This window comes from Oncorhynchus clarkii, chromosome 32 (assembly GCF_045791955.1).
Source record: "Oncorhynchus clarkii lewisi isolate Uvic-CL-2024 chromosome 32, UVic_Ocla_1.0, whole genome shotgun sequence".
NCBI lineage: Eukaryota > Metazoa > Chordata > Actinopteri > Salmoniformes > Salmonidae > Oncorhynchus > Oncorhynchus clarkii.
In genome coordinates, this window is record NC_092178.1 from 29,470,788 (window position 1) to 29,542,876 (window position 72,089).

Here is a 72,089-nt window from a genome sequence, read left to right on the forward strand (position 1 = left end):
ATAATTTGAAAATGATATTTACCATCTACTATAATTTGAAAATGATATTTACCCTCTACTATAATTTGAAAATTATATTTACCCTCTACTATAATTTGAAAATGATATTTACCCTCTACTATAATTTGAAAGTTATATTTACCATCTACTATTCTTTCTATTCACCACTTCAAAAATAAAAGCAAGTTAGATTTGATTTTGCTTGAATGACTCAACAGTGAAAGTTCTGTGAAACCCCAATGAATTCACAATCAAAAGTTCTGAACATAAGATAGAGGGCATTACATGTGGTAGGAATTTTGTACTTATAAATATACCACTTACATCTGAAAATCTGCAAGTTCCCCAGAACCGTATAAAAAGAAAGTTACACTCTATATATATATATATATATATATATATATATATATATATATATATATATATATATATATATATATACCCATTAAATTGTTGGGAGCATATGCAGGATGTGTGACGCATATCTATGTAGAGTGTTCTACTTTCTCTCTTTCTATTTATACAGTTAGTCAGCACCTCTACAATAAATGCTGGGTGTGAATCAGCTCATGATTTTTACAACCTGATCATAACCCCCCCCAAAAACTGTTTATAGTTTCATAAAATGTTTTCAACTACAGTATGTCAATCTCAAGCTTTTTTTCTAATTTTGAACCTAATGGCATGTTCCTTTGGGTGTAGATAAAGTTGTTTGTCTGTTTACCAAATGTGTTATTACATCTGACATATGGCAAGTTCTACCTTCATTTGGTTCAGAATTAATTTTGTTTGGCGGTGTTGGCAAGTAGGCTCACTTCTTGTTGCGGGTTAGACTGAAACTAAAATGGTTAAACCCATATTTAACATCAGAGTGGGATAATTGATCTATTTAGGCAGAAATGTTGTTGCATGGATCTAGTGTGTTTTTCCATTGTGCTCACTGCTCAAATACCTGATTTTGACATACAATGAGGCAACTTCACAAGTATGACGAAATATTCCAAAACACTATGGTAAGTTGAAGCTCCTCTGAACCAAAGCAGAAGTACATGTACTGTAAGAGAAACTTATTCATGGTAACCAAATATATGTATTTATTCATGGGAAAGCTGACAGAAGCAACACAATTTAGGCTTTGACCAATGGAGGTCAAGCTTGAAGGGCGTTAGATCCCCGAAATAACAAATCTAGGCTAACCTATGGATACCTAGAAAGTACAGCCTATACAGTCAGCAAACCAAAATGTAGGTTTTGTTGTGGACAAAATAGCAGGGGCAATGGGCCTCTTATTTGAATGCTCTAAAATCAAAGTCAAGAACCCCTAAAAAAAAAGCTATTTATTTTTGAGAGTACCCTGTCTTGTTAAGTTTAGGGTGAGGCGTTTGATTATGGGTAGGCTGAGGGTTAGAATTAGGGGTTGGCATTCCAGTCACATGCCTTTAGTCACACCAGCAGAGCAGAGCTTCAAAAATCAGATATTTGTGACCTGCATCCTGCTTTCGCTCCTCGACGACGACTTGGGCTGCTCACGGATCCTCCGCGAGGCGAAGGCGTACAGGAAGGGGTCCAGGCAGCTGTTAAAAAACGTAAAGCTCCGGACGACACGCGCTGCCGTGCTTCTGTGTCTCAGCAGCGCTGCCGATGCCTCTGGCCAGGAAGTCTGCAGCACAATGCCGGTGATGTCCACCACATTGACAATGTGCACAGGGATCCAGAGGATGAAGAAGGCGACCACCACACTGGTGACCAGCCGCGTCATCTTGGCACTGCTGAACAGCGCCGTCTGGTTCACCTGCCGGTGGAGGCGGCAGTAGGACGTGACCAGCACAGAGAACGGAATCACAAACCCTAAAAGGGTCTCCAAGACGAGGACAGCAACTCTTTCAGCATCGGAGCCCGTGTGTCGCTGGCACTTGAGCTCGCCATCGCGCACATCACGAGTGGCAACTGCGGGGGCAGTCAGGGCACAGGCGAGCCCCCACAGGGCCAGGAGCAGCACCGCCTCCCCCTTGCGCCCCAGCCTGTTCCACATCTGCGGGTAGAGGACCTGGAGGTAGCGCTGGACACCGAGTAGAGTAACCGTTAGCACGTTAGCATACAGGCTGAGGTAGAGCAGGAAGGTGGCTAACTTGCATGCAGCACGGCCCAGAGTCCAGCCTTGCCGGAGAGTATAGATCCACACGGGAACCGTGGCCAGGCACAGGATGTCTGAGGAAGCCAGGTTCAGCATGAGGCACAGGGTGAAGTTGGGGCGTCGGGACGTGCGGCGCAGGATGACCACCAGGACAGCTATGTTACCAGGGAGGCCCAGCGCACAGCACAGCCCCAGGACGGTGCTCGAAATCAGGCGGCCCGAATCCGGGGAGGTGGAGTCCAAGCTAGAGTTGCTGGAGGAGTCCATGTTCTTCGTGGTCCGTGAAAGAATATGAGCTATCTGGAAGACAGTAGACTTTATCTAATTCTTTAGTTTCTCGTTCTTCAAATCCTCACAAGTTTGTTATCTTCTCTTGAACTCTTGTCATAGAGTGATAATAAGGAAACTGATGTGGGTTAACTGCTTCTGGTCAGCTTCCTCCTGACAAAGCTCTGTGTGTGTGTGTGTGTGTGTGTGTGTGTGTGTGTGTGCGTGTGTGTGTCTGTGTGTCTGTGTGTGAGAGAGAGAGAGTATGATTCAGAGAGAGAGATATTTGTGTTTGAGGTTAACATTTAGAAACTTCCAATTTTGTCATTAAGGCTACACTCAACCTGATTCTCATCAATAGACACATGACGCTGAGAAGATAGTTTAAGCTTTAGTTAAAACATATAAAGTAGATTGTAGCTGTTGTCTAGGGGGAAGCCACAAAGGTTTTATATATTTTTTCCACATTTAATAATTCATATTTTTTATGTGGTTTTATCTTGTGCAAAACGTTTTAATGATTTGAACTTTTGACAGATAAATGGATGTGTAATGCATTTAATCCATCTCTGGGTTGTTGTCTCTCTTTGAATGTATGGCCTTAGTTTAATGTTTCCATTTAGTGGCAAAATAAGGCTAGAAAAACTACAATTCTTCTAAAATGGAGGAAATGGTGTTTGACCCCAAATCAGTCGGTGACCACGTGTCCATGGTTGTCCACAATGCCAACATAGCACAGGTTAGATCACCTGGGTGCTGAGCTGGTAGGTCAAAGTAAAGAGGGTCTGCTTCAGAGTCCAACAACGCCTCTATTTCCTTCGTAGACTAAGGGATTTTGGAGTTGACCAGAAAAAAATGCTCCTGTTCTTCCATGAGGTCATAGAGAGAATCCTGAGATACGGCATCACAGTCTGGTTTGCAAATGATCAAACTGCCCTGAAGGTCTTGGGTGTGAGGCAACATCACTCACTGAAGACTATTTTTGAACAGACAATTATCAGACAAGATCAGAAAATATTTTCAGATCCCTCCCATGGACATTTCTAGTGTCCCTCCTCCCCTCAGACAGCCGCTATAGGGTTCCTCCTACCCTCAGACAGACTCTAATGGATCCCTCCTCCACAGACAAAAACTATAGGGTCCCTCCTCCCCTCAGACAGACTCTATAAGGTCCCTCCTCTCCTTAGACAGTCACTATTCGGTCCCTCCTCCCCGCAAACAGACACTAAAGGGTCCCTCCTCCCCTCAGACAGACTCTATAGGGTCCCTTCTCCCCTCAGACAGACTATATAGGGTCCCTCCTCCCCTCAGACAGACTCTATAAGGTCCCTCCTCCCCTCAGACAGATAATTTAGGGTCCTTCCTCCCCTCAGACAGACGCATTAGGGTCCCTCCTCCCCTCAGAATATCGCTATAGTGTCCCTCCTCCCCTCAGACAGACACTATAGGGGCCCTCCTCCCCTCAGATAGACACTATAGGGGCCCTCCTCCCCTCAGATAGACACTATAGGGGCCCTCCTCCCCACTGGCAGGTCCCTCCTCCCCTCAGACAGACACTATTGAGTCCCTCCTCCCCACTGGCAGGTCCCTCCTCCCCTCAGACAGACTCTATAGGGTCCCTTCTCCCCTCAGACAGACACTATTGAGTCCCTCCTCCCCACTGGCAGGTCCCTCCTCCCCTCAGACAGACAATATAGGGTCCCTCCTCCCCTCAGACAGACTATATAGGGTCCCTCCTCCCCTCAGACAGATAATTTAGGGTCCTTCCTCCCCTCAGACAGACGCATTAGGGTCCCTCCTCCCCTCAGAATATCGCTATAGTGTCCCTTCTCCCCTCAGACAGACACTATAGGGGCCCTCCTCCCATCAGATAGACACTATAGGGACCCTCCTCCCCTCAGGCAGACGATATAGGGTCCCTCTTCCCCTCAGGCAGACGCTATAGGGTCCCTCCTCCCCTCAGACAGACGCTATCGGGACCCTCCTCCCCTCAGGCAGACGCTATAGGGTCCCTCCTGCCCTCAGGCAGACACTATAGGGTCCCTCCTCCCCTCAGTCAGGTCCCTCCTATAGGGTTTGTGTTTGGTATGTACCTTACTCTACCTGCTCAACACAAATCCAAAAAGGACCTTTGACACATACATGACTCTAAGTCGCTTAACATAGAAGTGTCTGCTAAATGACATATATTATTATGTATATATATAAATATATATAGGGTTGAAGTCGGAGGTTTACATACACTTAGGTTGGAGTTAAGAAACTTTACTTTTCAACCACTCTACAAATTTCTTGTTTACAAACTATAGTTGTTATAGTCAGTTAAGACATCTACTTTGTGCATGACGCAAGTATTTTTTCCAACAACTGTTCACAGACAGATTATTTCACTTTTAATTCACTGTATCACAATTCCAGTGGGTGATATGTTTTCAAACACTTCGTTGACTGTGCCTTTAAACAGCTTGGAAAATTCCAGAAAATGATGTCATGGCATTAGAAGCTTCTGAAAGGCAGTGTTGGAGGTGTACCTGTGGATGTATTTCAAGGCCTTCCTTCAAACTCAGTGCTTCTTTTCTTGACATCATGGGAAAATCAAAAGATATCAGCCAAGGCCTCAGTCAAAAAATTGTAGACCTCCACAAGTCTGGTTCATCCTTGGGAGCAATTTCCAAACCCCTGAAGGTACCACGTTCATCTGTACAAACAATAGTACGCAAGTATAAACACCCATGGGACCACGCAGACTTCATACCGCTCAGGAAGGAGATGCATTCTGTCTCCAAGAGATGAACGTACTTTGGTGCGAAAAGTGCAAATCAATCCCAGAACAACAGTCAAGGAACTTGCGAAGATGCTGGAGGAAACAGGTAAAAAAAGTATCTATATCCACAGTAAAACGAGTCCTATATCGACATAACCTGAAAGGCCGCTCAGCAAGGAAGAAGCCACTGCTCCAAAACCGCCATTAAAAAGCCAGAGTACGGTTTGCAACTACACATGGGGACAAAGATCATACTTTTTGGAGAAATGTCCAATGGTCTGATGAAACACAAACAGAATTGTTTGGCCCTAATGACCATTGTTATGTTTGGAGGAAAAAGGGTGAGAGCTTGACAGCCAAAGAACACCAACAGCAACATCCCAAGACATCAGTCAGGAAGTAAAAGCTTGGTCGCAAATGGACAATGACCCCAAGCATACTTCCAAAGTTGTGGCAAAATGGCTTAAGTACAACAAAGTCAAGGTATTGGAGTGGCCATCACAAAGCCCTGACCTCATTCCTATAGAACATTTGTGGGCAGAACTGAAAAATGTGTGTGCGAGCAAGGAGGCCTACAAACCTGACTCATTTACACCAGCTCTGTCAGGAGGAATGGGCCAAAATTCATCCAATTTATTGTGGGAAGCTTGTGGAAGGCTACCCAAAACGTTTGAACCAAGTTAAACAATTAAAAGGCAATGCTAACAAATACTAACTGAGTGTATGTAAACTTCTGACACACTGGGAATGTGATTAAACAAATTAAAGCTGAAATAAATCACTCTCTACTATTATTTTCACATTTCACATTCTTAAAATAAAGTGGTGATCCTAACTGACCTAAAACAGGGAATTTTTACTAGGATTAAATGTCAGGAATTGTGGAAACTGAGTTTAAATGTATTTGGCTAAGGTGTATGTAAACTTCCGACGTCAACTGTATGTGTCGTACTTCTTGATGTCACGTTCTGACCTTAGTTCTTTTATTATGTCTTTGGTTTAGTATGGTCAGGGCGTGAGTTGGGTGGGTTGTCTATGTTCCTTTTTCTATGTTTTGGGATTTCTGTGTTCGGCCTGGTATGGTTCTCAATCAGAGGCAGCTGTCAATCGTTGTCCATGATTGAGAATGATACTTAGGTAGCCTGGTTTAACTTTTGACTTGTGGGTGTTTATTTTCTGTTCTGTGTTTTGATGCACATTTCAGGACTGTTGCCGCGCTTCTGTGTCTCAGCAGCGCTGCCGATGCCTCTGGCCAGGAAGTCTGCAGCACAATGCCGGGGATGTCCACCACATTGACAATGTGCACAGGGATCCAGAGGATGAAGAAGGCGACCACCACACTGGTGACCAGCCACGTCATCTTGGCACTGCTGAACAGCGCCGTCTGGTTCACCCGCCGGTGGAGGCGGCAGTAGGACGTGACAAGCACAGAGAACGGAATCACAAACCCTAAAAGGGTCTGCAAGACAAGCACAGCAACTCTTTCAGCATCGGAGCCCGTGTGTCGCTGGCACTTGAGCTCGCCATCGCGAGTGGCAACTGCGGGGCCAGTAGCAGCACCGCCTCCCCCTTGCGCCCCAGCCTGTTCCACATCTGCGGGTAGAGGACCTGGAGGTAGCGCTGGACACCGAGTAGAGTAACCGTTAGCACGTTAGCATACGGGCTGAGGTAGAGCAGGAATGTGCCTAGCTTGCATGCAGCACGGCCCAGAGTCCAGCTTTGAAAGAATAAGAGATCTAAGAGCTATCTGGAAGAAGACAGACTTCAGACATCTAATTCTGTTTCTGAAAACCTCAAGTTTGTTATGTTCTTTTGACTTCTTGTCATAGAATGATAGGGGAAATTGTGGGTTAACAGCCTCTGGTCAGCTTCCGCTTAATGAGCTGTGGGTGTGTTGGCATAATTCTGTATTTGTCAAAGGCTACAGCCAACCTGATTCTCACAAATAGACACACTGAGAAGATGGATGCTTTGCCTACAGCTTGAAACTACCATATACGTGCCTAGGGGCCAGCCATGCAATTTTTGTATATTTTATCATTTTTCAGTGATTTTAACTTGTGTAAAAAGTTTAATTGATTTTAACTTTTGACAGAAATGGATGCGTAATGTAATCCATCTCCTTGTTGCAAGGGCTTGATAAAGATAACAGCTTTTCTTAGCGTTCCGCAAATTTTTGGGCCATAGCTTCAATGTTGCCATCTAGTGGCAAGGACAGAAACTATATAAAAGATTACTGCACCTTTAATTTCCTCCCTGCCACAGATTCTAGCAGAAATCTACCATGACTTATGTTATCTTCATTTGGGAAACTATTGACAGTAACTGGACAGTTGTATAAAGCACATTTATTTGCAGATACACATATATACAGTACTTGAATTCTCTCGTTTCTTTAACTCACATCGTAGTTCTTGTGTTTAAAAAAAAAAGTATTCTATATTATTATCATCACTGCATTGTTGTCAAATAGCTCGCAAGGTTAGAATTAGACAGTACTGTTTTACACCTTTTGTATCCTGTGCATGTGGCAAATTAACTTCACTAGCAGTTCCAACCTATCACCAACCAACATTCTCCCTTCATTGACCTTTCCTTCTATCCTCTTATTTTGTCTCTCCTTGATTTAATGACTGAGTTTCACAGTCCAAATATCTTTTGTCAGTTAAAACCTCAATCTTTTACCATAACCGTTCTCTGTCGCCATCTCAGTTGTAAATGAGAACTTGTTCTCAACTGGCCCACCTGGTTAAATAAAAGGCAAAAAAGAAAAATAGACAACAGCAATTCCATTCTTTCCAACCAGAATTCACAATCCTTATCAAGTCTCACTGTGTCTTTATGAATGCGATCAGATCCACAGACAAGAATATACAATGTGGATGGGTGGGTCTGTCAATACTAGTCAATGTCAATTGAGACCCATCTATTCAGATGGTATGGAGTGCGCAAAAATCATTCTGGGCTAACAATGCGGGAAACAGAAAAGAGAAAATGACTCTTGCGGTTCAGCGGTTGTCAGTCAATCAATCATCGTCGTCCTCTTCCGAGGAGGAGCACATCATGCCTCCGCTATCATTGCGGTAACAGCGGGCCAGGAGGTGGAGTTGCTCCAGGGACTCCTGGAAGTCGGTCAGCTCAGGCCCCTGGGAGAGGAAGCTGGGGGCGATGCGACGGGGGTCCAGGGTGCTGGCACCGCGGTGCAGCTCCGACAGCCACGGGCCCAGGGCCGGAGAAGACTGCAGGGAGGTGAGCACGGGGAGGGAGGAGACCGCACAGGACCGCTCTGTGGAAGAGAGGATAGGAAGAGGGAGATAAGGTGAGAGGTATAGACCTGACAATAATGAGAGAGACTGTTGGATACAAGCATAGTGAGGCATGAAAACAGAATAGACTTATTTAGGGATTGTGAGGCAGGGATCTGAAGTGAAGTGACAGGGAGTGAGCGAAGAAGGGTAGAATATGCATATACAATCACTTGTGTAGCCAGATGAAATGGCTTTTACTTGTACTATTTATTAATACTGCACAATTTAAAAACACTTGCCCCCTAATCCCCCCCTTCCCAGATACAAAAAAAAATCATGCCTTCCTATATTATACTTCTTCAAAAATGATATATTCTACTGAGCCATTTACTTTATGTTCGTATTCTTATATTTTATTATTGTTGTTGCATTGCCGAGAAGGAACCTGCAAGTAAGCATTTCATTGGATGGTGTATACCATCCTGATCATACGACTAATAAAACTTGATAACAGAAACATAGACTGAGTCAGAGAGAGACAAACAGACAAACTTTGAAAATAACTTGACAGTGAGAAAGAAAGCGCAGTTAGATAAATGGACCAGAAATGTCAGAGAAACATTAGGATTAGATTTACTCACTTTTGGGGGGAGGGGCTTGACTCTGCAGAAAGCCCTGTGGACCCAAGGATTGGCTGAATATCTGTGGGAAGGGCGGGGTCAGCTTACTGGGGCTGGATACAAGCTGGACCGAACTGCACAGGGAGAATGAGGAAATGGTCAATTGTGATTTTCATGATTTAAACAGCAGGATTGGTTTGGTGTGGTCTATCAAACTACTACAGTCGTGTGTGTGTGTGTTGAATCCGTCCATGTGTATGTGGCCATGTCTCGAAGCCTGCCTATGTGAGTGTGTGACATTGTCAGTGCAAGTGTGTGTGTGTGTGTGTGTGCGTGAGAAAACGGGTGCTATTGTGTATGCAAGAATGACACTCACAAAGGCGTAGCGGGGTAGTGAGCATTGATGTAGGAGGCTAGCACCTCTTCCCCACAGTCAAGGCTATGCAGCTGGGTGGGCGGCTGCATCCCTGGTCTCAGCTGGCTGCAGATGGTACCGCAACGTTACAGCAATGCACATTAACACCAGAGCAACGTTTAAATCGGCCAAATTGGCATCCAAAAATACAGATTTCTGATTGTTATGAAAACTTGAAATCGGCAATTCCGATTAATCGGTCGACCTCTAAACATAACAGCCATGTTTTGTCTCACCTGACCAGACTCTGCCCCTCTAAACCCTTGAGGGTCACTGATTGGCCGAAGCAGTGGCCATCGCCCAGCTCGGGGCAAGCCGATAGGGGTTTCCACGGCAACAGATCCGCGCAGTCACCTAGGGCGTCGGGGAGAGAGCACCCCTGCGTCATCGGAAAGGGGAGGGCTCCGTACGCAGCCACCACCTGAGGAAAAACACATGTTCATTAAATCAAATCAAACTTTATTTGTCACATGTGCCGAATACAGCAAGTGTAGACCTTACCGTGAAATACTTACTTACAAGCCCTTAACCAACAGTGCAGTTCAAGAAGAGTTAAGAAAATACTTACCAAATAGACTAAAGTAATAAAAAAAATTAAAAAATTGGGCGGGCCGTCATCAGGCACCAAACAGAAGAAAACAGACTGAAACAGGGAGGAACTACACAGACTTGGCCAACAAGAAATGTTTTCAAATGTTTTTTTTGTTTGTTGTGTGCCCACTAATCAATATGACCCTGGTCTCACACACTGTAAATCTGTTAAATGTATAGTAGGCTGTGGGGAAGACATAATGATTATCTTGTGCCCTGGACATTCCCTTCTAAATGTTATTTGAGGGTGATAACTGAAGCCAACCAGAGCTGCAGTCTAGCTTGAGCTGTTATTTTAGTCATACCTGTCTAAACCTTTCACAGGTTATTTATTTAACCAGGTTAGTCTCATTGGGAAAGAAAGAAAAATCGGACATAAGATATAGCAGTAGGGTTAGCAATGTAAATAGCTTGATTTTAAACTCAGCGGTAATGGATTCAAAGAAAGCACCCAGCTCTCACCTTTCTCCCGGACACTGCCAGTGCGTCTGCAAACTCCCACATGGGGGTGCTGTTGTGCCTCAGCCTGTAAGGGACAGTAAGGGAGTCCAGGGCCAGAGCCAGCACAGAGCTGGAGTGGTACCACAGTGAGGGCTGGAGGAGACCGAAAAGACAGAGTGATTGGAATAGACAGAGAAACACACACAGATTCATTTCTGGGGTTGTAGGACATCTTAGGGTTGGCTTGCTAAAAACAACTGTTTAGCATCCTCTCAAGCAACGGTGGGGGAGAGCGATTTCAATCATTTACACTACAGCTCAATCTAGTCTATATATTTTCAGCGAAAGAATGAATAAATGACTACCAAAATGTGGGAATAGACAGATGATAGATGGGAAAAGAGGGTGGCGTCTGTCTGACTCACGTCGTAGTTGAGGTGGGGGAAGGAGGGGGGTTGGGCGGGCCGTCTGCCCAGCCCACCCTTCAGGGTCAAAGGGCAGAAGAACGAGCTGTTATTGGCCATGTGGACCATGCCTAAGGAGTAGTTCAACAGGTGGTAGAGCTCCTTCATCGGGGTCTGAGGAAAGCAACAGAAGAACAATGTCATAGGACTTTATTCACAACACAATAGCTGTGCATGAAACACAATTACTATGAGATACGGATAAAACCAGATGAGTCATTAAATCAGTAGCAAATTGTGAAATAAAAACAAAAATCACAGATCTCAGCTGAACTCTATGAAATACATTTCTATCTGCAATTTTACAGCGAATAAAACCCATGGCAAAGAATTACATGGCAAGAACACCTGGGTCATGTTCATTAGGCACCAAACGGAAGAAAACTGACAAACAGGGAGGGACTATCTGGACTTGGCCAATAAGAAATGCTAATTGTCCATTGAGTGCCCTAATGAACATGACACTGTTGAATAAAACAGTGCTTACTGATGAACTGCCTGAAAACACACTGCCAAAAACCTCCCTCTTGTTACTCACTGTGTCTGGGTGACTAACAGGTGCGAGCCCCCAGGTAAGGATGCCCCGTCCCCCATAGGAGTCCTGCAGCATCTCGGTGACCTTTGAACCCAGGCCAGAGAAGCCATCAGCCAGGTCACAGAGCACCTGGAACCCCTGGGAGGGAGGGAGAGGGATGGCAGAAGGAAGAGCAGGAGAAAGAGAAAGGAGAGATGACAAACAGATTAACTCAGCCATTCGAGGAGTGATTGTACAGAATGGGGCCTTTAGAATGAACAAAGTCTGTTTGGATGGATATATGGATATTTTTGATATTCGAGACATGTAGTTTTCCAGGACCAGGGTTTGTGATAACCCCTATTGGAGAGTCATGGTAGAGGATCACCAGTCAGTTAGTTACCTGTAGGTAGTCACATTCCTCTATGAAGAAGTGTAGTCTGTCCTCCAGATCCTCCAGCACTGAGCCCTGAAGCAGAGCCTCCCCCTGGCCAAACGTTTCCAGGCGGTGGGCCTCCCTGTAGAACACAATGCCAAAACAAAGTCATTTTCCTGAGAAATCCAAGCTAGTTCTGCTGTAGCATGTGGGAAACGCACTCCGTGTGAAATAATTGGGAGTCGACCTAGCCACATAATAGGACTGTACTGTAGTGTGTGACCTTAATCCTTTTTCAGGTTCATATCTGTTCCAACAACTCATCAACCAAACTTTGGAACTGGTAGGGACAGCTCAGGGCTTCATGCCCTCTTTTATACCGCTTTTCAGTTTCCAGTTGAGGTTTTTGCTTGGGCAAGGGTCCATCATAGTTACCCTTTTCTTGTCATCTTCAACTTGACTTTTATTAAAACTAACTATTTGGTTTAAAATATGTAAAGAATAAAAAAGACAGTAAAATAAAGAGGGGGTGAGGTTGGATATAGGATACGAACCCGGGGTAAAGATTTCATTTTTTTGGGTTGGGAATGAGATACGGAGAACTGCATCTTTGGCTGTTACTATTTGACTGCATGTGCCTATGGTGATGCTCTCACCCGTCATGGTTGTACTCGTGGATGACAGAGATTGTGCGGGGGTGCAGGTGGATCCTCAAGAAGTCCGACCATACCCTCACACTGCCCTCCAGTCGATAGCCCTTCTGAGCGCGCTCCAAGCGGCTGTTCACCGTCTCCATGGCTAAAGTCCCTACTCGGGAAACACGGATCGATGAAAAGGAAGTGTGTGTGAGTGACCGAGAGCGGCTTGTTTCTCGGTCTGATCCTCTTTTAGCCCATTTCTGGTCATACAGGTTCACACACACACAATAGTTTGCTAACTTATAAATCATGTTAAATATTGATTAAATGTAATCTTGGAAAATATACTTTAAAACTTCTTATGGCTGGGGGCAGTATTGAGTAGCTTGGATGAATAAGGTGCCCAGAGTAAACTGCTTGCTCCTCAGTCCCAGTTGCTAAAATATGCATACTATTAGTAGTATTGGATAGAAAACACTCTGAAGTTTCTAAAACTGTTTGAATTATGTATGTGAGTATAACAGAACTCATATGGCAGGCAAAAACCTGAGAAAAAAATCCAACCAGGAAGTGGTAAATCTGAGGTTGGTCGATTTTCAACTCAGCACTTATCAAAGACACAGTGGGATATTGGTCATGTTGCACTTCCTAAGGCTTCCACTAGATGTCAACCGTCTTTAGAAACTTGTTTGAGGCTTCTACTGTGAAGTGGGGCCGAATGAGAGGGGAATGAATCAGATGTCTGCCAGCAGCCACGAGCTCAGTCACGCGCATTCACATGAGAGGTAGCGCCCGTTCCTTTGCTTTTCTGAAGACAAAAGAATTCTCCGGTTGGAACATTATTTAAGTTTTATGTTAAAAACATGCTAAAAATTGATTCTATACGTTGTTTGACATGTTTCTACAGACTAACGGAACTTTTTGACATTTCGTCTGCAACTAGTGAACACGCTTCGTGAATTTGGATTTGTTTACCAAACGCGCTAACAAAAGTAGCTATTTGGACATAAATGATGGACATTATCGAGCAAATCAAACATTTATTGTGGAACTGGGATTCCTGGGAGTGCATTCTGATGAAGATCATCAAAGGTAAGTGAATATTTGTAATGTTATTTCTGACTTCTGTTGACTCCAACATGGCGGATATATGCATTTGTTATCTGAGCTCCGTACTCAGATTATTGCATGGTTTGCTTTTTCCGTGAAGCTTTTTTGAAATCTGACACAGCAGTTGCATTAAGGAGAAGTATATTTTTTAATTCCATGCATAACACTTGTATTTTCATCAACATTTATAATGAGTATTTCTGTAAATTGATGTGGCTCTCTGCAAAATCACCAGATGTTTTTGGAACTACTGAACATAACATGCCAATGTATACTGAGATTTCTTTATATAAATATGAACTTTATCGAACAAAACATACATGTATTGTGTAACATGAAGTCCTATGAGTGTCATCTGACGAAGATCATCAAAAGGTTAGTGATTCATTCTCTCTCCATTTCTGATTTTTGTGACTACACTCTTTGGCTGGAAAAATGGCTGTGTGTGTTTTTGTGACTTGGCTCTGACCTAACATAATTGTTTGTGGTGCTTTCGCTGTAAAGCCTATTTGAAATTGGACACTGTGGTGGCATTAACAACAAGATTATCTTTAAAATGGTATAAGATACTTATATGTTGGAGGAATTTTAATTATGAGATTTCTGTTGATTTGAATTTGGCGCCATGCACTTTCACTGGCTGTTGTCATATCGATCCCGTTAACGGGATTTCAGCCCTAAGAAGTTAAAAAGAAGACCTTACCTGAACAGTGAGGCACTGGAGTTGGGTCAAAATCAACCTCAGCCAATATCTCCCCCTTCTGGACATAAAAACAACTGTCATAACAAGACACTTGAATGAGAGCCTTTTCAAACACGAGTTATGCCTGGTCCAAGAACAACTCCAATTTCCTTGCCCTGGGCCCAAACCCTTCGGTGAATGAATAACTGCAAGTATTGGGCAGGTGTAAGTAATATGGTGACGGCTCTACCTAGCCTTTCAACAGGCTTCAGCGAGTTTCGGCAATATTGCTTACACCTATCTGGTTCCTTCAGACATGCAATCGGGCTAATGCCGGGTGTACACTACACAACTTTCAAAATCCTAACGTCGTTGAGCCTCTCACATTAAATTACCATATTTCCTGTATGTTTTTGTCTTGCCAACGTAGTGGTGCGCACGCTCAATGATCTGGCACAGATGGGTTGTCACACACTACAAGATTCTTCACTTGGTCATGAAGATTCTCCATACCACCATACTGTCTTGCGGAAAAACAATGATATTAGATTGTGTAGCTAGAACGAGCTGTGGCTCAAAGCAGCCTCAAACGCTTTCAGTCAGATATTCACGCTTGCCATACAGAGTTGACATTTCTAGACAACATGTTGAATTGAAAAACATGGCTTGTGAACTTCAGAGCTGTAACGATTTGGCACATTTGCTTTGGTTAAAGCCAAGTACAAAGCCATACTAGTAGTACTCATTGCTCCTGCGCGAGTCTACACATTCTGGGTGATGCAAAATAACGTTGCCATCTCACTGGCGAGCTCTCATTGGCTATTGCTGCTCACCGTTCTCAAAACTTGATGTTGCACATCTTACATTACAAGAGCATTCCAGATTTTATTCTGATAAAAATCAAACTTTTGAAAATATCACGACGTCTGGGACTGCTCACAGACGGGATTGGTAGCATCTCTGACACGCTCACGTTAAATGAGCGTCGGTGATGGCCGTGCACTCCAAATAGGCAACATGGGGATTTTGTCTCCGATCTCAAAAACTTGTATGGGACAGCCAAATCGGGGCCAAAAAACGATTAGTGTACACCCGGCTTAAAGGTTTAAAGGCTAGAAGTTGTTTTTGGACTATCCTTTTTAAAAAGCCTTCATTCTTTGGGTTTAAAGGGAGAGAAGTAATATACTTGGTGTTTGTGTCATACTCACGTCTAGCTTGTCCAGGTCTAGGAGGAAGGAGTTCTTTGTTGGCAGGCTCTCTTTGTGCACCATTACATTGCCCTCCCTGCAAAGAGAAGTAATTTACGTCATACACATAAACAAGTCTTGGGTGAAACACACAGACAGAGAAATGCACCCACACACACTTACCATGTGATAGCAGTGGGATCCTTCCCAGTCTCATAGAGGCTCCCCTCCTGTCTCAGTGTCTGAAGGCTACCTATATAATGGCAATGGACACAGAGGATGGTGATTCAGTATTTAAATATAGCCAACCTGGTTGTTCAACCTATATCTACCCCTGTAGCCACAGTAGCAATCCTTACTCCAATGACATGCATTGTCCATTTGTCACCGTCAAACCTAAAGATGTACACTGTAATTGTGGCAAACTGTGTAAAACCTTCAACATGTCATGTTTACTCAATCTGTGACCTCTAAGTGACATTCAGCAAAACATCTGTGTGAAATTTCAAGGAAGCGGTTAAGTGCTTCAGAACATTTCAGCAACATGGTGCCCTTATGAATGACGCACTGCGGGTTACCATGGGTTGGTTACCTTTGAGGTCCATGGCAATCAGGCGGGGGGTGTAGGTAATATGACCCCCAAAGGTTTGCCCCTCTCTGAAGAGAACATCATTCTGAAGCTCGCCTGGGGGTGCATCTGGGTCATAGGTCAGCGAGGCATCCTGATGCAATACAAACAGAAGGGCAGGAAGGGAGAGAGAAGAAAATGTATCTTAATAGTGGCATAAGATGCAGTCAAGATTTACATACATAGCAAATATTTTAAGGCAAATCATATGTTATGTATACTGTGTCAACTCATACAAAGACAAATGGTAATTCAATGTGTCACCTTCCATGCTGCAAAGGGAGGTGCACTGAGCACCAATTGACAATGTTTATGAAGACAAACAGACCACACTAAAACAAAAGGTCCCTACACCATAAATAAACCATCTCTGCCTACACCCTCACAGCAAAGACATAGTTAGCAGGCTCGCTATCTCTAACTTCAAAACATGTTTTATAATTGACTCCTGTGTTTTTCCCTCGTTGTTACCTAGCTAGCTACAATACATGGATTATTTTATCTCGTTAATTTTGCCCTAGCAGTATAACGTTAGCTGGCTGTGCAATTTCTGTCGATGGTTGTTGCAGTAAAATGTGGGCCACACCCTAGCCTCACTCCCTTTTGCTGCACCTCTCACCCTCTGTGCACCAAAACACCACTCTTCTCCGCATTGTTAGCCTGGCTATTTCAGTTTGAATGTGCAATAACTAGGGTCATGCTAGCTAACTACAGTAACAGTAGCTAGTAATGTCAGAATAGTAGTGGCTAGCTAACCAACTAACTTAGCCACGTACTGCACCAGTTCTTAACTAAAATAGTAGCTAGATAGCTAGCTTGCCCACTACAACTTTTAGAACACATGCATATGTTATATGGAGAAACCGCTAACTTTAGCGCGTATCAACCTGTAAATTCCACCAATGTGTGCCAACGAAGTTTGAATAGTGCCCGAGTTGAAGAGTGACGATTTCTCTACACAGGCTACCCATCGTGACGTCTATAAATTAATACAAAAAATATCACAAATGCATAAATCTGTTAATTTCAGAATATTCTTTTAGAATAAGAAATATGACTCTCCATCAAGGCAGGAAAACATGACAACAGAGTTATGGATCACTCTAACCGTGTGTGCATCGTTCAGAGGGAGCCCACCCTTGATGGAGGCCTTGGCGTCTACTATTGGTTAATAAGAAGTACATGAACGAATATGATTGGCTCTTTAAAACGTTTTTCAAAAAGTGGATAGGGTTCGGTTTCACTGCGCCGAGGAGGCACACGTGCAGCGCACAGCGCTCTGATAGGAGCGCAGTGAGAAAGCAGCCTCTTTATTGGCCTGTTGATTGTAGACAAAGATCCGGTACAGTAGACTGTCTAATGTTGGCCTACCTGAGATTTATGAAAATAAAATATTATGGGTAGCCTATATTTACGACGAGAGGATGCATCTTCACCGATTAAAATGAATAAAATAATTTCTAAAGATTACCAGATGGGTTTAACATGGTATATAGACAAAAGTTTGTTTAACAAACCCTCTATATCGCAATGTTATATCTGTGGTTTTGAGCTAGCCAGATTGTAGTCCAAAAACCCGGAAATAAATTACTTATGGTTGGTTCAGCCATACATATGGTAAAACAATAGGGTTTTGGGATAAACCATGGCGGAGTTAGTGCCTACAAAAAAATACTACTTTTCTCTATGGCATTGTAGAAAACGTAATCGTGGACAGAGTTGTCACATGATACTGCCTTTGCAACTACACAAATGTTCCGCAGTGCTTTACCTTGACACACCTGTGAAACAACCCACCCCTACTTAAGTTTCACTTTACGACCGAGTTTGACAAACACTAGGACAAGTTAACTTATTTACACGATTAAAACATCATATTTGAATGTCATGGAACAGCAGGAGCCTAGACATCAGGTAAGTCAGTCTAACTACAATTAGGCTACAGGGTTCAAAGTTCCTTATGTCTTGGTGTTTTCACTATGGATTTGGTCCAGTATCGTTAGACCAGACTCGCAAAGCAAATTTTTACCACAACATTCCTTCTCTGTAAGCTCTCTGTTTCTGCAGTGTATTACAAATTGATATAAAGTAGGCTAATACTTCTTTCTTTACCTTTACCAACTGTATATAAGAATGTTGATCATTCCCACTTTCTACAGAGAATGTTGATCATTCCCACTTTCCACAGGAAAAGTTAACTTTCTCCTTCCATTTAAAAGATTAAAGTTCAATGCTCACTGACAGCTCGTTAGCTTATCAAATAGATTCATTTGTAGTCCCACGGTAATACATAGTTTTATTGTTCTTTCCTTTCAGGTGAATCAGTGGGACTTGCCCTTATGAGAATGTTTTGTACCAACTTGTTTTATGGAATATCATTTGAAATGTTGAAACACAATGGTAAATAGTCACTTTGCAGACAGACAGACGGGCCAATAATTGCACTCACAACACATAGCCCCTAGACATGAATATCATACAGACCGAGACAGGCAGAGAAACAGTGATGTCAGAGCACCTGACTTTAAACCCAGAGCCAGATGAAGACTGAGCTGGAGGGCCTTCTACAACCAGTGGGTCTACTGCTGCAGGACCTCAAACACCTGGATCGAAACAACTGGGCCTAGAGCACAGGAGGATGGAAGAAGAAAAGGTGGAGGAGGATGAGAAGAAGGAGGCAACCAGCTCAGCTGCCTTTCAGCCTAGCACTTTGCCATGGCCCGGGAGACCAAGAGATGGTGCGAGAGGGAGAGAAAGGAAGTGTACCGTCCAAGAGCGAGGGAACTGAAAGGGAGGAGAGGGAGATAGGGAGCCAATAGCTTCTGAAGGGACAGGAGAGACAGCCAGAGAGTGAGCGAAAGGCAAAATGGAGAGAAAGCATGCCGGAGGGAGAGAGATGGACAGATGAGGAGGTGGATGGAGGCCAAGATGAGGAAAGGGATGGGTCGCTTAATAAAGATGAAGAGGAAAGCCCAGTGAATTGGATGCCAGAAAAGGCTATGCAGGTCTTCACTCCGACAGTGATAGTGCGTCCATCTAGAAACTGGGAGGAGTTCCTACCCGAAAATAACTACTATGAGGAAATGGACACTGAGAAGAGTTCTTTCTTAGAGCCCCTGACACATACAGTCCCACCAGTATACTACTACCCACAATGGACAGAGGAGCGGGACAACTACACACGTATGTACCAGTGCCGGATCAAAACCATTTATGTCAATCAGTTCAGGGATTGAAGTGCATTACTATGAAACAAATATTTGTCATTATGTTGATTACATTTTTATTTTTTATTTTATCATTTATGGTACATGTATTTTTTATCTGATCCGTTCCCCCTGAAGCTAGGACAGCAGATTCCCTGTTCCCTGCCCATCTTCTGAAAACATCTGAAACCCTACCTCATCAGATTATTTAAAATAATCCCACAGCACACCCCTTTTTTTTCCTTTTAAGTCTTAATTAGTTTTTATTATAACACAACTTTTTTTTTTTTTTTTAAGCAATTTTCCCCATATTTGGCTGTAATTAATTGAACCCAGATTCCTCTGTTATTTAGATATGTGTTGCGGGGACGTTCTGAAACTTGGCCTGGGCATTGGTGCTGCAGCTGTTCTATTCCCTCTACTCGTGTGGGGTGGCTATGCCCTCTTGCCCTTTGATGCCCCGCCACTGGACAGCGCCCCTCTCAGGCTGGTGTACACACTACGCTGCTCCTTCTTTGCTGTCATACCCATCATTCTAGGTAAGACTGGACTATTAGGGTTGGGCTGCGATATGACGTTGTTGCCTATTAGCCATTTAATAGACTCATAATGTGTGTTACTTCTTGCTCTTGGCAATGCTAATGTTTTAATAAAGAAAATTGAACTCTCATGTATGCATTGCTTTGCTGTTCCTCACTTTTTTTGTCTTATTCATCCTCTGGGCGGGGAAACAATCGTCCTCTCCCCTACCTCTATCCCCATCCCTTGCACTGTCCCCCTTCCCTCCTCTCCTCTCCCAGGTGTGCTGGTGCAGGGGGTGGCGCGGCTGCACTACGGCGCCGTAACGCCCCTCTACGAGGGCAAGGTAGGGGAGGAGAGCCGGGAGATGGCGGTGCACCGGCACTATGTGGTTGACTCGCTCTCCATCTTCCTGCTCTACTTCCTGCAAATGGCCATTATGGCCACCTACATCAGCCAGGACCTGCTCAAGATTGTGCCCCTGCTCACCATCGTCTTTGCCTTCGGCAGGTGTGTGAAATGTATGTTCACTACTCTGCCTCAGTGGTGACAGTGCATTCTACACTGTATGTTTATTTGTGTGTGTGATTATGTGCATTCACTCTGCAGGTAGCAGAGATGTAGCCGACGTGGCATCACTAGATAATCAGCTGTTTTGAGATTGGGCATACGTCTGCAGTGTAGTCACCCTAAAACGTGGCCATTGTTCCCCTTTCTCAACAAGGGCCATGTATTTTGTGGAGGGATAGGTAATACTGCTTTGTGGGTGCAGAATGGGTTGTGTTGTGCAGATGGGTAGTAGCATTCCCTTATCGCTGATCCATACTTTCAGTCAACATTGTTATCCTTATATTTTCTGACCTTTTTTACATCATGTTTGTAAACACTTGATCCGTTCTCTGTATATTATCTCCATGTTCTCTGACCCATAGAGTTATCTGGTATTCGTTTATTGTTCTGCGTCGCCTTTTGGAGATTTGAATTAATCTTGGCAGACCGGAATTTTGATGTTTTCTGTTAGCAGGAAGTATCTTCAAATGACTATGTAGTCTACCTTAAGTTTAGACTGGGGCAATATGACAGCGGTTACTAATATTCACTGAATATGGGCGAGTTCGTTTAACATGGCATAGTTTTAGACCATTCCATTGGTCCTTAAGTGAAATCTCCACCCACCCGGGCCATGCAAAATGAACTTGCCCCATGTCTCTTCTTCTATAGGCTGAACTACTGGGTTCGTGTGACCCAATTGGTTGATCTTGTTGTGATCGCTCACCCTACAGGCTGATCTACTGGGTGTGTGTGTCCCTAGGCAGCAGTGTGAGGGGGTTGGGCTTCGGCCTCTCCTTCCTGCCCATACTGGTCATGCTGGGTGCCAACCTCTACTTTGTGTGCTCGTCACTCAGTGAAGGGGCTGTCTTTGATGTGGCCCCGCCCACTGCCGCCCCGGCAGAGTTGGTGGGGCTAAGGAGGAAGAGGAGTAGATATCCTGAAGCCTAGATGGACCCCCAGTCCCTAGACACTTGTGTAGATCTGAAAGATATAAGGATAAATTACATGGGAATATGTCCAATTTGCTTTCTGATAGACCAGGGCCATGCTCAGTAGGCAAACATTGTGCAACATTGCAGATAGAAATGTATTCCTTACTCTATATGTCAGAGATGCAAGTGTGTTCACAATATAACACACATTCCCCAATGTTTTGCCCTACTGAGGTTTGTTTGAAATGTTGTTGGTACCCATTCAGCTCTACACAACTGTCATGGTGTTGATTTGGAAGGAGTAAGGGGGGAAGAATCAATCAAGTTCATCAGCTTGGATTTCATCTAAAACATTGGATTGCATTTGCAGTGGTTGATGGTGAAATACAATGACTTGAGGCTAGCAACCCCATAGAAGTTGCTTGTAATTGCAGGATTGTGTGCCATACGCCCTATGGGACTCCCAATCACGGGGTCTTCAAGTTATTGACATTTATGAAGACTTGAGTGCAACTTTGCCGAAGTATCAACGTAGTGCGGAGTTGACTTTTTAAGAAATAAAAAAATGCGGTGTCAAACAGGCTGGAAGCCCGTAACAACGAGGGAGACAAGGAATAACAAAATACAATAGTGTGAGTGGTTGCATGCATAGATATGATTATGAGGGGTGTTGAATGGTGCCAAAGCAAACAAACAAAATGGCCACAAAAATGCCACAACCAAAACCAAGTGTGTCTGCATGGAGAGAGTCTCAATGAATGGGGAAGATGTGTATTTATCCTGGGCCCAGGTGTGTCCCATTTCGCTGACGACCCTCCCGGTGTCTCCCACCGACATCCTAATAAGGAAAACGAGAAAGAATACAGCAGACTGGGAGGGTTGTCACAGCGGCTATAATTGTTTCAACTGTGCAATGTTTACATTTCATTTCCAAATTTGTTACAGCATTTAATACTCCCAATGGCTGGGAATGAAGTGTAATTTAATGCCTACACGCAATGTGCCTTATGTCTGTACAGTACCATAAAAGCAATGAACAAATCAGTACATTGTTTGTAAAATGGCAGCCAGCTGATAATTGTTGTATTCCTTTTGGACATTGTCGTTCAATATGGTTGGCACTGTCTTAATGGAATGATATTTCTCATAAAGCACCTAGTATTCCCGAGTTGTGTCATGACATCATGGAGCCAAGGGATGAGATGGGGATTGACAGCCAGCTCAAAAGAAGACAAGATCACTTTTTCACTCAATTTGTCTATTTAATATATAAAATACGGTAAAACATACGCAAAAAGGATAAGGTTAAGGGACTTGGATACTTTGGTACAACAAACACTTTTGTAAAAGCGGTATAGAATTTTAATAACATCAGTGCATACATTGTATATGAAAATATACACAAAAATGTATATCGTTCTCAAAAACAAAAATAACCTTTACAACGAAAACCCAAAGCAGACTAACCGAGCACAATATATTAGCTATCATTTGTTTTTCTTATGCTACATTTTTTATGAGGTTCTCTTACTCATTTGTGATGCATTGTGATTTCTTTTTTAATGTATGTAACATATATTTGTTTTGTATAATCCCACGCATTTACATTTTCGAATTGGGTTAATTGCTCATTTCCGTTTCACCCCCTCCACATAAATAAATGTTCATATCTTAATCAATATTGCAGCATTTAACTGGTATTTTCCTTCATTGCATTTGCTATGTCACAATAACTGATCGTGCAATTCTAGCAAGTTTCAAGAAAGGAAGCCAGTTTCACATATCATGTATATAAGGTCGATTAAATAAAAGGTTGAATATCCTACACAAAATACCAGAAAAATATAAGCTCCATAATAATATAATATTAATAAAAGACAATGGAGCTGTCACCAGCACAAATAAACACTTGAAAAATAGTAAGATCTAGAAAACGTTTTACACAAGAAAAAAAAAAAAGGGTGCAGGTTTTTCATTTAACATTATAGATTGTCTTCAGACTACATTGCTAGATTGGACAGAGAACCTTTTGTACATGAGTGGCCTGCAAGTGTCAGGGTGTTAAAACCAAATCAGTGTGGTGTCAAATGTCTCAAACCAGAGGGACCGCTCCCTCAGACTGAGGTGGGCGTGACTACACAAAAGTTCAGATAGAAATGTAGAGTGTAGAGAGAAAAAAAAAAAAAAAAACTTTGAATTGGGCATGGATGTCCGTTCTAGACATTACATTTCTATCTGCAACGTTGCTCCCCACAAGAAAGGTCACTGGTGCCAGCCATACGCACTGAACCCTGGGATACCCTGAGCAGGCAATGAAACTAAATCTGTGTTGCATAATGTACAGTAGATACATTTATAGAAATCAACACCACCTTCTTACATTGTGTCAAATAGGACAACTCCATTAGGACGTAGCTCACGGCGGAGGATGAAGCATATGAAAACATGATTTCATATGAATGATTAAAATGTGATTTAAAATAAAGTAGCATTCGTTTTCACTCAGCCTGACAGTGTATACTGTAGTTTACAAAGTCTGATCCTTTTAAGACAAAATACCATGATTCAATGCAATTGTACTAGTTTAATAGTACAATCCATTTTATTTCTATAATTTGTTATAGTGGTCTATCGCTTGACTTTGATTATTGGGGATTGGGTTCAGAGCGTGAGGCCAAAGGGCATGTTGACGCCGCAGCCAAGCAGGCCTCAAGAGTGAGACAGAAAGTGCACACCATCAACACGAGCATTATATAAGTATCTGAAACAAACTTCTCGGCTACTGCGGCAGGACTCCTGCATCGTAGCTCAAAACATATCACAATCACACTCATATGCAAACAGATCCACTGAGAATGAACACATTGCTTGTTTTAGGGATACCTAGCGAAGTCTATGCAAATATATTCATATGAACACACATCTGTATTGAAAAGCCTACTGCTTTGCTGCCAACTGAAGCTATAGAAATATAGAATATGTATTTTTCCATTCTGCTGAAACAGCTCTTTTGAAACATTGCAAAGAGCTGCAGAAAGCTAAGGGAACATCAAAACGCTTTTGTATAATAATTGTATACAAAGTCTTACTCTTAATTCCCCAAAACTACAGTTCAACAGTTCTAACCTTTATGAATGTGTCCAAAATGCCAAGACCAAATACTTCCTTAAAAGAGAGCAACCAGAAGTTCAAAACAAACTTTAAATATGCATTGCATCGGGGTCTTCTACTAGTAGAACGAGCCTTTAGAAGTCCTGTGACACGTATCTCAGCATCTAGCCTAAATTCTGGTGCAACAAAGATCGCAACAATTCCTTCAAAATCAGAAAGGAAACACAGGTGACGACACAAAGTACATCTGAGCATAGAGATATTGAGAGCAGAATCAAAGTCTGAGTGTTTTTTTTACTGTTTCGTGGAGGTGGTCAGTCATAATAACTGAACAATATTCTTCAGTGTCCCTGTACTGCGTCCGAGGCATTTGGCATTTAGGAAAAGAGGTTGATATCGGCACTCTGGCAAGATGCTCGATTTGGCCTTGGCTGACAGTGCCAGTTGACCACAGAGTGCCACCTGAGGCTTTGGCTGGGGTGTTGGAAATTGGTGGCAGCGGTGGGATCCATTCCTGTGTATCCCGGAACGACCAGACATTCTGTTTGTCCGTCTGGGGTCTCTTCGCTCAGTGCCACTGATGAAGCTGAGCCAGCAATCTTTGCAAGCAGCGCTCGTCAAAACAGTCATTCCCAAAGTGCATTTTGAAGGGGTGCTTTCTGAAGCAGACAGTGCTAATTATATCGAACAACAGAACTGAAGAGTCAACGGGGCAGAAAGCCCCACGGTGAAAACTAGCACTTGTGTCAAGCAAACACAGCAAAAGCCTTCCGTCGTACTGTTAACGATACAGTCGTGCTCAAATTAAAATACGTGACGTTTCGACTAACATCTCTAGATTCACTTTTACGCCTGGTATAAACAGCAATGAGCAGTCAAAACATTTAGGAGAATATGTTCTATTTTAAATCCATCCATTATCTTCTTATCATCCTGATAGCGCAAGTGTCAATTCCCACAAAACACACAAACTCAATTTGAGCGGGACAGCATCGAGATTCTTTGAGCCCGTATATTCAATGCGCTGCCCAATACAAAATCCAACAGCACACTATACCATCCTCCCCTCAGGTGGAGCACAAGCCCATACATTTCTGTCTCTGCTTTGAGTCCTGGGGAGCTGGGTAGGTGGAGGCAAATTCTTTGGATGGAGGCAGCGAAGTGGGGGTGGAAAATGGCGGGAGGTGGGGGTGGGGGGGGGGGGGTGTTCTGTGTTTGTGGTGCTTCAGGGGTCGATGATGTTGGCGTCATGGCCTCTATGTGACCCACGCATCGAGTCTCATGCGTTTTATGTTGGCTCCCTCCTGCTCCGCCTCATTCTGGGCCCGCAGGAGCTCCACCGAGGGGCTGAATTCGGGGGGCAGGGAGCGGCCAGGGTTGCCCATGTTGCCCGCTGCACTTCCGCCGATGCCTCCTCCTCCGCCACCTGCCGCAGGGTCGTCGTGGTCATTGCCCTCGTAGGAGCTGCCGTTGCTGCTGAGGCTGTCGGCGGGGGAACGGCCGGTTGGGGGCTCCAGGCACAGCAGGGAACCAGGGTATTGTGGCGGGGGCGCGGCCGTCTGGACGCCCCCCCCAGATGAGGACGGCGGGGGGCACGGGGAGCGGCGGTCTCGGCCAGGCGAGATGGGCTCAGACTTGATGCTCATGTTGGAGTTTGTGTTGACAGTCAGCATGGTGCCCTGAGGTATGTGCCCCACCGGCCTGAGCGTCAGAGAGAGGGAGAGAAGTGCAGGAGAGGGGAGGGGAAAGATGGACAAAGATTAAGCACAGAGATGGAAATTAAGAGAAAGAAAACAGGATGGGTGAGTTTCACTTGACAATTACAATATATTGCAATACAAACAGTGACAGGTTTCTCATGTGACGTTTCGGAGGGAACCCCTAATCACAAGACAGAGCACCAACAAGGCATAGTAGTAGCAGCAACACCATTTGAATTGATGATCAAATCCATTCCAAGCAATTGACAAGTAAAAGTAACCCTCAAGCTCCCAAAATCCATACAAAAACAGGCCAACAGCATTAGAAAAGCATGAAATTGTCTGTGTATGAAGGGGTGATTTGACAAGAGATCATGGCGGCTCAGGAAAAACAATCCAGAAACGGTATTTTTCAAAAATCCCAGTTGGAGGATTCCCGGTTCCGGAATTTTCTGAAAAACCTGGGAACTTTGGTCAAGTGTAAATCACCACCACAGAATTGACATGCCGGGGCAGCCAAAAGCGCACAGACATGACATAGTACGGAGAAATACAGTACCGGCCCAACCACTCATCTCTACCCAAGAGGAGGTTGGACTGCGAGGCGCTGTGGGGAGAAAGAAACATTGGAGACACTTGCAAAAGAAAATGACAGAGTATGTAGCTATGCATGTGAAAGGTGTACATGAAGGGGGTATATTAGTATTCATCAATCTACCGATCCATCGATACAGCAATGCAAACAAAAAATAGATGGACATAATAATACATGAATGGAAATATGTATATGTTAGGGATAGATAGATCATGTGTGCCCAATCCCATTTCGTCCAATATAGAAGAAGCATTAAAAAAATAAGAGCTGTGACCACATTTTCAGGAGTGGTAAATAATATTGAATGGTTTTCATAAGTGCTCTCTGGACAGACCGTTGCCTGATTCAATGTTAGTGCAAGCCTTTGTGCCCCCCCTGTGGTTAATGCTAATATATGTCACCATCTGGAAAAGACAACTCTCCCTTTATAATAAAATACTTTGCTAGTGTTTGTAAATGTATTTGGCATTGTCCAAAATAAAATTGTTCTGAAAAAGGGGTCTGTTCTTAAGGAAGGAAAACATGGAATAGAGAACAGTCCCCATCCACCCGAAGGGACACCTCGGCAAAGACATTCACCTCAGATTGGCCGCCAGACTGGAGATCTGGCTAGACAGGTCCCCGCTCTGTTTGTCCATGCCCCACATGCTGTGGACAAAAGGAGAGAACACACTCACTCAGTCACACAGGCTACTGAGGCTGAGTGTGTGTGCATGGTGGCCATTTTGACCTCTATTATGTGGGTCAATTGACCACTGGAGGATTTGTCTGGGCTGGGGGGAGGTATTGGTGCCAGCAGTGGGATCCATTTTGACCATTGACCTTTGCTGTTTGGGACAAAACGGTGACTTTTCTCTTGCAGCTTTGGAGGTTATAAGCAACTATCCTGTGTGCTGCCATCGTAAAGCTGAGTGTGGCGCCACAACGCAGCATAATACGACCGTCCTTATTTGTGCCCTGTGTGAGGAAAATACCTGGCATCTGACCTAAGATAATTAGGTATTTTACCAGTATATAAACTTTAAAACAAATCCTGTATTAAGTCACATCCCTAACAAAAACGATGGTGCTTCAAGAAGAAAAGGATCTGGGGTGGCATATGTCGGTGACACCAATTCACAGACCCCATCTAAAGGATGTGAATTGCTTGCAGCTACAAATGACATGGGGACACTATGCTACATGACAGGAATGGCCAGTCGCATAGTGTTTTGATGGACAGCTCGACAGTCATCAATTGGTTTGTAGAGAATGGACGAGGGCTTCATGGTTGCTTTGTGACGTGGCAATGCAAGGATGGACTTACACCAAGTTGCTAAGCGACGCCAGACTAAGTTGTTGCTGTTGCTGCTGTTGCTGCTGCTGGGACAAAGACGGTTGCTGTTGCCACGACACGTTGCCTTGCAGCAGGCCGCCTGGTGACGCCAGGGCGTGGAGAGCGGTGATGTCAGCGCTCGTCAGCTGGTATTCTGAGGGAGGCGAAAGACAGAGGGAAAATGGTTCAGCCACGTTCACTTCCTTTCATGTGTAATGTTGAAATGAATCAATCTATATAGGAACTCTGTACACACTAGTGCAGCTATGGTGCTTTTTGCAGTGGTTTGTTACTCCGCCACTCTGAAACGACTGATTTTGGTGTCGGGGAGAAATGAAAACCAGAAGGACTGCAGAACTCAGAGGCCAGAGTTGTGCAATCCTGAACTAGTGTCTGTGCAATATATACACAATGAAAGCATGTCTATTGGACAAGAATATGAAACGCAACATACAACCATTTCAGAGGATCAGTCAATATAAATAAATTATTAGGCCCTACTATATGGATTTTACATGACTGGGAATACAGATATGCATCACTTGGTCACAGATACCTTTTTAAAAAAAGTAGGGGCGTGGATCAGAAAACCAGTCAGTATTTGCCTCATGCAGCGTGACACATCTCCTTTGCATAAAGGTGATCAGGCTATAGATTGTGGCCTGTGGAATGTTGTCCCACTCTTTAATAATGGCTGTGCGAAGTTGCTGGACATTAGCGGAAACTGGAACACACTGTCATACACTTTGATCCAGAGCATCCCAAACATGCTAAATGGGTGGCATGTCTGGTATGTATGCAGGCCATGGAAGTACTGGGACATTTTCAGCTTCCAGGAATTGTGTATAGATCCTTCCGACATGGGCCTCAGGTTCTCGTCATGGTATCTCTGTACATTCAAATCGCCATCGATAAAATGCTATTGTGTTCGTTGTCCAGATGCCTGCCCGTACCATAACCCCACCATGAGGCACTCTGTTCACAACGATGACATCAGCAAACTGCTCACCCATATGGCGTCGTATGCCGGTTGAACATTCTGCCAAATTCTCTAAAACAACTTGAGGTGGCTTATGGTAGAGAAATGAACATTGAATTATCTGGCAACAGCTCTGGTGAACATTCCTGCAGTCAGCATGCCAAATGCACACTCCCTCAAAACTTCAGATATCTGTGGCATTGTGCTGTGTGACAAAACTGCACATTTTAGAGTGGTCTTTTATTATCTCCAGCACAAGGTGCACCTGTGTAATGATCATGTTTAATCAGCTTCTTGATATGCCACACCTGTCAGGTGGATGGATTACCTTGGCAAAGGAGAAATGCTCACTAACAGAGATGTAAAAAACATTTTAGAGAAATAAGCTTTTTGTGCGTTTGAAACATTTCTGGGATCTTTTATTTCAGCTCATGAAACATGGGACTAACACTTTACATGTTGCGTTTATATTTTTGTTCAGTGTATAAGCATTTGTAGCAATCTGCTCATGCTTCAGGTAACCTGTGTTGTAAGCTGTCGGCATGGCGGAGAAGGGCAACCCCTGTGCCAGGAGGCTGGGCGTTGTCACGGAGACCACTGGCGTGGTGAGCGCCTGGGCCACTTGTGCGCCGGCCAAACGCTGGGCATTCTGGGAAGAAAGGAAATGAGGGAAAATGTTAGACCAAATAAACAAAGAATTTAAACTTTGGTGTTTGACAGAAATGAGCGACATGTTTAAAACCTGTGTATTCAATGAATGGAACTTCTGACATGATCGAATGTCAAATGTTGATATGGTTGGACTCATGACAAGCTTTTCAAAATGTATCTCGTATTAGGTGGAGGTGTTGTCGGGAGACTTGACGTCATGCATCACACACACAATAGTGGTGGTGGCATTGCCAGGCTGAACGTGAGCGAGCCTTAAAGGAATAGTTCACATTTTAAAATGAATAAGCTTACTTCAAAAAGTGAATTATACCTTTAAAAATGCATGCCATTCATTGTTTGGGTAACCCCATGCAGTTTCCAGATGGACAGGGAACGTGCTGCAAGTTGGTGGTGGCAACAAACTGCCAAGTGAAATGACACCCATCATGCCGGCCAACAGTGTCAGCGTTGATGGAAGAAAATGGGCCGACAAAAACGATGAAGATGATCCAAGCGAAGTGTGTGGCAACCGTCGCCCAAAGTTGCTAACATTCCCACTGATAGATGCTAGCGTAGCTTGAAGGAATCTTTATTTTTCACCTTAAATTACAGCAACTGATCATAGTTGTAGGACTATATGCAGTCATGCTTGGAGTCACACAAGTACGACCCCTAAAACCACATGCAGTCCGGTGGCGACTATAAACTCATGACCATACCACCCACCACATGCCATTGGACCATAGCCAAAGAGACTATACTTTGGCCTTTAAAATGACACACTCATGAGCGTTGCATTGCACACTTGTGACCATGTGAATGTAGGGGGAAGGTCAACAGTCAGAGACACATGCGAGTGACAGGAGAAAAAAACAAAACAAATTCACCTCGCTCACCATCTCCAGCTCATCATCTGTCTGCAAAGGGGCGGGAGCGGACATAATTACGCCACTGACCTTTCTCTGAACCCAAACACATGAATCCCTAGTCTCGGCCGACCGTTGACTAAAGGTCATGCTGGACAGAAGACCGTGAACAGAGAGGCGAAGGTCCTGTTTGTCAACGATACTACACTGAGTGCACTACAGTGAGATGACCATGTGCATAATAAGTGTCAAAAGAGTTTGTGGAAGGGGAATAGTCACAACCCGCATCAATTACTATTTTGATGCAATTAAAGTCAACAAAACACAGACATGTCCCATTTAGTCTGGTAAAGCCTGGTTGACCCCAGTTAGACCTGGTATGGCCTGGTTCTGATTGAACTTGGTTAGTGGTTCAGCTTGGTTGAGCTCACCATCTGCATCAGGCTCTTCCCACCCTGAGAGGTGATTACCCGGAGGTCTGGCTTGCGGCTGTTGACCATCTGTGGGCTCTGAGGCGGGGGCGGGGACTTGGCCGGAACTACTTTCCCCAGGCTGTTGCCATTGGAGACAGAGAGGAGGCCCGGGGAGGCCCTGGCACTGATGTATCCGTTAGCTGGAAGGGGAAAAGGAAGGAAGCGAGATAAATGACAAAACCCATGCAGGTAAATCAACACCTACCTAGGCACAGCAGGAATTGCTTAGTGTATTTAGAAGATGAAACCTCAGAGGCTAAAAGTTCTTTATTTCATCATCACTGATCTGAAAGGAGCTTATATGACATACAGCACAGAGCCATGTTTTAATCTATCCGTCAACTATCCATGGTCACAGAGGAAATTATATGAGGGAGGGAGGCTGCCTTCTTGGGACAGGTCTTTTTTTTGTGCAATGCGATAATCGGAACGATGCAGGATTTTGTGTTGGAATACACCAAGAAAACGCCGGGGGGGGGGGCTTTACTTGGCACATCGCGCATTACTTGGCTCATGCGGCTGGGTGTTAAGAAGAGTGGTTTGGCGGGTCATGTTTCAGAGTACCCATGACTCAACCTTCGCCTCCCGAGTCTGTTGGGAGTTGCAGCGATTAGACAAGATCGAAATTGGGGAGAGAAAAATGGGGTAAAACACAACAAACAAATCTTCAGACAATAGGCATAGGCAGACATTGCAATTGGAGGATGCATGTTCTGCATATTCTATAACGATAGAATGTTCTATAATGATATTCAATAGGCTACATCGGTCAGTACAAACTTTGAGAAATTATGCCATCATACTTTTCGCTCCCACACCTAAAAAATAAAAATAACACTACACCACTGGCTGGGGGACAACAGACACCCCTGATGTGCTCCCAACTCGTAACTCAATGACAAACAATGTTTTGAATTTAAAAAAGTGCCCATAGTCAGCTTGCATTGCTCATGAGCTGTGAGAAAATGTGTACATTCCGCGCAGAAAGTACACAGAAAAACATGTCGTCGTGCCACACAATGACACATGACAAGTTGTCTTTACACCATAATCTCAGCTATCCCTGGATTGCGTGCTTCAAGCCTTCTGAACACCAGGCCTCCCCTCTTGCCAAAAGCCTGGGGCTAGATTTGATTTCTCCCCAAGGGAGGGTTGACACCTGAACCTTCTGGGTCTCCCTCTCCGCCTGGCTCCCACATTGCTCTGGTGTCTATCCAGGCAAGTGCTAGGGACACCAGCTGACGTCAATGGAGACATTCCAAGATGATCCGGGGCAGTCTCAGTAATACTGAGACAGTAATGGCAGAGAAGATAGAAGAGATGGAGAGGAACTACTAAGGACTGGACCCTGGATGGAGTATATGATTGCTCTTGGCAATGTGACAAGCATAAAATATGTTTTTCACTTTCCCTTACTTTTTCCACATTCTTTTAGCAGGCCCTTTTCTTGAAAAAAAAGCAACATCCACATCTCTAATATGCTGATATTTATTGAGACATTTGGAAAAGTTCTGTCGTTTGAGCGTCTCCAGAAACCTCTGTGGGAGCAAATCATACTGCAGACATTTTTCTGTCTAGCACCTAAGATATTGGATTAAATTAGCCCTTTTTCAATGAGTACATCCATTTCTTAACAAATTGACTGTCAATGAGCGTAGTACTGTCAGTAGAAGTGGTATTGTAGAGTAGTCTGTCATAAGGTTACTCACGGACTGGACTTGGGCATCCTCCATTTGAATTGTTCAGGTCGCCCCCGAGCATAGCACCTGTTGAAATGATAAACACTGGCTTAGCAAGAACAATATGAACACTCCTAGCGGAAACTGAATTTAAAAAAAATTCTATTACTTTCACACACATTATAAGTATTCAGATAGGCATGTACTTGAAAATACTCAAATACAAATAAATATTCCCATGCATTTGAACCCAGGTCCTAGGAGTGTTTGAAATAATATATTTGGAAAAAAGTATTTGAAAATATTTTCAAATACTAGGCTATTTATAAAATTGCAAAATACTTTCAAATGATTCCAATAGAAATAGATGATTTTGGCCACATTATTAGAAAATACTCAAATACATAGAAAGTAAATATTTAAATAATCAAATACACGCGTGTTTGATCCCAGGTCGTCTGGATTCATTGCTTCAGAACAACATGGATTTGAAAAAGGTTTCCAATTCATTGAATTGTAACAACTCATTGATTGGAACCAGGGTCTTGTTCATTTGGCAGCAAATGGACTGAAACAGGGAGGGACTTCCTGGACTTAAGAAACGCTCATTCATTTTCTGTTGCAAAACATTTTTTTTACGTTTTCCGTTGCATGTCCTAATGAACAGGACACTGGCTATGGCAGAGCACAGAGTTTGTGTGGAGAGGAAAGATGACCTCATTTCCCACAGATGCCACAGTAGAAGGCCATCCCGCTCTTTCGCTCACCTGCACTGGCCGGTCGCTGTGGCAACCCAGGAGACACTGTGTTTCTCTGGAGCGCCGGTTGCTGGGGCGACAGGTGGTGGTTGTCAGACGGCGACGTCACGTAGGAGGTGGTCACCATGGCGTTGCCAGGGTTACTGAATTGCAATGTGTTCTGATTAGAAGCCTGGACGGTGACGGGCATGGAAAATGTGGGGGGCGGGACCGCAGACTGAAAGAAATTTGATAGTTAGCACTTTTCAACATTGGCTCAGTGGAAGACAATGGAAGAATAGCAGCATCAAACTGCTGTAGGTAAAGTGGAGCTTCCACCATATAGTTCAGTGTTTCGCAAACCTTTGAGTACCACCATTCATTGCACTTATTTTACCTATCCCAGTGCTATCACCCATACTAAGGGATAGTGGCTAGCTAAGGGCAAGGTGTTTTAGATTGGGGGAGATGGTGAGGAAAAGGGGAGATGCTTACACTGACACCGTAGCGCTTGAAGAGGATGTCTAGGTCTTCGGTGGTCTTGCGGTATTTGTCGTCGTTCAGGGGGCTCTGGTCTATGGAGTCCTCTCCGTCCGGCTCGGGACTTTCGCAACCGTTGAAGCCTTTCTTTCGCAACGTCTGTGAAGACAGGATGGAAAAAAAGAGTGGTGGGAGATGAGAACTAAGGATGGGAGCTGAAGGTCCATCTGGCTGAATTGGAACAAGTACAGTCGAGCTGTATTGTTGAATTATGCGTCTGAGGGAGGACAATTTCAAGGTACATTTGTGCGATAGCCTGGTTCCAGATCGGTTGTGCTGTATAGCCAACTTTATATGATCAAATTCATTGCTAAATGACAACAGGAGTTGGGAATACAGTACAAAACGATCTGTGACAATGCTAAGCATCCGGTGCACTTCCTCAAAAATGGTGAGAGTTTCAGACCTCCGGACTTGGCAAGAAGACACACAGATCAGATCAGTTCTGAGACAACATTCCCATTCCCTATCTACAAAGAAGCCACGACACTTTGGTTGCAATAAGGTTCATTGTTCTGTGCAGATTGAGCTTGGCTGGCGCAGTGGAACCAATCGAAGTGTCACAAAAAGTGCAAACCCTGCCCACTTGGCATTCCAGGCAGTCTCAAGCTAAAGTGGTACGGTCAGAGGCTGATAGCCCTTTCTGTTTGCTTTACCTCAATGATGTCGGCGTTGGTCCGGCTCTCGTGGGGTTCGTTGTACTCGGTGTACTTGAGCAGCACCTTGTCCATGTCGGTGCTGGCGTACTGGAACAGCTTGTTGGAGTGGTTGAAGATGATGAGGGCAATCTCACAGTCACACAGCACACTCAGCTCGTACGCCTTCTTCATCAGGCCAAACTTTCTCTTGGTGAACGTCACCTGCATTGGGAGGGGATAAAGAATGCATTGTCACAAAGGGATTTACATAACATAATGGAGGGAGGTGGGAAGAGATCGCAGAGGTTGAGGAAAGTGAAAATGAGTTTGAGTTGTGGTGTCTGTAGAAAGTGTCAATTTAAGTCATTAACAAGTGCCGACACAGTGTTAAAAATCTGAGTGGGCTTCCTTTATCTGCAATGGAGTGAATTAGTGCCACTCTGGTTCTTCAGTGACATTTTCATTAGGGCACACTGTAGCAAAATGCTTCAAAACACGAAAAACGTCTCCTTCCATTTCAGTGTTTTCTTCAGTTTTGTGCCTAATGAACATGACCCACATGCGACTAACCCCATTCTCTTCAGCTTCCATCTCTTTACCCTTCTCTCTTTCCCAACTCTCCTTCCCCATGTTGCTCAGAGCCCTGAACATGCAAATGAGATGCTTTGATGAGAAAACTGATAAGGGACTTCAATATCCTTCTTTCAGAATACCCCCCCCTCCCCCTAGATATAGAGAATCTTCCCACTTTTACGTCAAAAACACACATGCAAGTGCGCACACGGAAGAGCGATAGAGGACAAGGAAGGGTGTAACATCTACTGGGGTTATGGTTTTGTAATATGCTATTACGAAATGCTACTGTAGTGATACGTAACCTTTGGTCAGCAATTATGGATTTGATTTCAATGTATCCTGTATGTTGTGTGTACATTTCTGAATGACCTGAGGCAATCACAGTTGTTATTGTAGTAGGAATAGTGAATGAGGTACATTGTCACCGAATAGTCAACATCGTAAACCGACCATAGCATTGTACCTTAAGTGCAATGCTAATATGTTTTGTATGTACCCTCTGTGTATTGTGGGTATTTTCTGCGTTTTGCAATGTACAACCAGGAAGATTATTTTAATATTTAACCATTCATGACTAATAAATTAATCTAATCAAAAATCGCAACATCAGACAAATAGGAGGGTGGTGAGTGAACAAGAAGCAGGCAGAAACAGATTTCCCAAGACCGTAGCACAGACACACCCAGTCACAATCCCACTCCCACACTTTTACCCTTTCAAACATACACGTATGCAAACACTCACATTTCTCAACACACACCTACCCCCACACACATTCACCCTTTGAAAACACACACACGCGCACAGATCAGTAACTTCTGTCCCTGACAGGACTGTGTCCACTGGTCTGCAGCTGCTGTGGACATTCTGATTTATCTGGAGCAGCTGTCCGCGGGGCTGTGTGTGATCTGATTGACTCCATGTCGGTTTGAACTCTGTGCCTGCTCGGCCTGAAACACTATGCACTCTCAGAAAGGGCCACGGGTGCGTGAGAGCTCCATTCAAGTCAAACGCACACCCTCAAAACAAACTAAAAGATACATTCTGCACACACTATACTATACAAACCCAGAAAACAGTAACATTACACTACAACACTGATACAATGTTCATTAATGGGCAGTGACACTAACACTAGTACATTAATACAGGGAAAGATATACATTTGCACCTGTTATTTTTAGGAGGATAAAAAGCTCAAACTGTAAACCATTAGCTGAAGAGAAGGAAGAAAAGCTTACAGTTATGTTTGACCTTTTTTTGGTACATTTATTTCAACAGGTGTATAGTTTGCACCAGTACAAACATTCAGTGAATCTGGCCCATGGTGTCAAATGGGCCTTGGAGGTCTAACACATACAGTTGAAGTCAGAAGTTTACATATACCTTAGCCAAATACATTTAAACTCAGTTTCACAATTCCTGACAGTTATTCCTAGTAAAGATTCCCTGTATTAGGTCATTTAGGATCACCCCTTTATTTTAATAATGTGAAATGTCAGAATAATAGGATAATTATTTATTTCAGCTTTTATTTCTTTTATCACATTCCCAGTGGATCAGAAGATTACATACTCCTAATTAGTATTTGGTAGCATTGCCTTTAAATTGTTTAACTTGGGTCAAACGCTTTGGGTAGCCTTCCACAAGCCTCCCACAATAAGAATGTTGGCCCATTCCTCCTGACAGACCTGGTGTAACTGAGTCAGGTTTGTAGGCCTCCTTGGTCGCACACGCTTTTTCCAGTTCTGCCCACAAATTTTCTATAGGAATAAGGTCAGGGCTTTGTGATGGCCACGCCAATACCTTGACTTTGTGGTCCTTAAGCCATTTTGCCACAACTTTGGAAGTATGCTTGGGGTCATTGTTCATTTGGAAGACCAATTTGCAACCAAGCTTGAACTGCCTGACTGATATCTTGATGTTGCTTCAATATATCCACAAATTCCCCCCCTCATGATGCTATCCATTTTGTGAAGTGCACCAGTCCCTCTTGCAGCAAAGCATCCCCACAACATGATCCTGCCACCCCAGTGCTTCACAGTTGGGATAGTGTTCTTCGACTTGCAAGCCTCCCCCTTTTTCCTCCAAACATAATGAAGGTCATTATGGCCAAACAGTTCCATTTTTGTTTCATCAGACCAGAGGACATTTCTCCAAAAAGTATGATCTTTGTCCCCATGTGCAGTTGCAAACCGTAGTCTGGCTTTTCTATGGCGGTTTTGGAGCAGTGGCTTCTTCCTTGATGAGCGGCCTTTCAGGTTATGTCGATATAGGACTCGTTTCACTGTGGATATAGATATTTTTGTACCGGTTTCCTCCAGCATCTTCACAAGGTCCTTTGATGGTGTTCTGGGATTGAGTTGCACTTCTCGCACCAAAGTACGTTAATCTCTAGGAGACAGAACGCGTCTCCTTCCTGAGCTGTGTGACAGCTGCATGGTCCCATGGTGTTTGTGTACTATTGTTTGTACAGATGAACGTGGTACCTTCAGGCGTTTGGAAATTGCTCCCAAGGATGAACCAGACTTGTGGAGGTCTACATTTTTTTCTGAGGTCTGATTTCTTTTGATTTTCCCATGATGTCACGCAAACAGGCACTGAATTTGAAGGTAGGCCTTGAAATACATCCAGAGGTACACCTCCAATTGACTCAAATGATGTCAATTAGCCTATCAGAAGCTTCTAAAGCCATGAAATCATTTTCTGGAATTTTCCAAGCTGTTTAAAAAGGCACAGTGAACTTAGTGTATGTAAACTTCTGACCCACTGGAATTGTGATACAGTGAATTATAAGTGAAATAATCTGTCTAAACAATTGTTGGAAAAATTACTTGTGTCATGCACAAAGTAGTTGTCCTAACCGACTTGCCAAAACTCTAGTTTGTTAACAAGACATTTGTGGAGTGGTTGAAGTGACTAAGTGTACGTAAGTGACTAAGTGTACGTAAACTTCCGACTTCAACTGTACATCGGCCCGCCTGGATATGACTGGATTGGGAGGAAGGATGTCTCTTTCAATACTGAAAAAAGGCAAGGCCACACATCTTTCTCGCCCATCTTATAAGGAGTCGACTATATTCAAGGCCCTTGAATAACACCCTGGTCCAGACTATGAAGACACGGCCACTCATCTCTGTCTCACCTGTCTGTTCCTCTCGTCGGTGATCCGTTGGATCTGAATCTTTTTCCTCCCCATGCTTCCTGGTGGTTGGTTAGGGTCAGTCAATCAGGGTCAAGGGTCAGAGGTGCCTCCTCTCAGACGAGGAGAGAGGGAGTGTAGCCTATTAGCTCTTTCTAGAGTACGGGCAGACTCATAAACACCACGTGCAGTCGCGCACACACACACACACTCCTCTGCCCAAGTCTAGGGTGACAGGGCAGAGGGTCTGCCGTTGGTAGAGCTGGTTGAGAGTTGCCCTCAGTTCATTGTTCGCTCAGGTCAAAGGTCACCAGTTTCTCAACCGTTGCTGTGGTGAGGACGATGTCACTCCTTGAAGGGAGAGAGAGAGAGAGAGTTACGTCTACATTCCTCATGTACACACAGCCATTATAATGTGTTTTCATAGAAGAGACTGTTGTTGACTATGTGACCAGAATGCAGCAGAATCTGTCGTCTACGCTACACTGTGAGGGGAAAAAAGCTAACCAAGCTATTAATGTATTAATTGGATTTATTCAGCAAAGAAGATTTGCTCTGAATACTGCAACTTTACTGTGAACATATCCGTAAGTACTGTGGACAGAGTTATGCGAGGGAAAAACATGTTTTTGTTCAAAACGTGTGGCTCAAGGACAATAGCCCAGGTAACACTGTCTGACCTGTCTGAGTACACACACCCCTTCACACCGAGCCAACAGCTATTATGCTTCTCCATCAGACAGTGTAAACACACACACACACACACACACACACCCCGCAGCTCAACGACAGAAAGGTTCCGACGTCACCCTGCAATTGTCATTCCTCCCTGGTCAGATGTGATCCCACAACCCCACACTGAGGAAAGGCATGCCAACCGCCGCTGGCGCTTCCAACCGATTAGCGAAAGCCCTCACCTATTCATAGAGGCTAGTCTATGACAACAACAGGGTGTCGTGCTAAGCGCTAGCTGCCCAGGAGGGGGAATTCCCATGCACAAGGATATCAGAGGGAGAGACGGAAGGATTACGACAGGCATCTAAAAATACCGGTGTTCACACAAGACACATTTCTCCCCTGGGGGGGAGGGTTGTTTGTACTTCAAGGTGAGCGTGTTAGAGGAGAAGTATGTGGCTAGGGCTAGCATGTAGCATATTAGCGTGTAGCATGATGTTTCATAGGCTGAAGTTAGATGACAAGATAAGAAGCAACATGGGCAATTTCGTTCTTTGGAGTCAAGTCAAACCTTGTTCCTTGGGGCGTTAAGCAATATCACAGCGGTAGTGGACACATTCACAGTTCTAGAACATTCTGAAGTGATTTCAGAGTTGGATACTGTACATGGGACTGAATGACTAATAGATATCAGAAGCGCCTTTATTCGCCTAGTGAATTTACACGTGCCCGGAATTAGCCATACCCTCGAACATCAGCCACTTCCTGACAAAACCATTGGTCCTATTTTTTAACCATAGTCCACACAATATGCTGTATAACTCAGCAGGGTTTCACTTCTGTTCAGCATAAATTTTCATGAAGAGGCCACAAAAATTAATTATATCCTCATATTCCTCTCATAGGACTCTCCTGGAAATGAGACAATGGTGTAAGTAGTCCCACATTTCAAGAGGGCCTTATAAGCGCTTTGTAAAACTGTGTTCAATTAACAAGAACCTCTTGTTATTTAGCACTTGTGTGTACCAACCACACATTTTTAGAGTTTTGGCTTCTATGAATTCATGAGTGGTTTTGAAACAAACCCAGGCTATAGCCTACTGCCCTCCCTACGTTGGGATCAGAAGCATAAGGGAAAGCATCTCTATTCCAATCTCATTCTATGTATTGTACAGTATTGCAGCTTCACTAGATGCTAAGTGCATTGATTACAATTAATACTCAGCTGGAGGGAAATCCTGCATACACAAGGGGTCACCAGGATCAATGTGGAGGTAAATTGCACTATAACAAAATGACAAAAAGGAAACCAGGTAAATTTGTGCAGACCATAGTAACCCCTGCCTCAGTCAGAACCCACCTGTGTCCTTTAGTACATATGTGTCTGTGCCACCCACCTTCATATTCACAAGTTCACATGCTGGAGCAGCTGTTAGCACACTTTCTGTTCAGACTGAACCAGGTTTTCGTCTAGGATTTTGCCTGTCCTGTTTTATCCTAAAAAAAAAAAACTAACTCAGTAGTCCTTGACGATGACAAGCATGCCCATAGCATGATGCAGCCACCACCATGCTTGAATATATGAAGAGTGGTACTCAGACGTGTTTGCCCTAAACATAACGCTTTCTATTCAGGACATCAAGTTAATTTCGTTGTAGTTTTACTTTTGTGCCTTGTTGCAAACAGGATGCATGTTTTTGGAATATTTTTCAAGGTAATTTAGGTTAGTATTGTGGAGTAACTTCAATGTTGAAGCATCCTCAGTTTTTTTCCTATCACTGATTTAATGTCACCACTGGCCTCATGGTGAAATCCCTGTATTGATACACCATCCAAAGAGTAATTCAATAACTTCACCATGCTCAAAAAAGGTTATTCAATGTCTGCTTTTTAAATGTTTTACCCATCTACCAATAGGTGCCCTTCTTTGCAAGGCATTGGAAAACCTCTCTGGCTTTGTGGTTGAATCGGTGTTTGCCATCTTCCTTTTAAATTAGGGAGCTAATTTGTTTTCAGCACTTTTATTTCCAAAACTTGGTTTCTCATTGCTCGCTCTTGTCCCTCTGTAGCAGACATACGGTAAGCAAAATATGTTTGGAAGATCAAATCGCATTTCGGCACCAAATGATCGTGATAATATCGTATTGTGAGATGCCTGGCAATTCCCAGCCCTACATTAGCAGAGAACCCACTCTGGAAATGTATTTGTTCCAAACGTCGTCTTAAAAATTAACTAAATCAAAAATGGTAGTTTTGAGTTATGAATATTTATGTTGAATAAATGAATGTGAACATGTTTATTTCAGAATCAAGACATACTCCATATGTCAGAGCACACTAAAGGAGTATAATGACACCAAGATGTTGTCTGGATCTTAGATCAGGGTCTTACAGGAACAATGTATAGGTCTAAAAAGGGCCTAAAATGGCCACTTTCATCATGATAAATAAAAATGTGTGATACAAATGTAAAAAGCATGTCAAACATTCTTCCTCCTAATGAAGTTTCCATGTTAGAATTGCCAGAACAATCTTGAGATACCTAAAAAGATTTGAGCTTGGAATCGCACAATCCGGCTCGCAAACGATTGCCATTTCAAGAGTTCATGCAAAAGTTCCATGAGTAAGCGATACAGGCACATAGCCTTAAGTTGTAAATGCAGGGCAAAATACATTCATGTAAACACAACAAATGAACGGTGAATTAAACATGACCTAATTCGCCCAAACCGCATATCAGAAATGACAAAGCCACCAAAGCTCTCCATTCCAATAGCACGACTGAAAACAAACGTAAATCGTATGTTTATATGATGGCAAGTACCATTTAAGGCCGTGTTAGAGCAGGGCTTTGCCTATGTTGACTGACGTCACTGGCCATGACAGGAACATGAACTCCAAGACCACCCAAGGGTTCATTCCCTGTGATCATTTCCATTATCAAACATTATATATGCGTCAAGAGTGTTTAATCTGGATAGAACCCTATGGCACAATGAAACTGCATGCAAGTGACTGTCTATATTTGGCAAGAAAATAGTACATAAAAAGCTAATCACCATATTCATGGTAATCCAGGACATTACGACTTGCTTTTACCCCCTCCTGAAAATGAGATCAGTCCTTGATTCCAATGTCTTTTCACTCACTATTCCAGATTTGTAATATTTTCTTCCAGGAAAGAAATGAATGAATTTAGCCTCTTTGAACTTGCCCCTTTCTCTACAGAACAATTGTAAACAGCAGCTGGAGAGATTACATTGTGGAAGTGCCAAACCACAACAGTCTACCATAGGAGAAAATCCAAATAACCCTTTTAAAATAAAAAAAAATATTATCTACAAAAGTTTGGAACCCAAATTCCCCCACATGGAAAAATTCTCTATCCAATTGTCCAAAATCAAGACCGTGCCAAATTGTAGCTGGTTGAGAGAAAATAAATGATATGCCTGCGCTATAGGTAGGGTTGCACATTTTGGGGACTATTCAGAGGGGGAAACTTTCCATGGGAATTAGGGAATAATGCAAATTAATACCATTTAAAATATAGATGTTTTTTTGCATTTGATATATTTACCATATCAAATGGAGACAGAACTATAAACCTTTTACCTTATAAGTAGACATAATTGCAAATTATTCAAATCTTCCAATATATATATATATTTTTTTAAATGTAGTTACAAATTTAACATTAAATGAGTTCACTCTTCACATGGGATGATTTCACTGACCAACAAAAGGAAATATTGAATTATCCATCGCATCTCCCCAAAACTTTATCAACATACATCTGTAAAATGATAGTCTAGAAACTAAAGCTTTAGTTGTCTTCTCTCAGGCTTCCATGTCTTCTCCCTGGACCTCCTCAATGTCCACCTCTTGAACATCAGACTCTGAAGCATCATCTTTACTGTCACTTTCCAACCTTGAGGATGGCTCATTGTCAGATTCAAAAAGTCTCAAATTTGCCCGGATGGCCATCAATTTTTCAACCCTTGTATTGGTCAGCCTGTTGCGAACTTTGGTGTGTGTGTTCCAAAACAAGGACCAGTTGCGCTCTGAGGCGGCTGATGTTGGTGGGATTTGGAGGATGATGGAGGCAACAGGGGAAATAGACTCTGATCCACAAAGTCCCTTCCACCAGGTGGCTGATGAGATATGTTGGCAAGACTGCCATATTGCATCTCCATCCCAAAGCCCTTGCTTGGAAGTGTACTTCGCCAGACTGCCAAGAACCTTGCCCTCATCCAAGCCAAGGTGGCGAGACACGGTAGTGATGACACCATAGGCCTTGTTGATCTCTGCACCAGACAGGATGCGCTTGCAAGCATACCAGGGTACAACATGTACTCTGACGCGTGTATGGGCTTTAGGCAGCCGCCTTCAAGTTTTGTATGTATTTCAGAACTGCAGTTTCCTCTGCTTGGAGCAACAGTGAAGTGGGCAGGGCAGTATAGATTTCTTCTCTTACATCTGCAAGCATAGTGAACATCAGACACAATGGCAGTCTCCCTCAATCCGTGCAATGGCTATTGCTATAGGTTTCAGGAGTTTCAGGCTGCTTACCACTCTCTCCCAAAATACATCATCCAGGAGGATCCTCTTGATGGGGCTGTCCATATCGGCAGACTGATATGGCCATTTCTTGGAAAGACTCCTTCCCTTCCAGGAGACTGTCATACATGATGACAACACTACCCCAACGGGTGTTGCTGGACAGCTTCAATGTGGTGCTCTATTTCTTCTCACTTTGCTTGGTGAGGTAGATTGCAGCTATAACTTGATGACCCTTCACATACCTAAACATTTCCTTGGCTCTCTTGTAGAGTGTATCCATTGTTTTCAGTGCCACGACGTCCTTCAGGAGCAGATTCAATGCATGAGCAGCACAGCCAGTGGGTGTGATGTGAGGGTAGGACTCCTCCACTTTAGACAAAGCAGCCTTCATGTTCACAGCATTGTCTGTCACCAGTGCAAATACAGTCTGTGGTCCAAGGTCATTGATGACTGCCTTCAGCTCATCTGCAATGTAGAGACCGGTGTCTGTGCTCTTGTAGAATACTGGTTGAGGGGTGGAGATGATGTAGTTAATTATTCCTTGCCCACGAACATTCGACCACCCATCAGAGATGATTGCAATACAGTCTGCTTTCTCTATAATTTGCTTGACCTTCACTTGAACTCTAGCAAATTAGTAGATAAAGCATATCTGGATGGTGGGGTGTATGCTGGGCGAAGAACATTCAGAAATCTCTTCCAATACACATTGCATGTGAGCGTCAGAGGTGAACCAGTTGCATACACAGCTCGTGCAAGACATTAATCAGCATTTCTTTGACTACCTTCCTCCATTGAGTCAAAAAACATCTGACCTCAAATAGAAGTTGAGGGACTTTTGTCAGGGGTTGTTTGTTGTGAGCGCTGAGGGAACTTTATGCACTTGGCCAGATTATTCTGCATCTTTGTTGCATTCTTCACATATGATTTGACACAGTATTTCCAAAAGTACACAGCTTTTCCATCTACATTAGCTGCAGTGAAAAGTCTCCGCACATAAGATTTTGCCCATGGCATTTTCCTGTAAAGATTAGGGGGACAAAATGGTTAAATAAAAACCGAATACAATTCCATGCACAGATAAATAGTTAAGCAGTTAGATTAAACAACTCCTAAGTAAGATACATGTTTTAAAATGAAACATGTATGCAGACAGGTGAATTAACACTCCTCACTTAGGATCAAGCAAGCTAAAAACCCACATGGTAGCAAAAACTAACTAGCAGAAATATTTCCAAGTTAGAAATGATTTTAGCACACTTTGCTGTAGGCTACTATTTAACTAGTTAACTAACAGTAGTTAACAAAAAAATGGTGTCGTATGAAATATATTCACCCACCCAGTATTGTAATCTAAACTTACCAGAAAGTATGTAGTCCTTGGCTCAGACAGTGTAGTAGTGTGGGCTCAATAGGATCTCATTACTGTGCAAGATCTTGAGAATCAGCAGTATGATGGAAGAATGCACTGTGCATGCAGAGGGTTGGGGATAAAAAAAAAAGTTAACCAACCATATTAACCAAAATATGCCACAAGACCTAGAATTGCCTTGTGTATTCCACCAAAAAGCTAACTTTTTTGATGTAAGCTTATAGAGCTTATCATTTCCCAAAATTCCCAGGCTTAACTTCCCATGGAAAATTCCCAGAATTTTTTCAACCCTAGCTATAGGACTGCTTTAAAAAAATATATATATATATATATATATATATATATATAATTTTTTAAAAATTGGTCCACTAATGCAGAACTAGTTAGTTCCAGTGTAAATTGTGAAAAAAATAAATAAATAAATAAATAAATAATTCTCCCCCCAACCACTTTTTGCAGCACCGTCAGCACCCAGACTCTCCCGCAGTGAACGGCAACCTAACAATTTCTTGACATTGCTGACACATTTGATTAGCCATAGAATGAACTACAATAAGGATTGTGGCCAGCCCTGTTCTCCCCGTGCGGCACTCGGCATGGCTACCCCCTCTCATTACTGTAATTGACATGTCCATCCTCCCTCTTCCTCCCCCCGAAGGCGCTGATGGCTCAATTAGGAGCTGGCTGGAGGACTGATTAGATGCCAAGATAATGAGGCTGTCGCTCGACTCACACCGAGCCAGAGCAGAACCAGCTCACTCTGTCAGTGACATTATAGGAACCCCAAAGAGCTAAAGGAGAGACGTAGCTTTCAACTAAAGCCCAGACTCAGACACTTTGGACAGGCTCAGGCAGGCTGGTCTGAAATAGACTGGCCGAGTTGCTGAGACCTTACAGAGACCGCCTCATTATCTGTCGAGGGCAGACCTTCCGTCACCTTGGTTCAATCGACCTGCCTGGATGTCTCCTTGAAACGTCAACTGGGTGCTTTCGCACCCTGTGAAAATGTCCTCTGATTAAGAGAGAGTGCGCAATCAAGCCAGGCTAGGCATCTGTCGGTTTTGGAGTGGTGTACAGTAATTAGTGGCAGTGACCTTTTAGCAGATTACACATTGGTCAATGAAATGTGGGCAAAGTCCTAGACTGAAGGCCAGGGCCATCATGCCTTGAAAAGGAGGAAGGGAGGGGGGTTACTCATCGGTTATCTTACTCCAGCTAATGGAGGAGGGATTCCTCAATGTTTCACAACGGAGGATAGGTTGAGTAAATCTCAGTTCTGTCATTTTTTCTTGAGTCTCGGTTCAGTGGTTTGCAAAGAATTTGCTGGGTTCCATGCAGAGAGCTGCACAGAGGTAGAGGCCTGATGGTTACTATTCTTAGATACAGTTAACCCCTTCTTGATCACTCAGACTTATCCCACCTAGGCCTGTTGGTTTTTCCTCTGTAACCTCTCCTCATATTCATTTCATTATGGCCCTCTTGAAATCTCTGAATTTTCCTTGTCACCTCCCTCTCCTTTGACCTTTTCTATTGATGGAGATGATCTCCTCATGCGGCTGAAATCCCACTCCAGGGCTACATGGAGTCTCTTTACAATGAATCACCATTTGAGTCCGGTCACATTGGCTTTACATTGCAAAATCTTGCTGAGGAAAGAGCGTTCACAGGTCCTGTCAAACTGACACGTTGCAGCCAGGTTTACTGCTACTAAGAGCAGTCAGGTATAACACAAGCTGAACATGGCAAACCGTGACAGGTGTGAGTTCCTGGTGTGTCAACGAGTGACCAGAAGAGTGCATGGTGAACAGTGTTACACAGGGATTTGTCCAACATTGAAATCCATGGGCGGGTCCAAACAGTGCACATTTTATAACTTTTTCGGGATGGAAAAACCTTGAGTGTAAACGACTAAACCAGATATAAAGTAAGTAGAAAAGATAATGACCCTATATAAAAAAAATTATAACAAACTAGCAAATCACCCAAATAAAAGCTACAGTCATGGAAAATGTTTAATGTATTTAACAGTGTGTTCTGTTATGTTTGAACAAAAGAACAAATCAGCCATGGCAAAATGCATAGAAATGCAGCAAAATATTATATACTGCAAAATGTCCTCTCAGCTCCATGGTAGAATATGTAGAATGACAGGAAGTGCTTTAAAAAAAACGGCAAAATGTGTAGAATCTACCTTCTTAACGATACAAGAACTAACAAAGTTGAGAGGTGTAGCATCCGTTGTTCCCAGCAGCTTTCCCCCAAATACTCATCATCTTCCTGATGCATAAAGACAAATATCCTCAAAGCCCCTGTACCTCCAGTTCAACCAGACAAATTAAAGAAGAGGAACTGTTTTACTACTGTGGCCAACTTTAAAATGCAAACAAGCCAGGCCAGCCAGCCTTTATCTCAAATCAGTAGTGTAACTTGTGGGAGCTACTGTTCCTGCTCCTGTTGTATATGTGGTGAACAGAAATACAAATGTTTCCAGAGGAAATCAACATTTTGACCAACATGATTAAAATAAATTTGCCCAAAAAGTTCATTGATATTAGGTTGGTGGGGAGGTGTTTCACAGACGTAAAAACACAATGAACAAAAATATAAATGCAACATTTTTGAAATTGTTGCAGAGTAGTTTATATAAGGTAAATCAGGCGATTGAAATTGATTCATTCAGCTCTCATCTATGGATTTCACATGCCTGGGAATAAAGATATACATTTTTTGGTCACAGATATTATTATTATTTTTTTTTTTAAGGTAGGGGGCGTGGATCAGAAAACCTGTCAGTATCTGGTGTGACCACCATTTGCCTCATGCAGCGTGACATCTCCTTTGCATAGAGTTGATCAGGCTGTTGATTGTGGCATGTTGTCCCACTCCTCTTCAATGTCTGTGCGAAGTTGCTGGATATTAGCGGAAACTGGAACACGGCGTCATACTCGTTGATCCAGAGCATCCTAAACATGCTCAATGGGTAACATGTCTGGAGAGTATGCAGGCCATGAATGAACTGGAACATTTTCAGGAATTGTCTACAGATCCTTGCGACATCGGGCCGTGCATTATCATGCTGAAACATGCGGTGAATAAATGGCACAATAATGGGCCTCAGGATCTCGTCACGATATCTTGGTGCATTCAAATTGCCATTGATAAAATGCATGTGTGTTAGTTGTCCATAGCTTATGGTTGCCCATACCATAACCCCACCATGGGGCACTCTTCACAACTTTGACGTCAGCAAACTACTCGCCCACACAACACCATACACAACGCCTGCCATCTGCCCAGTACAGTTGAAACTGGGATTCATCCGTGAAGAGCACACTTCTTCAGCATGCCAGTGGTGAGCCTTTGACCACTGAAGTCAGTTACAACACCGAACTGCAGTCAGGTCAAGACCCTGTTGAGGATGACGAGCACGCAGATGAGCTTCCCTGAGATGGTTTCTGACCGTTTGTGCAGAAATTCTTTGATTGTGCAAACCCACAGTTTCATCAGCTGTCCAGGTGGCTCATCTCAGACAATCCTGCAGGTGAAGAAGCCATATTTGGAGGTGATGGGCTGGCATGGTTACACGTGGTCTGCAGTTGTGAGGCCGGTTGAACGTACTGCCAATTTCTCTAAAACGACATTGGAGGCGGCTTATGGTAGAGAAATGAACATTAAATTCTCTGGCTAAAGCTCTGGTAGACATTCCTGCAGTCAGCATGCACACTCCCTCAAAACTTGAGACATCAGTGTCATTGTGCTGTGTGACAAAACTGCACATTTTAGAGTTGCCTTTAATTATCCCCAGTACAAGGTGCACCTTTGTAAACAGCATGATCATTAATCAGCTTCTTGATATGCCACATCTGTCAAGTGGATTGATTATCTTGGCAAAGGAGAAATGCTCACTAACAGGGATATAAACAAATTTCAGAGAAATAAGCTTCTCTTTTTTCAGCTCATGAAACATGGGACCAACACTTTACATGTTGCGTTTATATTTTTGTTAAGTATAATTGACTAGTGAAATGGCTGTCTGTGACAGCATGTTCTCTAATAGGCTTGGGCGGTATACCTTACATCAGGGTATTTGGAAATAGCCACGGGATGGTTTTACAATACCATAACTACTACTTTTCATGTTTTTCTATACATTTTAATATTTGCAGCTACTTTTTAAGTAAGCATAAATCCCAGTCAACTTGTTCAATGCGTTTGTAAATGGCACAACAGGAGAAACCGGAAGGTGATTTCAGCTGTACATTGAAAGTCAGTGATTTTTTGCTTCAATAGAGTGATAAGGGACGTGCAACTCTAATTTTCCTACACAGAAAATACATTAGTGCAACACATTTGGCAGAAAATAGCTTGTTTTCATCAGATGACAGAAGTCCAGCGCTATTTGGCTGGCAGCCACACAAGGGAGCTTACAATGAAAAAGAAAGGTATTTTTTGCAAAAACGATGCATGGCCAACAAATTTCTAATGTTTAGGCCCATCATAGAAAGAATGTAGCCAGCTACATTTCCTAATGTTTTGCTTTAAGTCCATCTTGAATTTTTACCAATAGATACCCATTCGTCAGAGTAGTGTCTGCTGAACACCCGTTCGTGAATTCTCAGAGTTTAGAAGAGCAACTGAAGCACACACTTAATCTTATGCCAAGCAGAAATGTCAATAAGAAGCATTTTACATCTGTGTTTACAAAAATCAGAAAGAATATTTTTTTCCTGTGTGAAAAATTTAGCATAATGCATTAACACTGGGCATGGGCAATATACCATACATTGCATTCAGGAAGTATTCAGACCCCTTGACTTATTCTACATTGTTAGTCTTATTCTAAAAAGGCATTAAATATACAAATTCAGTCTACACACACACACACACACACACACACACACACACACAACCCTATAATGAGTGAAAACAAGTTATACATTTTTGTAAATGTATTAAAAATAAAAACAGAAATACCTTATTTACATAAGTATTCAGACCCTTTGCTATGATACTCAAAATTGAGCTCAGGTGCATCCTGTTTCCATTGATCATCCTTGATATGGTTCTACAACTTGGAGTCCACCTGTGGTAAATTAAATTGATTGGACATGATTTGGAGAGGCACACACCTGTCTATATAAAAAGGTCCCACAGTTGACAGTGGATGTCGGAGCAAAAACCAAGCCATGAGGTCAAAAGAATTGTCCGTAGAGCGCCAAGACAGGATTGTGTCGAGGCACATATCTGGGGAAGGGTACGAAAACATTTCTGCAGCATTGAAGGTCTCCAGAAACACAGTGGCCTCCATCATTCTTAAAAGAAAGACATTTGAAACCAACAAGACTCTTCCTAAAGCTGGCCACCCGTCCAAACTAAGCAATCGGGGGAGAAGGGCCTTGGTCAGGGATTTGACCAAGAACCCGATGGTCACTGACAGAGCTCCAGAGTTCCTCTGTGGATATGGGAGAACCTTCCAGAAGGACAACCATCTCTGCAGCACTCCACCGATCAGGCCTTTATGTTAGAGTCGCCAGATGGAAGCCACTCCTCAGTAAAAGGCACAACAGCCAGCTTGGAGTTTGCCAAAATAAACCTAAAGGACTCTGACCATGAGAAAAAAATATTCTCTGGTCTGATGAAACTAAGATTGAACTCTTTGGCCTGAATGCCAAGTCTGGAAGAAACCTGGCACCATCCCTACGATGAAGCATGGTGGTGACAGCATCATGCTGTGGGGATGTTTTTCCAGTGTCAGGGACTGGGAGACTAGTCAGGATCGAGGGAAGGATGAATGGAGAAAAGAACAGAGAGATCCTTGATGAAAACCTGCTCCAGAGCGCTCAGGACCTCAGACTATGGCGAAGGTTCACCTTCCAACAGGACAATGACCCTAAGCACACAACCAACGCAGGAGAGGCTTCGGAACAAGTCTCAATGTCCTCGAGTGGCCCAGCTAGAGCTCAGACTTAAACCTGATCGAACATCTCTGGAAAACCTGAAAATAACTGTACAGCAACGTTTCCCATCCAACCTGGCAGAGCTTGAGGATCTGCATAGAAGAATGCAAGAAACTAACCAAATACAGATGTGACAAGCTTGTAGTGTCATACCCAAGAAGACTCAAGGCTGTAATTGCTGCCAAAGGTGCTTAAACATAGAACTGAGGAAAAGGTCTGAATAATTATGTAAATGTGATTTGTTTTTACAAAATTTGCTAACATTTCTAAACTATTTTTGCTTTGTCATTATGGTGTAGTGTGTGTAGATTGAGGGGGGGAAAAACAATGTATTAATTTTAGAATAATCCTGTAACGTAACAAAATGTGGAAAAAGTCCAGGGTTCTGAATACTTTCCGAATGCACTGTATTTACCATATACTGGGGTATTTGGAAAAAGCAATGGGATGGATTCTCAATACCGTTGAACTATTTCTTTGTAGATTTTTTTCAAAAGTAACTACAAAAAGAAAAATTGTATCAGTAAATATCTGCAGTCAACTTGTGCAATACGTTAGGAGATAAAGAACACTGCGTTCTTCATTTCACCCGGTCACAATTTTTCATTATCAAGCTTACCAGTAGTCCCCAGTCACGCAGTGTTCGTTTACAAGCACACAACGACGAGAGACCGGAGCCTTGTGAGTCACCCACTGTTGTGAAGCATGCGCCAGGTGATCTAATTACAGTATGGAATTCACAGCTAAATGTTTGCCAGCTAGATATCTTATAACTACTAAGTTAATTGTATAAAATGTGCTAAATGCTCTGCAGTCTCGTCTGATCTCAACAGCTAAGCAGGGTCAGTTGGGTTTGAAAACCGCGCCCCTTGTGTGCAATGATAGTATTACTGAATATCTCAGTATGCCAGTCTGGATACCACCCAAGCCTAGTTAAGAAGACCCCTAACTTAATTTGCTAAGTGGCTGAATTAATAAGGTGACAACACATCATATTGTGTTAGCTTTTTGTCGTGTTTTGTTCATTTACACAATGTCTCTCGTTCACATTTGCTTGTAAATGTCCAAACTCATCAAAAAGTACATTCGATAGTTCCTACCTGTTTAACTTCATGAGCTGAATTGCCCGTCTTTGCAATTTGTTTATTTTCCTTTGGGCTCATTAGCATATTTAGCTAGCAAACGACATGGAAATTCTCTATTACTTGTGCAATTTTTTGGGGGAAATTCTGATACACCCAATAGGCTTTTTTGCGGGTTATTTGGCACCCCTTTGTGTACTAAGCTGGTAATACCGTAAATACTGAGGTGAGAGAAGTACAGTAGGGGTGCCAGGGCATTCATACTTATTGTGCATCGCCGAGCAGCGCAGAACTGTTGTGAAGGAAATTGTCAAATAAGTAAGTTTGTGTTTATACAGGACCTCCCACCCTCACCTACCGTCAACCAATCATGTCAATGCAGAGCTATACGGAGCCCTCAGAATTGTTACAAAATTTGAGAGGCGTGCAGCAAGGAGATCCAACTGGCCACTGCAACCCCCCCGGAGGTTCCACAATTGTATCACACCATCCTTCCCGCGCCTCCGACCATATTTTTTGATCAAGCATAAATTGTCTCTTAGAATGACTTGTGACAATGTGTTCAGAAGGTTGGAAGTTCATTGGTTTCTGATAACAGCTTGAATTTGTAATCCATTGTTATATATATATATATTTCCCATGAATTCAAAAAAATCTAAAGTTGGTTTAAGTCTGTGTGATGTTTTGTGTAACAAACTGTGCCATACTGTAAGTAAGGCTTACAATCACTTGGGTTATACGAGTACATTTTCAAACATTGATAAAATGACTATCTGAGTCTACATGATTGTGTCCTTCAGACTGGCCCCAAAGCACAAGGCTGTGTCTGGCCTACTTCTACCCGAGCAGCAGCATTAGAATCAGACTAAGAACTGGATCCCTTGGGACCCTCCACACAACATAGCTGCCAATGTCCAGGTCACATGACATTAAAATGATTAACGTTCCACTACGAATCTAATTCAAGGCCCGGAATCTAATATTAATGTCTGCTGATGCATCAAGAGGTTATTCATAAGCTAAAGGATAAGTACAGTATTTAGGTGGACTAACAGCTAGGGAATCCATACCCTCTGTTCTATGGCACTGGCTACAGAGATCTGAGCAAATTGTCCACATGAGAAAACATCTGTTATATTTGAACAGTGGTCAAGACCTTCAAAATACTTTGGAAGACCATAAGAAGCTTCATACAATAGGTTTCCCATTCAAATGTAATAGGATTTATTTAAAGGTATGAAGGTGTGAAGGTACACAAATCTAAATATGTAGGCCCCTATGTGCAGTGTGATCTCCAAACCCCAGCATCACAGATTAGTGATTTGTTGTTTGTTTTAATAATCACATGCAAAGCCAGTACATCAAGGTGCAATAATTACACGAGAGAGAGAGATGAGAGGTATAATGATTTTAAAATGCAGAGAGATTTGAAGTATAGTGATTATAAAATTCAAATATTAAAAAAAAAAGTGTTGAAAGTTATCAGCGTGCTCTGACATCTGTGTTTTTGCCTTTGATAGCTAGCCTACCTGAGTATTTCGTCACTAACAGCTACATTGAAGATGAAAATCCAGGGGATATATATCGTCTACTGTGTGCAGCCTGAAGTGTAGCCTATTATTTTCAATTAAAAGTAATTGTCTAATAAAATTGTAATAGCAAGCCAGACTACTGTAGGCACAGTGACAGACAGGTCAAAGACGGACAGACATTCTGATGGCGCTTTCAAGCCAACTGGGAACACCAGGGGGCGAGGTCAAATCATGACGTCAGTGATCTTCAGGTCGGAAAGTTAATGTTCTAGAAAGATGCCCGAGTTGTCAACCTGGAATTCCAAGTTGGAGCACCGTTCAAAACGATTCTCCCAGTCGGAGCTCGTTTTTCCCCGTTTTCATAAAAGCACTGAAGTCGGAGAACCCGAGTTCCAAGTTATTTTGAACGTGGCAAGAGACTGACAGTCAGACAACAAATCCGCTGTGACAGCTCGCTCTAGCTCTATTGTTTTTGTTGTGGCCCTGTTGTCAACATGCGCGCACCTCCACCGTTATAAACCGAGAGCTTTCACGGTTCACACCATAATGGAGGGTTCATATGTCGTCTAGCGAAGGTGCTCTTTCAGGCCATTTCACAATCTCTGGCGAAGCCGACCGACAGCCATTAGTCTACCTTGCTTGCCAGCCTCAACTCTTACGAAAAAATACAACCCAACCAAGTGCCATGACTGCGACTACTGAGCTCACCAATTATATTAATACATTTTTTAAAACCATTTAGGGGTGAATAATGTTGTCAATACAAATCAGCCTATTAGGCTACCCTCTTGTCTAGAACGGTTTGATTAAAACAATACAAGCACTCTTGTTCTTACGAGGGAAAAAAACGAAAACGCAGGAAGCAAATGTATAATTCCACTTACCCTGAAATATTACATCCACAATCGTGTGAAAAGCTAGAGGATTGGTTTAAAATAGAGGTATAATGAAAAGACGATGCGCTATAATCATGATCGACGTCTCAATTTAAATAAATCCACTCTCCCCTTCTCCGTAAAATGTAACTATTCCGTTCAGCCAAACGATACAATGTACCTAGTGCATAACCTACGTCATTGACACCGTTCATGAGTGACTTGTAAGAAGCCAATAGAAAGCTGACACTCCAGCATCAAAGCCAATCACAGTATAAATTACTGTAAATAGGAAGGGCATGAAGGAGACGGGATGACGGCCATGTTCTACAAGGGTTTTTGTGTCCCTCCGCTTCGGTATTTACCTTTTGCATGATTTTGCATGTGGGTAAAATGTCACTGTGTGTATAGTCGAATGGCCTACCTCCTCGTGTTCATGTAGAAGACCCGTTAGCTGTTTTACAAATATGTGGTTTACAGTTAGGACATTTGTATACGTACAGAATGTTGGGAGAATCTCAATTGTATACTCAACATGTCCTCTCTCCTTCTCAAAACCCATTGGATGAGAAAGCCAGAGGTCCCTCCCCTCTGACCTTCTCCTCCAATGAATTTTGAAAAGGAGGCAGGAGAGAGGACTCAAGGAGTATGCAATTGAGATCCTCCCCTAGTCTTTGCGTTGACAGTAAAAGAAAGTGGATATGTGGACACTGTAAGAAACAAAAAGCTCTGTGAAGTCTCCTCCATGATCAGAAGAGGGTGCCACTTCAACAGTATAGGCATGTGTAGGCCTATTATTTAGGCAGCAGGTAGTGTGTTCTAATTATCTTGATTAACCAATTGCTTTCACCTCCTAAATCGATTGTTATTGCACAGAACATAATTTCCAAAGACCTTGTGTAAAGGAAGTCACAATGGTTGATTGCTTAGTGAGTAGCCTACCTTCCCCCTTATTGAACTCAGGACCTACAGTATGGGTGTGTTCAAGCGGGTCACTTTTGTCAAGTCATCACCACCTTTCAAAATGTGTTGCATTCTGGGGATAAAAATTGTCTGACTTGTGCGTACATGTCAACTGCATGAACTTTATAACAACCATGTGATCAAAGGTCATGAAGATTCTCAGTTGCATAATCCTTGCGTCCTCTCTCCTTGCCTCCTTCTTAAAACTCATTGGATGAGAAAGCCAGAGGTCCCGCCCCTCTGACCTTCTCCTCCAATGGGTTTTAAGGAGGAGAGGAGCGAGGTCATGAGGAGTATGCAATTGGGAATCTCCCAACATTTCTGCAGTTGCTCTTCACAACCTTAATCCTGCAGTATTTCTCTGTCTCAAATGTGTCTTAGGCCTAACAACACCCATGCCAATATATCCTCCAAACACTGTCTTCTCGGGCATTATCACTTATATAGAGCCTCTCACAATGTAGGTGATAGCTGCAGTAAGTAAACAGGCATTTTAACATCATAGATTTCGCTGGTGGTAATTTGTGGAAAAGACACAGGCTGGAATGTGCTTTTAACCAATCAGCATTCAGGATTAGACCCACCGGTTGTATAATGTCTGCATTAGGGTGTTTTTGTTTGACCCATGCAAACTGGCCAAAGACATGACTGAAACAGGAACTAATTTGCCTGGATGTATGTGTACCGTGGATATACATATAACCTACAAATAAGTGTGATATGTGTGGCTCTCTCACTGTCAATTGATTGTAGGCTCCAATGTACACACATGATTTCAGGGAGTGTATGATATGAGTGTTGGAGATGTTTATTTCGGCATTATAAAGAAAAAGTTTTACAAACATGGCAACTCTGCCATGTTGATTTGAGCCTTGCTGTTGAAAAAAACACATTTGTGTCCGACTTTCAGCTGTTGCAGATGCACTTCCCCCGACTTCACTCATGGACTTTCATCTACTACAGTCTGTTCCTTTAAAAGTTAAATTCACACACTATGGAGACTGACCGTACCGAGCATAGCGCAGTGTTGCAATGTTGTTTTCCGTCACAAAAGGGGCGGCTCCTTGTAATATCCAACATACAGTGCCTTGCGAAAGTATTCGGCCCCCTTGAACTTTGCGACCTTTTGCCACATTTCAGGCTTCAAACATAAAGATATAAAACTATTTTTTTGTGAAGAATCAACAACAAGTGGGACACAATCATGAAGTGGAACAACATTTATTGGATATTTCAAAATTTTTCAAAAACTGAAAAATTGGGCGTGCAAAATTATTCAGCCCCTTTACTTTCAGTGCAGCAAACTCTCTCCAGAAGTTCAGTGAGGATCTCTGAATGATCCAATGTTGACCTAAATAACTAATGATGATAAATACAATCCACCTGTGTGTAATCAAGTCTCCGTATAAATGCACCTGCACTGTGATAGTCTTAGAGGTCCGTTAAAAGCGCAGAGAGCATCATGAAGAACAAGGAACACACCAGGCAGGTCCGAGATACTGTTGTGAAGAAGTTTAAAGCCGGATTTGGATACAAAAAGATTTCCCAAGCTTTAAACATCCCAAGGAGCACTGTGCAAGCGATAATATTGAAATGGAAGGAGTATCAGACCACTGCAAATCTACCAAGACCTGGCCGTCCCTCTAAACTTTCAGCTCATACAAGGAGAAGACTGATCAGAGATGCAGCCAAGAGGCCCATGATCACTCTGGATGAACTGCAGAGATCTACAGCTGAGGTGGGAGACTCTGTCCATAGGACAACAATCAGTCGTATATTGCACAAATCTGGCCTTTATGGAAGAGTGGCAAGAAGAAAGCCATTTCTTAAAGATATCCATAAAAAGTGTCGTTTAAAGTTTGCCACAAGCCACCTGGGAGACACACCAAACATGTGGAAGAAGGTGCTCTGGTCAGATGAAACCAAAATTGAACTTTTTGGCAACAATGCAAAACGTTACGTTTGGCGTAAAAGCAACACAGCTGAACACACCATCCCCACTGTCAAACATGGTGGTGGCAGCATCATGGTTTGGGCCTGCTTTTCTTCAGCAGGGACAGGGAAGATGGTTAAAATTGATGGGAAGATGGATGGAGCCAAATACTGGACCATTCTGGAAGAAAACCTGATGGAGTCTGCAAAAGACCTGAGACTGGGACGGAGATTTGTCTTCCAACAAGACAATGATCTAAAACATAAAGCAAAATCTACAATGGAATGGTTCAATAATAAACATATCCAGGTGTTAGAATGGCCAAGTCAAAGTCCAGACCTGAATCCAATCGAGAATCTGTGGAAAGAACTGAAAACTGCTGTTGACAAATGCTCTCCATCCAACCTCACTGAGCTCGAGCTGTTTTGCAAGGAGGAATGGGAAAAAATTTCAGTCTCTCGATGTGCAAAACTGAGACATACCCCAAGCGACTTACAGCTGTAATCGCAGCAAAAGGTGGCGCTACAAAGTATTAACTTAAGGGGGCTGAATAATTTTGCACGCCCAATTTTTTAGTTTTTGATTTGTTAAAAAAGTTTTAAATATCCAATAAATGTCGTTCCACTTCATGATTGTGTCCCACTTGTTGTTGATTCTTCACAAAAAAATACAGTTTTATATCTTTATGTTTGAAGCTTGAAATGTGGCAAAAGGTCGCAAAGTTCAAGGGGGCCGAATACTTTCGCAAGGCACTGTACTTTTGAAAAACCTGAAAATTGAGACGCGCAAGGCAGGTAACGTTGTTGCTTGGTTCCCTGATCTAATCTATTGGCTATTCATCAAAGTAACCTATTTTGCATTGATAAACAACCAAATATTATCTGTGACTTTTCAAACAGTAAACCAAACAACAAGAATATACCAAAAAAGGTATTTTGTTTAAAAGTAATAACTGGTGATTCCAGGTTATTGTGAAATGGTAGAACCTTCTGTAGCCAACTAGCTATGTGCTTTTTTTCCTCCATGACCAAAACATGATGTTATTATATTTTTAGCTGATATAGGAATGATTATTTCACATGGAGATGTGGGAAGCTAAAAAGGCTAGCTAGTTTGCTATGTTTTTAGCCAGGTTAAAGCCAGCATCCAAATTAGGCTGCCAGCTAGCTAATACTAGCAAGAGAAGGCGAAATTAAATGAAAAACTTTGCTATTGCCCCCCAGTGAGCTCCAAAAATCCCACTTCACACACACATGCACATAGATCAACGGAGTGACGCTTGTAGTAACCTTAAAGGCCAACACCCCCACTTTTCAACCTAATTTTCAATATCTTCAGTGTCAACATAACTGAAAACGGCACATTTATAAGTTTAGTAGAATTTTTTAAAATGACGGTAAAAAAGTTATAGCCGACGACATCAAAAGTTAAAACATTTTAAAAACAGTGATTTTCAAACAATGAGCTTCACAGTGATGTGGGGAGCAATAAAATACCCTCCCTTGGGCTAGAAACTTGTTGCAGGTTTTGAAAATCACTGTTTTTTAATCCTACCCTATGATGCCACACAAGCTTTCTTCTTATATTTTTAACCACAGATCATAGAAACACTCTGTTTTCACATATGTAGACACCAGTGGTGGCTGGTGGGAAGAGCTATAGGAGGATGGGCTCATTGTGATGGCTGGAATGGAATATATGGAATGGTGTCAAACATATGGAAACCACATTGACGCTGTTCCAGCTATTACAATGAGCCCGTCCTCCTATACCCCTCCCACCAGCCTCCTCTGGTAGACACTGGTTTGGTGCTGGAGATGATGAATATGGGGTTGAAAATTTGCGGAATTGCCCTTTAAGCATCAATCTCGTTCACGTTGTTTATTCATTCACATTACCATAATCACTCCGTTGTGTTGTACCAGATGTCATGCATTTCAATGGGGACGTCCATAACAGAATGGAAAAGCAGCAGTGGAAGACTCTGTTGGGAGACCGACACTGCATACTTTGACATTTTTCAAACTTTGCATCATCTTCAGTCCAGCCAGAGTCCATCGAAGAACAGGAAGTTAACAAACCACAGAAGAAGTTGAAAATGTATGGTTTTCAGTGATGTCATTATGGGATAGCTAGCAACTTGTAAAAAATGACCCATTCCACACTTATGAAAAGTCATCTTAATTTTGGGAATGATCACAAAGTTTATCCAGAACTCAGATTGGAAGGTGTGGGATTACTTGAGAAATCTTGTTGTAATAAATATTTTAGACAAATTCTTCATTCACAAAACCAACTTACACCGAGAGGAAGTTTTTCTGGAACATGCTTATTTTAAGACCTTACAAATACTGTATACCAAACAAAGTTAAGGAAGTGCACTTCAACATTTTGCATATGTAATTCTATGACTTACAAATTTGTGGCTATTGATGACATCTGCGTTTTCTGTGAAAAAGAAGGTGAGAATCTGTCTCACTTGTTCTTTGAATGTAAATTTGTGTCCGAATTCTGGGAAAACCTTACAAAGTACTTATTTACCATTATGAACACTGCCTATAATTTGAACATAAAATATATAATATGTTACTATTGCAATGATAACATAACCACTGAAATGATTGTTAATTGTTTTATTCTTGTTGCCAAATACTTTATACACAAACAAAAATTCAAAAATTCTATACCAAAATTACCAATTTTTCTGATTGAATTTAATGATCTTATTAATACACTAACCCTAGTGAATAACAAAAATAATAACATCTTCATGAATAATATATTTTCAGAGTGAATAAAATTACACTTAAATTGTTTATTTTTTGTATTTTATTTTTATTTATATTTTTTGTATGTTTGAGTATTGTTAATACCTGTGTTTGGTTTGTTAGACATTTTTGATGTAGCAATGTAAGTAGATTTTTCTATTATGAATAAAATAAATGTATTAAAAAATAATAATAATAATAATTACCCATTCCTATAAGTGAGAAAAATGTCAATAGTAATGTTAAAAATACACATTGCCTGTTAAGCTAATTATATTATATGACTGCTGCCTCCCGTTTAAGTTTATTGTGATGGTAATGACGTTTGTTTTTTATGCTAATTATTAGGTGGAGGTGACTAGCCAAAATGGTAACTTAAACCTAGCCAAGCTTTAGCTAGCTAGCCAGCCTGGTCTCAGACTAGATATAACAGGGCACTCAATTACAATGATATGTTACATAAGATGGTTGGTTACTTAAGGCAAAAACACAAACAAATTTGCGAGTTCGAATCTCATCCTGATTTGTACAAATGGTAATTTGTAACATAGCATACGAAAAGGAGTCTCAGATTTACATACAGAATAATACAAAAAGCTCTGAGACTAGGTTGAGCTAGCCTGCTCTCTGCTCTGCAGTACAAGCTAGCTTCACTTCCTATAAAGTTAGAGAAACAAGTTGAGGAAAAAGTAACTAAACAAAACATGTTTTATTATCAGCTGAAACAATATATTTATTCTGTCTTGAATGAAAAGGTCATATTTTGCAATCTCCCAAAATAAATAACATCTCTGATGAGAGACAGGGGCAATGGTCCAAAAACTTAAGACACTCTGTTAAGGCTTCTAGGAGCAGTGGGTGGAGGAGGCCGTAGGAGGGCAACAACCGAGCTGCAGGACCGCTACCTCCGCCTTTGTGCAAGGAGGAGCAAGAGGAGCACTGCCAGAGCCCTGCAAAATGACCTCCAGCAGGCCACAAATGTGCATGTGTCTGCTCAAACGGTCAGAAACAGACCCCATGAGGGTGGTATGAGGGCCCGACGTCCACAGGTGGAGGTTGTGCTTACAGCCCAACACCGTGCAGGACGTTTGGCATTTGCCAGAGAACACCAAGATTGGCAAATTCGCCACTGGCGCCCTGTGCTCTTCACAGATGAAAGCATGTTCACACTGAGCACATATGACAGACGTGACAGAGTCTGGAGACGCCGTGGAGAACGTTCTGCTACCTGCAACATCCTCCAGCATGACCGGTTTGTCGGTGGGTCAGTCATGGTGTGGGGTGGCATTTCTTTGGGGGGCCACACAGCCCTCCATGTGCTCGCCAGAGGTAGCCTGACTGCCATTAGGTACCGAGATGAGATCCTCAGACCCCTTGTGAGACCATATGCTGGTGCGGTTGGCCCTGGGTTCCTCCTAATGCAAGACAATGCTAGACCTCATGTGGCTGGAGTGTGTCAGCAGTTCCTGCAAGAGGAAGGCATCGATGCTATGGACTGGCCCGCCCGTTCCCCAGACCTGAATTGAATTGAGCACATCTGGGACATCATGTCTCGCTCCATCCACCAACGCCACGTTGCACCACAGACTGTCCAGGAGTTGGCGGATGCTTTAGTCCAGGTCTGGGAGGAGATCCCTCAGGAGACCATCCGCCACCTCATCAGGAGCATGCCCAGGCGTTGTAGGGAGGTCATACAGGCACGTGGAGGCCACACACACTACTGAGCCTCATTTTAACTTGTTTTAAGGACATTACATCAAAGTTGGTTCAGCCTGTAGTGTGGTTTTCCACTTTAATTTTGAGTGTGACTCCAAATCCAGACCTCCATGGGTTGATAAATTTGATTTCCATTAATAATTTTTGTGTGATTTTGTTGTCAGCACATTCAACTATGTAAAAAAAAATGTATTTAATAATAATATTTCATTCATTCAGATCTAGGATGTGTTATTTTAGTGTTCCCTTTATTTTTTTGAGCAGTGTACTTCCGTGTAATGATTTTAAGAAAGGCATTGGTGTTCATGATTAGGTACAGTCGTCCAACGATTATGCTTTTTTCGCAAATGCGCTTTTGTTAAATCATCCCCCAGCATTGCATCGATTATGCAATGCAGGACACGCAAGATAAACTAGTAATATCATCAATCATGTGTAGTTATAACTAGTGATTATGATTGATTGATTGTTTTTTATAAAATAAGTTTAATGCTAGCTAGCAACTTACCGTGGCTTCTACTGCATTCGCGTAACAGGCAGGCTCCTCGTGGAGTACAATGAGAGGCAGGTGGTTAGAGCGTTGGACTTGTTAACTGTAAGGTTGCAAAAATCAGGTCCCCGGAGTGGACAAGGTGAAAATCTGTCGTTCTGCCCCTGAACAAGGCGGTTAACCCACCGTTCGTTCCTAGGCCGTCATTGAAAATAAGAATGTGTTCTTAACTGACTTGCCTAGTTAAATGAAGGTATATAAAAAAAATAACAATAAATAAAAAAATCAGCAAAATCGGCGCTCGATTTCCGATTGTTATGAAAACTTGAAATCGGCCCTAATTAATCGGCCATTCCGATTAATAGGTCGACCTCTAGTTTGGACCGCAGTCAGGCTCTCCTCCAACTTGTGTTACAACAAAGATTATGGATATACTGACAAGATACATGTCTCTCCGCCCTAACAATTGTAGTCATTGTCCACAATGCAGGCTATCTAGCTCCCGCCTATGCTTTCATTGGATTTGTGGATGCATCTCATTATTGTAATCCTATTTTTAATATTCGATGACGGTTGTTGATGTCAACCGCATGTATTCAATGGAGAGAGATGCTAGACCACTAGCCTCAATCTATGAATATGCATAGCCATCTCGAGACAACTCCGATATAAAGTGTTTTTTCTCAAAGTTGTCTGGATGTCACGTGTCCTAATTATCAGTACACTTGTAACTACTTAGCAAAGCATTACTAATCTTCTATTCGATTAAGTTAACTTTCATGTAGCAAATGAGCCATTTACTTTTTTGTAATCCAAATTCTTCACTCATTGATCTCCATACAAACTCCTTGCTTGGTGGGCGAAACAGAAGGGGGGGGGAAGCACCACCTGCTGGAGGGAGACAGATTTTCCACTGAGTTGGGTCTCTCTCTTCCTCTCTGACATTACTGCAAGCTCTAGAGAGATACAAGATTCAGAGTGTAGCACAATGTTGCACTGTCATTTTTCCTCACAAAAGGGGGATCTCCTTGTTATACGCTCCAGCATTCAAAGTACTTTTGTACTGGGTGAGCTTGAGTGGTCGAAGTGTCAGCATCTCCCGTACCGAAGATCTGTAGCTGGGGAAAATGGCGTCCCATGAGAGGGCAAGAACAAGATGCATGTCAGGAGAATTCCAGTGTTATCATAAGTAGATGTATGCTTGGAAAACGGAGGAGGAATGCAGGGAAAATGAGAGGCAGAGGGGGTTGAAGAGAGAGCGGGAGGAAGAGGGTGACCTTGAATCGGTTAAAAAAGGGAGATGGGTTGTTAAAGGAGAATGGTAAAAAGTTTAAGCAGAATGAGCTGAAGACAGGAGGAGAAATGGAAGTGTGTGAGGGCGAACTATCAGAGGGGGCAGTTGTGATGAAGTTCTTGGAGCCCAAGGCTTGCACCGATGGTCAGGATAAAGATGAGTCTGTGACAGTAGGAGTGACATTTTTTAAAAAGTGGACCCTTGCTTTTTGGCTGATCCATAGGTGGTTTCAGGGTGGGTGAAAACAGAGATGGGTGCTGTGGAATCGGTGAGGGTAACCAGCAGTGGTCTTGTGATAATTGTTTGTGTTTCTGCTGGTCAGAGGGAGCAGGCGCTCAGTGTTAAATTAATGGAGACGAGATGTGAATTGTTTTGCTCTCAAGAAAAGGGCACCATTGAAAGGAGTGATTACTGGGGTAGCGGTAAATGTGAAAGTTGACCAACTGAAGGGGAAGATTCCCAGGGTTTGTGATGCTCGTCGTTTGCTACGAAGTAGACAGGGTGGCATCAGTGGTGAAACAGAAGATTCGTTGTCTGTTCTTTTGAGTTTTGATGTTTAGTATTTCCCCGACAAAGTGATATAGGGATATATAAGTTATCCTGTACAAGCTTTTGTGCTGAATATATTACCTTGTTACAGGTGTCAAGCTTATGGGCATGTGGTAGCAGTGCGTAGGAGGGAGGTTCCTAGGTGTGAGAAGTGTGCAGAAGGGCATGAGACAAAGGAATGTGTAGCCTTGGGGAAAGAAGCAGTACGTGTTAATTGTAGGGGTGCCCATGGGGCTGGGGATCAGAAATGTCCCATGTGAGAGAGGCAGGTTGAGGTTTCCAGGGTTAGAGTAGTGCAGAAGTTGTCATATGCTGAGGCAGTGAAGAAAGTAGAGGAAGATGGGTGAGGGGGGCAGGATCCATAGAGGAGTGGTGTGAGTAGTAAACTCAGCAAAAAAATAAATGTCCTCTCACTGTTATCTGCGTTCATTTTCAGCAAACTTAACATGTGAAAATATTTGTATGAACAACAACTGAGACAAACTGAACAAGTTCCACAAACACGTGACTAACAGAAATGGAATAATGTGTCCCTGAACAATGGGGGATCAAAATCTAAAGTAACAGTCAGTATCTGGTGTGGCCACCAGCTGCATTAAGTACCGCAGTGCATCTCTTCATTTACTGCATCAGATTTGCTGGTTCTTGCTGTGAGATGTTACCCCACTCTTCCACCAAGGCACCTGTAAATTCCCAGACATTTCTGGGGGGAATGGCCCTAGACCTAGCCTTCACCCTCCGATCCAACAGGTCCCAGACGTGCTCAATGGGATTGAGATCTGGGCTCTTCGCTGGCCATGGCGGAACACTGACATTCCTGTCTTACAGAATGAGCAGTATGGCTGGTGGCATTGTCATGCTGGAGGGTCATGTCAGGATGAGCCTGCAGGAAGGGTACCACATGAGGGAGGAGGATGTCTTTCCTGTGAAACACAGCATTGAGATTGCCTGCAATGACAACAAGCTCAGTCCGATGATGCTGTGACACACCGCCCCAGACCATGACGGACCCTCCACCTCCAAATCAATCCCACTCCAGAGTACAGGCCTAGGTGTAAAGTTCATTCCTTCAACGATAAACGCGAATCTGACCATCACCCCTGGTGAGACAAAACCGCGACTTGTCAGTGAAGAGTGCTTTTTGCCAGTCCTGTCTGGTCCAGCGACGGTGGGTTTGTGCCCATAGGCGACGTTGTTGCCGGTGATGTCTGGTGAGGACCTGCCTTACATCAGGCCTACAAGCCCTCAGTCCAGCCTCTCACAGCCTATTGCGGACAGTCTGAGCACTGATGGAGGGATTGTGCGTTCCTGGTGTAACTCAGGCAGTTGTTGTTGCCATCCGGTACCTGTCCCACATGTGTGATGTTTGGATGTACCGATCCTGTGCAGGTGTTGTTACACGTCGTCTGCCACTGCGAGGACGACCAACTGTTACTCCTGTCTTCCTGTAGCTCTGTCTTAGGTGTCTCACAGTACGGACATTGCAATTTATTGCCCTGGCCACATATGCAGTCCTCATGCCTCCTTGCAGCATGCCTAAGGCACGTTCACACAGATGAGCAGGGACCCTGCGCATCTTTCTTTGGGTGTTTTTCAGAGTCAGTAGAAAGGCCTCTTTAGTGTCCTAAGTTTTCATAACTGTGACGTTAATTGCCTACTGTCTGTAAGCTGTTAGTGTCTTAACGACCGTTCCACAGGTTGCATGTTCATTAATTGTTTATGGTTCATTGAACAAGCATGGGAAACAGTGTTTAAACCCTTTACAATGAAGATTTGTGAAGTTATTTGGATTTTTACAAATTATCTTTAAAAGACAGGGTCCTGAAAAAGGGACATTTCTTTTTTTTATGAGTTTAGATCTGTACCAGTACATAGGGATAGGCCAACAAGTGATATATGCATCAGTAAGATTGGATTTTTAGCATTTATAGCAATGGTTATCAGCTGTACTGTAGGGATGGAAGGTAGGTTGCAGAAAATTGAGGTTGTGGTGGCAGCTGCAGAGAGGTATTTGGGTGTGCAAGACTTGATGTCAGAAGAGTTACAGGGTGTATTGAGTGGTGGTTTACATTCCTTTCAGGCTGTTGGCCTGAGGTAGGACTAGATGGATTTAATAGTGGAGTAGCGTGGTGAGTTTTTAGTAAGTGTAGGGTTAGATGGTAGGGTATTTTTTATTTATTTATTTAAGCAAAGTATAAAGGAGTTATACTTCAGCCTAGTAGGTGGAGGTAATGCAACATTTATTGGATGCCAACCGCTGTTAAACCTCATCGAAGAAATACTTTTGTACTAGCTGAAAATTGTGGTAGCCTTGGGGATAGTGTTGTGGCTTGGTTCCTTGATCTTATCTATAGGCTATTCATCAAAGTAGCCTATTTTGCATTGATAACCAAATATAATCTTAGTGACTGTTCAAACAGTAAACCAAACAACAACAATATACGCAAAAAGGTATTTTGTTTAAACGTAATAGCTATTGTGAAATGGCAGAACCTGCTGCAGCCAGCTAGCCATGTGCATTTGTCTCCGTGACCAAAATATGATGTTTTTCTATTTGTAGCTGATATGAGAATGAATACACAAGCAGCATATCAAACTGGGACTCATGTTTTAGGTTAGCCTTACCACTCAAATTAGCCCCATGCCTCGGATACACGTGACCACCCTTCTGAAGCGTCTGTACCTGTCTGAAGAAGCCTGCGCAAGGGGCAACATGTCAGGCTTTTAGCCGTGGATTTCACAGATCGCCATCTGCGACACTTCCAGTGATGTCAAGAGAAGAAGCACCTTGAATGTCTGACTCAAAGACACCGCAAGAATTTCCATACTTCTAAATCAGACTACAGCTTAGGAAGGTCATAAATAATTCAGTAGAAGAAAACAATTTTTGTTGTATGATGGAAAAGTAGTGAATTCAGAGTGAGAAAGGACCCATCCACACAAAAAACTACTGCACAATTTAGACCCCTTTGGGTCTGTAACTTTTATAGTTTGTGGGTGTTTAACCAGGTTTTTGAGAACACATGACAGTGTGTGTATTTTGGAGGTTTTATGAAGCATTTGAAAATCAACTTCTGTCAGGATGGATGATCTTGGAAAAAGACAAATTGCCATCTTTACGAACCATAAATTGGTTTATGACCGTAGCCTTTTGTTAATCATCAACAATAACCTAGTAAAACATGTCATGAAAATACAATGGAACCATGTGTGTGAGTGAGTGAGGGGGAAAGAGAGAAAAAAAAGTCTGGGGTGAGGGGAGAATATTTTAGTATATGTTTTATGTTTTAAGAAGCTTAGGTAGGCTACAGGGGAAATACATTGCAAACAGATTGGTCCCCATCAGTCAACATGTAACCCCCAGATTGGACAGAGGTCTTTACACATTTATAATAAACATGGACATTTGGTACACTTATTACAGGAAAATGATATCATGACTGTATTGGATGACCATAAAATTCAACTCCATAACTGAATTGATGAATCAATGGATTTAATAGTGATGATATCTTATCTTGTTTTAGCGTAATGGAGTTCAGGAATATTAGCTCAATTCCCAGATAATTCAGGGTGGGGTGGTGGATTGCCCTTCTTAAATGCTTTTATAAACATTATGTAACATGTAGAATGGATTATTTGTTTCAAATTCCCTGTAATATCTATTGGTTTTATGACTGGGAACATCATATCATCATGTAAACACAATCTGTGATTTGATCTGTGAAAAAGCTAGAGAATGAATGTCTCAATGTGTTGAAAAGCATCGACTGGCTCTTTACCTTTTACATTTCACATCAAGTCACCATTTGTTTCTACCAAACATACAGTTGCAGACAGATATTGCACCCTTGAACTTCTGAAATAATTCCCTAGTTCTTCAAAAATAAGTTAACATTGAAATAACTAATTGGTCTCCACACTTGGTATTGGATTGTCAACATTACAGAACCAATTTTGTTCATGAAAAATTACATTTATAATGTTAATTAAAAACATTAAATCAAATGGCATGGCCCAAATTATTGGCACCCAGTAGCTTCAGCTGCAAACTACTCCAATTCTTCAATGTTTGAATGGTGCCTTCCACCAACTGCTGTTTTCAGGTCTCGACAGGGATTTGACGGGATTCAGATCTGGACTCATCGCTGTTCACTCCAAAATAGTCCAGTGTTTATTCTTAAAACATTCCTGCCTTGTTCCCTCTTTCCCTCTCTCCTCTGAGGTAGGTGTAGGTGTGTGTGTGTGTGTGTGTGTGTGTGTAGTACAGCTGAGAGGTGTGTATGTGGGCGGAGAGCCCTTAGTGTGCAGTGACCCGCTGCTCCCGAGGGCCATCGCTTGCTGCCTGGCAACACGCCGTCACCATGGCGACAAAACCAACCAAAGCGGCCACCCGCACACCTGCTCAATCTCTAGCTAACATGGGGGTGTGTGTGTGAGTGAGTGACATGCATATAGACAAATCAGACAGGCAGGCAGACAGAGGAAAAGAGAGCAACAGTAATGGGGGCTTAAAAATTACAGGGCTCAACGTAATTTTCGATAGTACTACTAACTACCAGTGGAAGCTGGTGGGAAGAGCTATAGGAGGACTGGCTCATTGTAATGGCTGGAATGGGGTAAATGTAACGGTATCAAACACAAACATATGGAAATCACATGAATTTATTCCCTCCCAGCCCGTCCTATAGCCCCTTCCACCAGCTTCACTGCTAACGACATAGATGACATGACAGAATACTGTAATACAGTAGTTAAGATACTATAGGATGTAGACTGTAGGTATTGGGATGATACTCCAATCCCTTTTTATCTGTCACATGTTTCGTAGACAACAGGTGTGGACTAACAGTGAAATGCTTACTTACGGGCCCTTCCCAACAATGCAGAGAGAAAGAAAATAGAGCAGTAAAGAAAAGTAAAACACGTAATAATAGACGCATAATAAGTAATGATAACTTGGCTATGTACAAAGGGTACAAGTACCGAGTGGATGTGCAGGGTTCACGAGGTAATTGAGGTAGATACTGTATGTACATGTAACTAGGAATAAAGTGACAGATAACACACAGTAGCAGCAGCGTATGTGATGAGACAAAGTTAGTGCAAAAAGGGTCAATGCAGATAGTCTGGGTAGCTGTTTGGTTAACGATTTAACTAACTATGGCTTGGGGGTAGAAACTGTTCAGGGTCCTGTTGGTTCCGGACTTCGGTACCATTTGCCGTGCGGGAGCAGGGAGAACAGTCTAGGACTTGAGTGGCTGGAGTCTTTGACAATGTTTAGAGCCTTTCTCTGACACCGCCTGGAATAGAGGTCCTGGATGGAGCTCGGTCCCAGTGATGTACTGGGCCCTATGCACTACTCTCTGTAGCGTCTTGTGGATGGATGCCAAGCAGTTGCCATACCAAGCGGTGATGCAGCCAGTCAAGATACTCTCAATGGTGCAACTTTTTGAGGATCTGAGGGCCCAATCTTTTCAGCCTCCTGAGGAGTGTTGTGTCCTCTTCACGACTGTGTTGGTGTGTGTGGACCATGATAGATCCTTAGTGATGTGGACTGTACTAACGCACAGACAACTCTGTTATTAAAGCCCTGCTGCACTTCTTTTTTTTTACCAGCAAGGTAAATTGTCATTTTACTGTATTTGGCCTCAGCAGTCACAATTCATTTTTTAAGCCATTACCATTGAACATGCTGTAAATATTTCAGATATTACCTTTACAGATCAACACATTGCAATTTCCCAACCAACAGATAAACATTGACTCTTGATTTTGAAAGAGAGAACAACTCAACTCTAAATATGTGCAGTGCAACTTAGGAGATAGCAAGGGGAAGCAGAATCCTATACGTTTCAACTCCCAGCATCAGTAAAGCATGGGGATATGAAGTACACAAAAAACACCACATGATGGCAGCATCGTCTTTAGAATGGCGATTAGCTCTATTCTGTCGCCACTTTCCACGGGTAAAAATTGCATACAATTTCACAATTGTTCCTTCATCAAATAGTCATTAGTGCAAGAAAATTAGAAGTGACAGTTGTAGTGGCCTACCAGTTGTGTAACAGGCACAGAGGAATTGACCTAATATTTTACCAAATGTAATACACTTCATTTAGCCGATCTCATTTGAGATTCATTAAATGCATATTGTAGTTTTTAAAGCGTACCTTTATAAATAATGACTGTATGAACCCCACTGTGTCATTTAGTTTTCATGATGAATGATATGACAGGGGTGCAACAACTCACAATGTTAAAAATCGTTTGTGTGTAGGGGGACCCTTTACGCAAAACCAACAGGTGCATTATTACTTTTTTTAAAGTGTTATAAGCTTGTATAATCCTTTATAATGCCTTACAAAATCCTTGATAGAAAAACTATTTGAAGCTATATTCCTGGGTCATTCTTGAATTGAGGTGACATTTGGCATGGCACTTTAGAAAAAAAATATTTTCAATGTTTTATTTATTTAAATGTATTTGGGTACATCTTCCCATTCTAAATAAACTAATATGGTAGCTTAATCAATTTAACATTAATTTATCATTAACGTTAGAATGATATTAAAAGACTGATTAATGCTTATGAAGGCGCCACTTTTAAAGTCACTGAGCTCTTCTGTAAGGCCATTCTACAGACAATGTTTGTCTATGGAGATTGCATGGCTGTGCACTCGATTTTATACACCAGCAAATGGTGTGGCAAAGCTGTCAAAAAGACAAAGGGTGGCTTCTTTGAATAATCTCAAATATAAAATATATTTTGATTTGTTCACCACATTTTGGTTACTACATGATTCCATATGTGTTATTTCATAGTTTTGATGTCCTCACTATTAGTCTACAATGTAGAAAATAATGAAAAACCCTGGAATGGGTAGGTGTGTCCAAACTTTTGACTGGTACTGTATGTGAGACAGAGTAGGCTACAATGAGTGGAATGTTTTCTAAAAAGACTGGTACCCAGTCTAGGTCTCTTGGGGAGAATATAGGCTATAGGCCTAGTCCGTTTCTACGTTTTCAAATGGAATGAAGGGAATTTCGTAATTTTCACCATAAATCAATTCTCAAGTGGGCGGACGGTCAAAAGGCTACCGTAGATATTTAAATTCCAATAACAGCCCTTTGGTTCCTATCAATTACATTTGTATTTTGGCGGGGGATTTCACAAGTCAAATGCATTGAACTAACATCAAACAGATCGAATTAAAGAAGCGTCCGGAGAAACTTGGGACAGGTACCGAAAGTTAAACAATTGGTAATGTCAGGCTTACAGTGATACAAAGGCTTATAAGGATTTCAACATGGGTAAGTTATTTGTGTTTTGAAACATTGACAGAAAAAAGTTAGTAGTCTATTAGCCTGGATACAAATAGGTAATTTATGAGATTGTAAAATACCATTGACACAAACATTTTTTACTTGAAACGGAATTAATTATAAATGGACTATATTGAATAAACCAGCGTTAACTTATTGGGTTGTGTAGCCTAGCTATATTCTATGTTACGGACTCTTTAAAATCTGTAGTTGTAACACTTTTTTCCATCGCGTAATATCACGGGCTTGGAAACACCATGCAAGGCACTGTGCAACCTAATTGAAATAAATGTGCTTATAAACATGAAAACATGCTGATTCTTTTCAATTAAGCAAACATAATGAATGCTTTATTAATGCTAGTGTTATGATTTCAATGTAATATATTCAAATTGCCATAAAGTAAAATAAAAAATCATTTATTAGGCAATTTCATAATAATAATTAGGCATTCGAAATCTATAGTTATCATTAAAAATGTATAACCATTCAAGTTAGCGGATTCAAATCATAATGCCGACAACGGGCACCTGTTTACACCTCTCAATCATGTCTCTTAGTGAGCGACGGCAATTCAAATCTCCTAGTACGGGACGCAATTTGGGCAGGAGAACAAAGCAACAGATTCTCAAATTTGTCCGAACGCTAGTTGAACGTGGCAAAGGTTGGGAACCTTTAACCTCAGTCAGGAGTGCTTTGTCCTTGCG

General features: G+C 42.6%; 3 protein-coding genes and 2 pseudogenes across 6 annotated transcripts; 1 reads left to right on the forward strand and 4 right to left on the reverse strand.

Moving 5' to 3' along the window:
* Positions 1-1,213: 1,213 nt before the first annotated feature.
* LOC139392237 (leukotriene B4 receptor 1-like) lies at positions 1,214-2,542 on the reverse strand. Its single transcript, XM_071140077.1, has one exon. It carries the CDS (start codon positions 2,399-2,401, stop codon positions 1,472-1,474), a length of 930 nt encoding a protein of 309 aa, XP_070996178.1. The 5' UTR covers positions 2,402-2,542; the 3' UTR covers positions 1,214-1,471.
* A 3,770-nt stretch (positions 2,543-6,312) lies between these two features.
* Positions 6,313-7,872, reverse strand: LOC139391948 (leukotriene B4 receptor 1-like; annotated as a pseudogene).
* LOC139392205 (misato mitochondrial distribution and morphology regulator 1) lies at positions 7,495-17,199 on the reverse strand. The gene is made up of 14 exons (XM_071140005.1): positions 16,967-17,199; positions 16,044-16,173; positions 15,635-15,704; positions 15,473-15,548; positions 14,286-14,343; positions 12,491-12,641; positions 11,862-11,976; positions 11,483-11,617; positions 10,906-11,058; positions 10,502-10,633; positions 9,685-9,869; positions 9,410-9,514; positions 9,055-9,167; positions 7,495-8,451 (listed from the first exon to the last, which is right to left on the reverse strand). Exons 1-14 carry the CDS (start codon positions 17,048-17,050, stop codon positions 8,192-8,194), a joined length of 1,767 nt encoding a protein of 588 aa, XP_070996106.1. The 5' UTR covers positions 17,051-17,199; the 3' UTR covers positions 7,495-8,191.
* Positions 17,200-18,585: 1,386 nt separating this feature from the next.
* Positions 18,586-21,272, forward strand: LOC139392428 (transmembrane protein 79-like; annotated as a pseudogene).
* Positions 21,273-22,529: 1,257 nt separating this feature from the next.
* Positions 22,530-54,531, reverse strand: LOC139391618 (myocyte-specific enhancer factor 2D homolog). 4 transcript variants are annotated; one of them, XM_071138988.1, is made up of 13 exons: positions 54,353-54,531; positions 38,294-38,641; positions 34,591-34,794; positions 33,890-34,033; positions 33,425-33,632; positions 32,688-32,744; positions 30,937-31,118; positions 30,527-30,556; positions 29,511-29,637; positions 28,001-28,163; positions 27,274-27,342; positions 26,659-26,706; positions 22,530-26,100 (listed from the first exon to the last, which is right to left on the reverse strand). In XM_071138988.1, exons 2-13 carry the CDS (start codon positions 38,345-38,347, stop codon positions 25,656-25,658), a joined length of 1,731 nt encoding a protein of 576 aa, XP_070995089.1. In that variant the 5' UTR covers positions 38,348-38,641; positions 54,353-54,531; the 3' UTR covers positions 22,530-25,655. The 4 variants fall into 4 exon arrangements, with proteins under 4 accessions (XP_070995089.1, XP_070995090.1, XP_070995091.1 ...); XM_071138989.1 differs by lacking the exon at positions 30,527-30,556; XM_071138990.1 differs by lacking the exons at positions 26,659-26,706; positions 30,527-30,556.
* Between the last annotated feature and the right edge of the window lie 17,558 nt (positions 54,532-72,089).

Excerpts from the sequence above, each read along its gene's own strand:
- LOC139392237 (XM_071140077.1), bottom strand. The coding sequence starts at position 2,401 with ATGGACTCCTCCAGCAACTCTAGCTTGGACTCCACCTCCCCGGATTCG.
- LOC139392205 (XM_071140005.1), bottom strand. The coding sequence starts at position 17,050 with ATGGGTAGCCTGTGTAGAGAAATCGTCACTCTTCAACTCGGGCACTAT. Across the intron at positions 15,705-16,043 it reads GATTGCCATGGACCTCAAAG|GTAGCCTTCAGACACTGAGA; the intron begins GTAACCAACCCA and ends GCCATTATATAG. Across the intron at positions 12,642-14,285 it reads TCCAGTGCCTCACTGTTCAG|GGACTTTAGCCATGGAGACG; the intron begins GTAAGGTCTTCT and ends TTTCCCGAGTAG.
- LOC139391618 (XM_071138988.1), bottom strand. The coding sequence starts at position 38,347 with ATGGGGAGGAAAAAGATTCAGATCCAACGGATCACCGACGAGAGGAAC. Across the intron at positions 32,745-33,424 it reads ACAGCGACCGGCCAGTGCAG|GTGCTATGCTCGGGGGCGAC; the intron begins GTGAGCGAAAGA and ends TCATTTCAACAG. Across the intron at positions 29,638-30,526 it reads AGCTGGAGATGGTGAGCGAG|AATGCCCAGCGTTTGGCCGG; the intron begins GTGAATTTGTTT and ends CTTTCTTCCCAG.